The 72,089-nt window shown below is 48.8% G+C and overlaps 1 protein-coding gene and 2 long non-coding RNA genes across 6 annotated transcripts; 1 reads left to right on the top strand and 2 right to left on the bottom strand.

Moving 5' to 3' along the window:
• The first annotated feature begins 47,432 nt into the window (after positions 1-47,432).
• On the top strand, positions 47,433-67,211 carry LOC123162290 (stromal cell-derived factor 2-like protein). 2 transcript variants are annotated; one of them, XM_044580086.1, is made up of 5 exons: positions 47,433-47,889; positions 48,039-48,179; positions 57,101-57,241; positions 63,665-63,714; positions 66,992-67,211. In XM_044580086.1, exons 1-5 carry the CDS (start codon positions 47,782-47,784, stop codon positions 67,122-67,124), a joined length of 573 nt encoding a protein of 190 aa, XP_044436021.1. In that variant the 5' UTR covers positions 47,433-47,781; the 3' UTR covers positions 67,125-67,211. The 2 variants fall into 2 exon arrangements, with proteins under 2 accessions (XP_044436021.1, XP_044436022.1); XM_044580087.1 differs by lacking the exon at positions 66,992-67,211 and adding an exon at positions 63,812-64,246 and having other exon boundaries at positions 47,436-47,889.
• Positions 48,520-49,709, bottom strand: LOC123162292 (uncharacterized). The gene is made up of 2 exons (XR_006481175.1): positions 49,036-49,709; positions 48,520-48,888 (listed from the first exon to the last, which is right to left on the bottom strand). It is a non-coding gene; the product is annotated as an uncharacterized lncRNA (long non-coding RNA).
• Positions 50,035-56,362, bottom strand: LOC123162291 (uncharacterized). 3 transcript variants are annotated; one of them, XR_006481172.1, is made up of 4 exons: positions 54,880-56,362; positions 54,758-54,788; positions 53,648-54,648; positions 50,035-50,936 (listed from the first exon to the last, which is right to left on the bottom strand). It is a non-coding gene; the product is annotated as an uncharacterized lncRNA (long non-coding RNA). The 3 variants fall into 3 exon arrangements; XR_006481174.1 differs by having other exon boundaries at positions 55,654-56,362; XR_006481173.1 differs by lacking the exon at positions 50,035-50,936 and having other exon boundaries at positions 53,558-54,648.
• Positions 67,212-72,089: the final 4,878 nt, after the last annotated feature.

Raw genomic sequence — 72,089 nt, 5'->3', positions numbered from 1 at the left:
TCAGTCGCTCATCTCTGAACTTAACTGTCGAAACTGAACTTAACTGTCTAAACTGAACCTAACTGTCGAAACTGAATTTTGCTGTCGAAACTGAATTTTGCTGCCGAAACTGAACGCACTAGCAAGGTGAGGCTACACGTCAGTCGATTTTGCAGCCGTTGGATACGAAATTAAGGGCCTGCGGTTCATCTTCAACCTCCACCCCCCTGAGCCGCCAGCCACCACCGGCCAAACAGTAGCCCCCCGCTGCCCGCGGCCGGCGGTGCGCCGCCCCGCCCACCCCGAAAACACTCTCCACCGCCGATCCGCCGCCGCCCTGGCCATCCCTCTAGGCCCCCCCGTGCCGAGCTTTTTCTCCGGCGATCCCCACGCCACCACCCCGCCAACGCCCCACCACCTCCGGCGACCACCGCCCCCATCCTGAACCCTAAGATAGATAGTGGGGTACCTCTCCGGCGAGCCCCCCTCCCCGCTACGGCTGGTTCTTCCTTCACCCCGGCGAGCCCACCCCCTAGAAATCGAGTGACCCAAAAGTCGATTCAGTCGACTGAAGTGTAGCCAAATCGAAGCAGCATCGCAAGCAAGAGCAAGAGCAAGAGCAGCAGCGTGAGCAAGAGCAATAGCAAGAGCAGACCAGGTAGGGGACCGAGAGCAAGAGCAGACCAGCAGCACGAGCGAGAGCTAAAGCAGCAATAGCTCCTACTGATGTGGACGTCACCGCCGAGGGAGCGACACCGTGGAGGAAGTGGCCGGCGACGCCGCCGTGGATGGAGCCGCGCCGTGTCGGCTTGGGACCGAGCGCCGGCAGCACCGTGAGATCGAATCAAGAAGAAAATGCGGCGATTAGTGTACAACCTCTTTGGTGGTGCCGATTAGGCCGCAGCTTCATCCGAGGAAACGGCTCTTCCGGTGGTGCAGGTGAAGACGGCGGTGTGGGAATGGAGGTGGCGCAAAAGACGAGGGGAACGTCAGGGCAGCTCCTTGGAGGTGGAGGACGGGGTGGCTGAACCGGCGGGACGATGAGATCGACGACGGATCCTCATCCAGTACGGTGGATGAGGGACGTCGAGGTGTTGCTGTGGACGACGTCGTTGGGAAGAAGCTCCGGCTGGGTGGCGGACGGAGCAGGGTGTGGGGTTTCGTCGCGGGTTTTCGCGGCCTCGGTGTACGAATGGGTGGGCGGATGGGATGGCAGTGGGGAACCATGGCTTAGAGACGCGCTTGTCCGAAATGTGGGGTAAGTTACGAAAGTACCCCCACCGATTTGAGGCGGTTCTTTCGGTTCAGGGGTACCACGGGCATTTCGCGTGTCGGGATTTCACAGGAGGTGGGAGTTTTCGCGCGCGTTGTAATTTCGGAATAGCAAGGCGCGGGTTGAGATGGAGGGAGTTGTCGGAGCACAACGAGACAAAGATATATCTTAAATATTTCGGGCTAACAAGGCGCGGGTTGAAATTTCCGGACAAGCCTAACGTGTACTGTACCAAATCAATGCGCACTACAAATGTCATTCAAAACTTTGAATTCATGTTATGTTCAATTAAAATATTTCGCTACGTGTATAATGCATGCAACCTACTACTCAAATGAACGTTTTAGTGCATTCCAAACGTATATACTACCGCTTCAATATGAACTAAATTTGAATAAGATCTACAGTAATGATTGTTGTGAAGTCAAAGCATTTGAATTCGTTTCTCTGTTTTAATAAGATCTACAATCATCATTATTGTCAAGTTAAACCATCGTTTGTGTATTATCTTCACAGCACACCACATGATCAGTATCGAGTTACATATGAACTATGTGTACTATATGAACTCGAACTAGATTTTTTGAATCCACTTTATTTTGATTTCAAATCACATTACATTTCTAGCTCTAGCTAGATCTTCATAATCTAAACCATGTCTCATATGTATAATGTGTTTATCACATTATGTATGGTGCCCCGCCCCCTACGCCTACAAGTATTTAGATGTGAGTTGCAAACACCACACATTACCACAAATTCAAATAAAATGTGAGAATGTTCGATATATAGTATTGTTTAGATTGCTCGATATTTAGTTGTAAGCTGCAAACGCCGCACATTATCACAAATTCAAATAAATGTGAGATTGTTTGATGTATAGTATGGTTTAGATTGTTCGGCATTTAGCTGTGAGTTGCAAACGCCATGCATTATCACATTATGGTATAACATGTGCACAGCACGTGTATCACCGCTATATTCATGCATGCAATGTTTAAAACACTATGATCTCCTATTCAAATATATGAATCCGCTTTCATATCAAATTATGATCTTTGTTAGTCTCTTACACCCACACAGTCCTCTAACCTTTGTAGCTACCACTAACTTTCTCTCGTGCATGCACACGCCCTCCTCGCCCTCCCCCTCCCTCGGCATTCTATCCACCGGGCACATTCATTTTTTCCTTTAGGTCGTTCTCCCAGAGTCTCCACAACTCCTTTCCGACACACACCGATCGATAAACCTCTCCAGCGATGCCTGCCTACAGCATACACACACAGCTTCAATCTCCTCCTTTATGTGTCCTTGCCTCGTGTCTCTCATATGGTCAGACACACGTGTAAACTCTCACCCCTCTTTTAATCGATCTCACAACCGCACACTCCTCCCCCTATCCAGCTAGTAGTTGGGCCTCTCGCACCACCTCCTAGCTCCATTCTCTCTGTCTATCCGTCTCGCTGGGCCTTATTTGCCTCTAACAAATGGACGTACACCGACCGATCTCTCGCTATACATATAGCCAGCTAGGTCCTTATAACTCGTTTTTACCCACACATCGATCGATCTACCTCATTAGTTGTGTCTCTCCCTTCCTCCGACAAACAACAATTGATCTACCGATCTAGTTAGGTTTGCTTACCAAACACATGGTTCCCCTTCATCATCCATGGATGCGTCCCGACAGATCTATCACGCACAGGCACACACAGAAACACATCCCCACTCTTATTGATAACATTGCAGTTCCACCCTCAGTTTGTCTAGTAGGCCTCTCCCAACATCTCCGAGAAGCAACTCCATCACCCATCCAGCACTCTACCCCTCTCCCTCCCTCTCCCTCCCTCTCTCTCTCTCTCTCTCTCTCTCTGTCCCATCATATTTCCCGTCCTTCAGTTATGTATGGATGTCGACCGATCTCCCTCATGACATAGCTGGGTCTCTCCTTCTCAACACATATACGAGTCGTTCTACCTCTATAGTTAGGCCTCTGCCTACCCCTCCCCCCACCCCCTCCCCCACACACACACCGATACATCAAGCGCTCTAGTCATGTCTCCCTGCCACACACAAACTTGACATGTGCCCTCTAACGTTCCGGTAGGCCAGTCGCCCTATATCTTTGACTTGCACACACACACGCAATTTCGATGGCTCTCTTCATCGATCTCGCACCCACCCGTACTTGATCCTCTCTTCGACTCTATCGATAGCTATGACCCCTCCCTCTCTTCTCGTGGATTGCCCGACCCTCTATGTATGATATGGATAGGCCTCCATTTCACACACATTGCATGCAAAATTTTGTTTGAGATGTCATCGACACATATTCCCACAAATAATTCACGAAATCAACCCCCCACCCCACCCCCACCCCCACCACAAAACAAAAAACACTCACGAACGCGGTTTGTATCTCTCACACACACCCACGTAGGTGGGGGACGTGCACGAAGAGAAGAGGTGCATGCACGGCGCACGTACTCCCGTCTCTTTCCCAACCACACCCGCGCGGGTACACGGTGGAGCTCATTTCTGTACGAAAAAGGCAGCCCACGTGGTAATTTGGCACGTGTACTGGTTGTCCACTTGGTGGAGGGAGGATCGTCTACCACGGGTGAACAAACAAATTGCGACTTGACGCGTTATGTTAAATTAAAAAAAGAGGCAAACCATGTGGGGCCTACCTTAGAGGCAAGGCTCTATACACTGGAGTACTTTTGATGTGTCCCGTCAACTCGCAGAACGAGGAGAAGCTTGCTTAGTACGCCGTCTCCCCCGCCCACGGGCGCGGTGGCTCGCAGGATGAGGTGAAGCTTGCTCCTCCCTCGCCCATGCGCGCGGTGGCTCGCAGGACGAGGAGAAAAATTTACTACTCCCTCCGTTTACTCCTCGTCCCTACTACCTTGGTTATAGAGATTATATCATATTGTTTGGAATATATATGTCCTTAGTAGATTTCAATATGAACTACTAGTACATACTCCAAACACTGATGTATATAGACGTATTTTAGAGTGTACATTCACTCATTTTGCTCCGTATGTAGTAGCACTCTCCCTCGCCCCTCGACCCTCGCCCACGTGGTGGACGTGCAGCAATTCATTCGGTCTCATATAGCCAGAACGATATATACTGCACTACCATTATTGCTCGACTTCCCGAAGAGGCGAAGAGCCAATCGCAAGGTTAATATTTTGGAGATGCCAAGCGCAAGGTTATAGGAGAACGAGTAGTAGGTGCCGCGTCATTTATAAATAATTTTTTTCTTCAGTGGCACGTACGCAATATGATAGGTTCATATGGAGAGAAAAGGAAACCGCTCCACTATATACATAGTCAGGACGGGCCAGCCTACACGGTTGCTTGCTGGGGTTGCTCTCTTCACACTCTCTCGCACAAAACGACTGTGGCCACATCTCTAACATCCCGGCGGATCACGTCCGCTTGGGGAAGGGGTGGATGCTTAGTGTAGATGCGGTGTCCGTCGCCGACGGCGAAAACCCACTGTCGGCACGTCCCGATCAGGGGTCCCCGCCATTCTCTCTCGCAAAGCCGGTGAGGTTGCCTTCGTCCCTTGCTCACTGCCACGACGTGGGCAGTTGCCGCCTCCCGCCGCCCTCCTCAAGGTCGAGCTACGTCCCTCAGGTACAACTCCCTTTATAGCCGGCTTGCACCACTGCTCCAGCTGCCCACATCACTCCCTGTGGATATTTCTCTACTTCTTTGCCCCGCACATACCTGATACCTCTACTGGCTTCTACGTACTGTATTTGTGATGAGTTTATGTCTCATAAACTAGTCCTAGTAATCTTATTCTAATCACGCATCTTCAATTTCTTTGCCACAGGGATGCTCATCTCGATTTTGGTGAAACTGCACAAAATGATCCGATGGTCAAAAGGTTGCAAACTTCATTTATTAGGAAGCTCGAACGTTGCCAGCAAATTGAAGCCTGGTCAGGGTTCACGGTTCAAGGGCTAGGGACTACATGGATCGGTTTTTTCTTTAGCTGCCTCTGTTCCAAAATAAGTGTCAACTTTAGTAGTAGTACAACTTTGTACTAAAGTTTGCACAAAGTTGAGACACTTATTTTGGAACGGAGGGAGCACATATTTGCTATGATCTGTCAATCATTGAGATGCAATAGCATGCATGTTAGTCTCCTTTGTATTTGAGGAAATGTTGCAACGGGCAACCTTGGACGCAAGATACATATTACAGTACGTACTAGTACTATACTAGTACTTCCTCCATTCCTAAATATAAGTCTTTGTAGAGATTTCACCATTAACCACATGCGGATGTATATAGATGCATTTTAAGTGTTCCGTATGTAGTTCACCTAGTGGAATCTCTACAAAGGCTTATCTGCTAGTAATAGCTAGCCCCCACTACTAGGAATTCTCTATCCTCTCCTTGAGCCACATCATCAAAATTGACGTAGCTGTTAGATGAAGTAAATCAGTCATAATAGCCGTCTGATCTAGACGTTGAGAGGCTCAGCACTAAGCCACATGCAAGCATGCAGAAATACCATGGCACATGCATGTGAGTGGGTTTTAAATCACATCAACATGTCTGCATGCAAGCATGCACCGGTAGCATGCATGTAAGTGAGCTTTTAAGTCCCATTAACATGTCAAAACGAAAAATATAATCCCATTATGCAGTAGGAGTTGGCTGATCTTTTTTCCTTATGTGGGATGATCTAAATGATGATGGGAGTTTATTTAGTTTGGCTACCACATTTGTCATGCGGTTATAGATTTTTTTTAGTTCTATGAAATTGATAATTTTGCGCAGAGAGATATACCGCTGTTCCACGGCAACGAGCGGGGACTCATCTAGTAATATTTAGGAATGGAGGGAGTACTATGTAAAGAGTTAGGTGTCGCACGGTGATAGTGTGAGGTGGGCCATGTAATCACTGCGCCTGCGTGTTTTCACTGCTCTTGCACTTCGAATGGGGAAAATTGTAATCTACTACCTCCTTTCGCCGAAAGTGGGACATCCAGCAGTCCTACCACCTTAGTAATAAAGACGAATGAGCCGTCAAATCACATAGACCCAACAGTAAGTTGGACAGACGAAGCAACCATCACTCTTGTGCCAATGAGAGGTCGCGTCCGCTCTGCCCGGGCATGAATGCGGCACCAATTCTTTGGAGCGACGCTGACCGTTTCGGGTAGGAAGCGCGCGCGAGCGGTGGAGGGGCTTTGGGTGGGCCAGGCTAGTCAAGAGCGGGCGTGGCAGCTGTCCTCATGTCCCTATAGGACACGCCCAGAAACGAGAGGATGCACCGACTCTCGCGGCTAAAATCGTACACTATACACCATATCTCTGTTGGAGTAGGTCGATCTGTCGCACTCTCTAACACACACACGCACACGCACGCACCTTGGTCCCGTTGCACCTTCTAACGTGACTTATTACACCTAGACGGAGGGAGTAGTAAGTATACAAGATACGGTGGCACAGTGACTTAAGTCGAATACAAGTGCCAAAATTTGTGTGCATGTTATAATAAGGATTCACTTAAAATAGTACGTGAGCGAACAGAGGGATCAATTGGACAGTGTTCCCGAGCAGTAGCGAGATGTGTGAGGTAGTAAGATACACCGCTGGCGCTTTTAATTTTTCTTATTAATTTGTTTGTTTCACCCTCTGACTGGTGGGACCCAACGTACTACGTGAAGAGAGGTAAGGTGACTAAGGCTGCATTATTTCTGCACCACTGTGGATAGTCTTACCACCAAAGCCACATGACACGATTATGATTGAAATCCTAATGACTCCCACACACACACAAAAAAACACGGCATGCCTGTCACACGAATGCAGGAATGTATAAAAGGTTATTTTCCTCTCGTTGAACATAACGGGAGGGTTGTGTAGCTGGTTAGCCTATTCGCTCATCAAACTTGAGGTCTCGGGTTCGATAACTACACTTGAGCATAATTTTTGCCAGGAGGATTCTTTGACTGGTCAAAATGTTTTCTAGGGTTTGCACGCTTCACACTCTCCAGTATATATATACACGCTGGAGCCTCAGCGCTTGTAGTTGCTCTCTTCACACTCTCTCGCCCTCTCCCGCTGGATCCTCAGCGCTTGTAGTTGCTCTCTTCACACTCTCTCGCCCTCTCCAGATCTAAACAAGACTTCGTTGGCCTCTCTCTCCCCTCACTGCTGCTCAAAGAGCCGGCAGGATCCGTCCGCCGGGAAGGGAAGGAGGCTTAACGCTGTCGCCGTCGGCGAGGGAGGGAATCCACTACCGGCGCTGCTGTTCACTTTCCACCCAGCGGCGGCGCGGGAGGGCCTCCGACCCTTCTTCTTCGCCGCCGTCCCGTCGCCCACCGAACCACGCCCCAAGAACCTTAAGGTATATTTTACTTACTCCACATGCATTGCTCTAGCTGCATGTATACCATGAATCTAGGACGTGGTTCAAAGAGGAAAGGAGTGGGGGAAAGTAGTGGGAAAAGTTGTATATAGCATGAATCTAGGACGTGGTTCAAAGAGGAAATGAAGGGGGAAAGTTGTATAGCATGAATCTAGGACGTGGTTCAAAGAGGAAAGGAATGGGGGAAAGTAGTGGGGAAAGTTGTATCGCATAAATCTAGGACGTGGTTCAAAGAGGAAAGGAAGGGGCGAAAGTACTAGTTCAAAAAGGAAAGGAAGGGACAAGGCTGTAGAGTTTGAGCAGGACTAGATTTGCTGCGCTCACATAGGGAAAGGTGTCTAAAGATAACAAAACTGGGACCAACACAAATATGCTCCTTGGTTGTTTGTTCTTTGTTGCAACAGACTGTGCATGACCACAGTACATCGGTAGATGCACATGGTGCTGGTGCGTCCACTGTCCCGTGCAACTCATTAGCTGTTGTTAATCTATGGCCCTGTTTGGTTAAAAACTCCCTAGTCCCTACCTGCTTGGTTCCAGGGACTAAACATGGACTAGAGGTTATTAAATGACATGATAAAAGACCATGTTACCCCTAGTAATGAACTAATAGAAACAAGGTGCGATGCGTGGCAGGGGCAACTGTTGGAAAAAGTCCCAAAAAGACTCCCTCGGGGTCTTCTTTCTTTAGTCCCAAATGCCCACTTTTAGTCCCGAAAAGTCCCTCCTGTTTGGTTTAGATGTGACTGACACGGAGTTTTTTTAGTCCCTACACCAAAATGTCCCTGTAAACAAACACCCTCTAATAATGCCGCTGGAAAATTGATGCAATGCCACAGTTAAAAGCAAATTACATGTTTAACGAATTTTATTGTTAATATAATCTCTATGTTAATATTAATCAATGCCACCGTTTGAGAAATGCTACTGTCTTGCTTTCTTTCCCATTTAGATAAGGTAGATGCTTCTTTTTGTTGGCTTCTGTGTCATCCACCGTTATTGACCACTAATTGTTTCCTTTGCACCTCTGTGTAAACAGGGTTATCTACTTCACCTCGTTGCCATTGTGACCTTTTGTTGCACTGCACAAAACACTTTTGTTTTAAGAGTGTTTTGTGCAGTTCAACCAAAATGTCACACCGACAACGTTGCTTGATTGCTTGATCTTAGTGGAACTGCACAAGAGGAGATCTTACTTCCTATCCGTTAAGGCGAATTTGGTTCAGATCTTCTTCTTGTGAGTTGTTTGAATTCCGCATCATGAGAGGTCAGTACTAGCCTTCTTTCACATGATTCTGCAGTGTGCTTTCATATGTTGTGCTACTTGTACGATAATGTTGCTTGATTTTAGTGAACTGCACAAATGGAGACAAGACTTCCAATCTGTATGTGCACCGTAATATCCCATTGAGGTAAGATAAGGATATTTCACAACTGCTGGCCTGTATTTTGCCACTTTCATCAGAAAATTAAGTTTAGTACTATACTTGTGCTCCCTAATTGACATGCCAAATCTTACATTGAAGGCGAAGCTTGTCTGTTATTGAACCAAGTGATGACGGGGAAGAACAAGCGGAAGAAAAACAAAAATCAACTCCCGGTGCTGTAATGAAGCACTGGAACTGTGATGACACAAGTAATGATATAGTTTTGCATCTTAATTTATTGCTATGGCTGGAACGAGCAATTGTTTTGCCACTGATTTGATGCCATACGTAATTATCTCTACTTGTGCAAACAGGGATCTTCTTTGAAGATACCATATATTTTAGTGGAACTGCACAAGAAGATGTTGGAAACATTAAACTAATCGAGGAGTATATAGTAAGCATGGCCACCCCCGTAGATAGCAACAGATGGTTCCCGAGAAGTGCTTCATCTGTATGCTCTACACAATCAGCCTCCTGACAAAGGTTGGTACTCGCCCACTGATTTCATCCATATGATTGAGCTTTGTCATCTCTATTGGTGTTGTGCTACTGTTTAGATACTGTCATGAAAAAGTGGTATTGTCCTTGGGAAGTGCTTCATCTGTGCTGTTTTAAATATTTCCTTTCCTTTTTTTCGAGCAAACATGGATGCTAGCATTTAGTAGTCCTCTTGTCTTTGCACAACAGGATCATCTTCCTCTGAAGAAGAATATGGAGTACGTGAAGTGACTAGTTCCGATTATGCCAGGATGAAGAAGCACTGTCTATCTTCTCATCAGAAGGAGCAGTTGAAGGATGGTTACATTACTCCCCACAAGACCAAACTAACTTCAGCTCAGAAGGACTGACAAATCTCCATTTTTTTGCTGTGATGCGCGAGTACAATGTTGTTCTAGGATTCTTTCTGGTGAGTTCCATTTTTCTAAAAGTGTGCTCTACATGGACCATGTATGTGCCTGTTGAAACTGTCAATTCATAGTACAGTTTGCTTTATACTAATCACTTTTTTGTATTTGTGCAAACAGGGGTGCTCAGCTTGATTTCAACGGGAACTGCACAAAATGTTCATGAATACATCGAATCATTCATTTCCACCACAAGAAAGGAGGTGCCCATAAGTTCAAGGCGTTGCAACATATAAGGGCGAAATCATACAAGCTACGCGCGAATTTGGTTGATTTTGGTGGAACTGCACAAAAAGAACAGCTGGTTTATTTAGCACGAGTTGCCATGTCAATGTCCGAACTGATGGCAAACCCTGCCCATTCCACAATCGTAGGCATTTGATATTTTGGAATGGGACAACCTTGTCAAATTTTGCTCATTGATTTTAGCAAGATATGCGTTTGATATTTTCGAATGGGACGCCCTTTGCTGTCAGCAGCGGCGATCAATTTTTTCTTTATTCTTTAGTTGTGAAGTAAATATTGCCTCTGACATGTGAGTCGCTGAGATGCATAATCATCGATTGTTTTGAATGTTCTCTATGAATTGCCAGGCCTGTGTGTTTGATTGCAATGTACAGAAACGCTAAAAAGCTGCTCAAACTCTTTGTACTCCTTCTGTTCCTTTTTACTTCGCACATTGTGAAAGTGCATACTTTTTTGTATAAGATTGGTCAAAGTAGAGATACTTTGACTGTAGACAAAACTTGTATGCAGACTAGAAAGGACCGGAGGGAGTACATGTGAAACTGCTGCAAACGTGGTGATCACCCTGGGAATAATGCTAGTACGTATTGTTTTGCATGTTCATCCAATGCCAGTGATACAGGAATTCGAACTAATCGAAATAAATTCATTCATACACTGTCGGATTTCATATAAACATGTCGGATTTCATTACATTTCATACATTCTTCAACTAAAAAGGGGTGTTTGTGGCCGCATGCATCTCCCAGATGCAGAGGCTGGGGGTCATCCTCCTTTTCGAAAAAAACTGAAAAGGGGTGTGCTGGATGTATAATTAATTAACCGAAGCTACCCACCTGTGTCCCGTTGAGCCGAACAGAAGCTTTAGAAGCTTAACTGCAGGTGCAGTTGCGTAACTGTCATGTGGCCTGTTGGGCCCACGTGTTAGTCAGCCAACTGCACCAGCAGTTAAGTAGAAGCAGCGCTCTTCTCCAGCGCAGCTCTCCGACTCCACGTCGCCGCCAAGAAGCTAACCGGCTGTCAATGGTCAACCCGCCTAGCTTGGCTTCAACCGGAGGGTAGTAGCGGTGACCTTACTTGGACCCGAGCGGCGGCGACCTACCATGTTCTACTCTTCCTCGTTTTCTGTGTGGCGTGGCCTCAGCGGAGCCGGCGATGCCTCTGTCTCATTGCCGGTGGGCGGCGCCTCAGTGGAGCGGTGGAAATCCTCCCCCATGTTGCCGGCACGGTGGGGCCTCGGCTGAGCTGGCGATGTCCTCTGCCTCGTTATCGGCGGGGCGGGGCCTCGGCAGAGCCGGCGGTGTCCTCTGCCTCGTTGTTGGCGCCACGGGGCGTCGGCGGAGCAGGGCGTCGTCGAAGCCAGCGGAGCGGGGACTCGTCGGAGCCGGCATTGTCCTCTGCCTCGTCCTCGGTCTCGCCAAACAGTGCCTCGCTCACTTCATCGCCCTCTTTGCTAGCCTCTTTGTAGGCGGCCGCAGCCTCCGCCACCTGCATGCGGTACCGCCAGCGCTCGAGGCGGCCCTTGTGGGCGGAGCGGTACGAGTCGAGCAGCACCTCCCGCTCCGCCCGCTCCGCGGTGATCTGCTCCTCCGCCTGCAGGTGCTCCTGGAGGAGATGGTGGTTGTAGGCGGCGTCGGCCTGCGCCTCCCGGAACTGCTCCTCACGCATCTACCTCACCCTGTCCATATATTGGGCACGGGCCTCGCCAATGGTCATGGTGCAATGCACCGGCGAGGATGGCGCGGAGGAGGGGGTTGGCGCCGGATCGTCGACTACCATGTTCTCCATTGGGACGTCGTCGTCCTCCGGCTGCCTGCCGGCCAGCCGGTCGGCAGCAATGGCTGCTATCTCCTTGTGGTCCATCGTCCGCCCGTCCCGAAGAGCGCTGGAGCGCGAGGAAGCCATGGTGGGCAGTAGTGGTGTGGACAGGAGAAAGGCAACGGATGCGGATGACTGCGGCTATGGCCGGCGCAGCAGTTTATATAGCAATGGTGGGCGGGCGGAGGGACGGACGTGTGACGCCGGAGTAGCCGCCTCGGCAACCGCGTATCATTAATGTGTGCGGCAGATGGACGGACGGACGGCACTTGTGTCGTTTGAAGGCGGAGCAATCGCCTGCACCGGGAAGCGGGGCGGCCGGCGCTGACTGTTTCGGGCGGAAAGCGCGCGCGGGCGAGGAGATCACTTTACTTGGATAGGATGACAATGGGGACCCACCAGGTCCATAGCCTCACGTACGCAAGTGCCTCCTTATTATATATATATATAACTATAATTTATTTTGCTTCCTCCTGGTTTCCTGACATCACGGTCCCACACCATTGTCTACCTATGTACTCCCTCCTTTCCGGTTTATAGGGCTTATCTCAAAATTTTAGTTTTTCCATTTTATAAGGCTCAATTTGGTTGTTTTCCATCACATGTTCAGATTCCAAGGTGCATTAAATCATTGCATGCAAGTATTAAGAGAAAATTGACCAATGCATGTACTTTATGCATGCATGCATTGCAATTAATGCATTGATAAACATAATTTTTTGAGGATAACAAGAGCATTAATTAGGTGCTTTTGCAAAACTAGAAAAAGTATTCCACCACTCGCCATCTACCTTGATTGGTGAGATTTTTGAATTGAGCATTATAAACCGGAAAGGAGGGAGTAGTCAATAAACGAGAGAATTGCACAAGAAGCGGCCGACAGCTGGGACCAAGCAGCTCGAGCAGTATTTGTGTTTTTGAGGTGTGAGCACTGCAGAGTTTTTCGATGTTTACCCCAGATATTAATTTTTCTCCTCTGAACAACAACGAAAACATCGCTGCAGGTATTAACTGGGCGGGCTGTGGCCCGTCTAGCCCAGGCCAGATATCCAGCCCAGATATTAATTTTTTTCAAGCTGAAAATGGCTAGCCCAGCTATACTTTTTTTAGGAATACCCAGGCAAGGTCAAGTTGTTATTCTCCGCCCCGCTGGGCTGCAAATCTTTCCTAGGAGGGATGCATTAGGCTTAACAAGAAAATGGGCTTTAAGAAATAATAAATGGGATGTAATTATAAAAACTGGGTAGTAACTATAAAAAAATGCACCAAACAGTGATTACTTTATAAAATATTATTTTTGGAATATTGAAAATTTTAATTTCATTAATTGTTGCGAGCGGAATGTTTCGTTGGATTTTTACGCAATATAAATTTATATTGAAATTGTATTTAATCTGACTAAAATTTCGGGATAAAAATATTCGGATCCCATCAAAATGTGGGAAATTTTATTGAATTCTGTTTTGAACGGTTGGTTGAAATGGGCTGTACTTTTAACAAACTGTAAATGGGCTGTAGTAAATTCCATTAGAATTCAAAAATGGGCTACACATTCTTACAAATCTCAAATGGGCTATAAGTTCTCTGCCACACACTTCTGGCCTTACTAAGTTGACGCGTCCCCTAAAAAAACAGAGTTGACGGGTATGCAAGGCTTTGTCAACTTATAGTCAACACACGGTTCTAGCAGCAGTGGCCGTTGGATGTCCATCCAACGGATGCCGTGCTTCTTCTTCAATCTCGGATATTCTAGCTTCACCCGCCCAAAAAATGATTCATCCCCCTGACATCTGGGGCGCACCGTTTCGGAAGCTGACCTGTGGGCCTACTAAGTTGACGTACCAAGGGCTTTGTCAACTTAGTCAATATAAACGATTCTAGCTGCAGTGACCGTACGATGTCCATCCAACGGCCGTCGTGCTTCTTCAACCTCTGGTCATCTTGCTTTAGCCGCCCAAAGCAGCACCGGTCGTGCCGCCTGCTCCTGCCTCCCGTGGTCGGCTGTGCTGCCGCGGAGGCCTCACCGCCCCTACTACTCCCACCGCTGGCCAGGCCATCCCTCCACTCACCCACTGACCCACACCCCCTGTTATTCTGCGGCGACGGCAGCGCAGCCGAACCAGTGAACCCTCGTACTCCTCTCCGTGTGTGCATCCACTGTCGCGTCTTCCCCGGCTCCGCGTCATCCGCTTCCTAGGTTTCGCCGTCATCCACCGCCGTGGTGCTCTCGGTGCGGCGTGGTCAACGTGGTCAAGGAACGACTTCCATCGGACGTGGACTGTACGTGGAGAGGCTGATAGCTGGGTCCATGGCAGCCGCAAGGAAGTGCCTCCTTATTACGCGCAAAATAATTATTCCTCCACTTGACAGCGGGGACCCACCGGACGGGCCACCGTATTTCGTGAAAAAAATGATTCGCCCCCTGACTGCTGGGACCCACGTGCTACATCTTCGCACGCAAGGAAGTGCGTCCGAAAAAAACGATTCACCCCCCTGACTGCTGGGACCCACGAGCTACATCTTCGCACGCACGGAGGTGCGTCCAAAAAAATGATTCGCCCCCCGACTGCTGGGACCCACCAGCTACACCTTCGCACGCAAGGAAGTGCGTCCGGGCAAAAAAACGATTCACCCCCCTGACTGCTGGGACCCAGCAGCTACACCTTCGCACGCAAGGAAGTGCGTCCGGGCAAAAAAATGATTCGCCCCCTGACTGCTGGGACCCAGCAGCTACACCTTCGCACGCAAGGAAGTGCGTCTGGGCAAAAAAAATGATTCGCCCCCCCCCCCCTGACTGCTGGGACCCAGCAGCTACACCTTCGCACGCAAGGAAGTGCGTCCGGGCAAAAAGAAAATGATTCGCCCCCCTGACTGCAGGGACCCACCAGCTACATCTTCGCAGGCAAGGAAGTGCCTGACAGTAGGGACCCACCTGGTCGAAGCGTACGTAGCGTTGTCATCCTGGTCACGAACGTGTACGTACATACTGGTTGATGTAGAGGCACGCACGTGTCGTAGTAGAGGCGCGCACATGTCGTAGTAGAGGCGCGCACGTAGCATGTACACGTACGTACAGCGGCCAGGGTGCAAGAAATAAAATACGGTCATGTATGTGTACATACGGGCGGGGTCTCGAACGCCTAGTCGCGCATACTGCAAAACGGAGGAAACGGACCTCCTACGATCGAAACAGGGGTCCTGTTGATCGAGAGGGGCCTGGCGTACCGCAAAACGGAGGAAACGGACCTCCTACGGTCGAAACGGGGGTCCTGTTCATCAGGAGGGGTGTGGCGTACCGCAAAACGGACCTCCTACGGTCGAAACAGGGGTCCTGTTCATCAGGAGGGGTGTGGCGTACCGCAAAACGGATGAAACGGATTTGTGTTGGAGCGCTACGGTCGTAACGGGGGGAGGGGGTGTGGCCTACCACAAAACGGGACTCCACGGGATACTGTTCATCTCCACCGTCGACCTCCTCCACCTCCACGGGCTACCGTCGACCTCCTTCAGCCTCCACGGGCTCCTGTTCATCCAGCCTCCACCGCGCGCTACTCCACCGGCTACTGTTCAACCACCCCTCCACGGGCACCCCTCCACCGTCTACTGTTCATCCAGCCCTCCACACCGTGGGGTCCTGTTCAACCACCCCTCCACGGCCACCCCTCCACCGTCTACTGTTCATCCAGCCCTCCACACCACGGGTTCCTGTTCATCCAAAGGCAACGCCACCGCTCACTGTTCATCCAACCCCCCCCCCCCCCCACAACGCTCACTGTTCATCCCAGAGGCAGCATTGATCGGCTTCAGTTAGCAGCAGTAGCGAAGGAATCGCTCCATTGGGTTCAGTTAATAGCCATTGATCCATCCCTCGGGTTCAGTAACGCGTAGCCTGCAGTGCAATCGCTCGGGTTCAGTTAGAGCCCAATGCCTCACTCGGGTTCAGTTAGAGCCAACGCCTCGCACACACGCGCGTACGTACGAGAGAAACGCGCATCGCTCCGCCCCCGACCTCCCACCGTAACCGGCAACTCCCCGAAATTTTCCTCCCCCTCGCTTCTACCACAGATTTTTCCGTCATGGACGGCCCAAAGAATGTCATGCGGCTGCGTCTCCGGCCTGCCCAGGACGAAAAGCCCATTTTCTGTCATGATTTTTTTTCATAGAAGTAGGAGCCCACCACATCTATGATGATACCGGGTTTTGTCACAATTATCGTCATAGAAGTGTCATATGTATGACAGAAAAATATTCCGTTCGGCCCAAAATGTCACATATGTGTCTTTTTTTGTAGTGAGGAAGGGGAAGTGTCCTGGTAATCCAAGTCAGAAGAATTGAGCGGTTGACGAGTAAGACCCGCCAAGGGATAAAAGGTATTTAAAACAGAAGTGACCTCATTCCGGCGCTTCCTTGGGGTGTTTGGTAAGCCGGAGGAGAGCTCTGCATCCTTGCTGGTTCGGGTCTGCCTCCGGCTTTCATGAATCTGCCACTTCAAAAGAAATTGAGGATCGTGATGAGCTAAAGGATGGGAAAACATTACTTTCCAGGTCACTCTGCGGATTTTCCGTCTTGGCAAAGGCTCGGAGTCAGAGGAAAGGATAGTTACCTCATCAGCCTTGCCGCGGCTTGCTCCTGTGTCCTTCTGCTGATAATCAGTGTCAATAAGATGGTTAAAAAATGAGCCAAGGGAGTCAAGGGCTACCTCCGACTTAGAAGAGTCTGCTAGCTGAAGCAAGTCAGAGGCGGTGGCCTTTTGCCTTTTCTCTTGGCAGCCTCTTTCCTCGCGACTTTCTTCTCCTTCCTGGCTTTCTTGGCAGCCTCATGGTCATATTTGACCTCCCAGAATTTATCACCCGCCTGTAGGACATTAGCAAAGGTATAAATATGGGTGAAGCCATGGAAAAATCAAAGTAATTAATTCATATGGGCGGCTTACCTTTGGCGCTGGGTTAGCCTTGCAAAAAGGGGCTAAGACCACTCTACTACAGTCTGTCAGGCTCTCGTTCAAAAGAGACTTCGTCATATCGTCAATGACATCTTCTGGCAAGTCATCAGGGCTGTGACGCAGAGGGTCATCCTTCGCGCCTGTATAATCACACATCAAACCGGAGCGGCGGCTCAACGGAATAACCCGCCAGGCGAGCCAAACCCAGACCAGGTCGATGCCTGTTAGCCCATTCCCCAGAAGAGCCTTGACCTTGGCCAAAGTGGGGGCGAGTGATTTGCGTTCGTCGGCTGTAATCTTGTCAGGAAAATGATAGTTCGGCCCGAGACGAAGAGCACGAAAGCCGGGCAGAGGGTTTTCGCTAGCCGGAGAGGTATCTTGACAGTAAAACCATGTCATATTCCAATCTTTGGGGTGGCTCGGCGGGTTGGCGTAAGGAAAGATCACATCCCTACGGCGCTGGATTGAGACACCGCCAAGCTCTAAGCTCTGACCGCTAGCACACTCATTCTGGCGGTTCAAATAAAATAGTTCTCTGAAGAGCAGCAGATTGGGTTCTTCTCCAAGGTATACTTCACTGAATACTTGGAAGTTGCAGATATTAGACACAGAATTGGGTCCGATGTCTTGTGGGTGAGGATCAAAGAAATGCAACACATCTCTGAAGAATTTTGTTCCAGGTGGAGTGAAACCCCGGTTCATATGATCTGTGAAAACAATAACTTCTCCATCTTTGGGTTGAGGAAATTCCTCCTCTGGGTCAGGAGCACGATAAGGCATGACTTCTTTTTTCGGCAGATAGCCGGTCTTCACAATGTCATCCAAAGTACTATCAATGACAATGGATTTAACCCAGTTGCAGGAAGTAGGTGCCTTTGGTGCCATTCTGATTGAAAGCCTAAGACAAAGCAAAAGTGCCGGTTCAAAATTAAGCCGGACAGGAAAAAATATTACTGTGCATATTCAAGACGGCGGCTTACGAAGGGGCCTAATGGTTTAAGGATAATTATGTCATGGTTATTTAAGCCTCCATAGGTTCTATAAGCCGTCAGGATTATTTAAAACCGCTGTGGGTGATCAGAATTATCAATTGAGCATGGTCTTTTCAAAGTCGGTAATTAGAGTCGCCATGGCTAGATGAATCTAACAGGTGCCGATTTTGCCTAAGTGTTGCATAAACAGGTTTCACAAACTGAAGCTATTATTTTGGATCAAACAGACGTTCAAAAAAGGAAAAAATTCTAGACCTAAAATTATGGTGCAGAGAAGTTCATGCGTTCTACTAAGGATTCTTACAAAGAAAGAAGATCTGCTAGTACTGAAAATAAATGCGGAGCAACTACCGCACGAGATATACGCTATCGTTGGATCAAACAAGCTACGGCAGAAGCAAATGCGAAGAACTAGGATGAACGAGGAACTGTACAGAAGAACATACTAGCCCTAGCATGGATTATGACGCAGAAGAGGAAAACTTACTGCGGAAGATCTGCGGTGGAGGGGCGCTGCCGTTCTCTGGTCAAGTTCAGGTCGATGCAGCGGCCAAGCTCGATGGAGACGAGATGCGCTGTGGCGGCGGCGGCGGAGCTCCATTGATAGATGTGGGCGAGACAAAGAAGATGCGGAACATGAAGAATGAGGAAGACCTAGTCGGGTCTATTTATAAGGAAGGGTCATTAAAAGAGCATGAAAAACGAGGCCGAAAATATAAGTTATCCAACTAAGGGGGCGCCTCGATTTTCGGGATGGTCATCAAGACAGAGATCCATCGGGATACATTGAAGAAAATGTGCTTTTATGGCAGGTGACGTCATGGCGGGTTACTACAAATCCAGATGATGATGTCATGGCGGGTTACAAATTTTTTATAAGAGCAGAAGATTTTTCTTAAGTGTCAAAGATTGACATGAACCAGTTCAAATCAATCTGGGGCCTAATGTTGGGGATATAACTATTGGTATGACCCGCCCAGGAGGGGCCGGGTTATACTTACAAATATTATTGAAGCCCAAGACCCAGGATAGAGATGGCGGTTCAGTTAAGGGCCCAAAGCCCGGAGGCGACTGAGGCTCGTAGTGATAAACCGCCATGTATACTTGACTTGTATTGTAAGGCAAGAATAGTTAAGAGACCGAGCCGGACACTGTTTATGAGCCAGCCAGGACTCTGTAGAGCCGCTGGGCATCGACCTCTGTATATAAAGGGATGACCCGGCGGTGGTTCAGGGCAAGTAACATCAACTCGAGAGCTAGGTCAAGCGATTCTCTCCCTGGTTATCGATACATAAGTAATCCCACTCCAAACTGGATCGTAGGCTTTTACCTTCACCGTAAGGGGCCGAACCAGTATAAACCTTGTGTCCTTTGTCCCGATTAACCCCTTTAAGCTTCCTAGTTGCGATGGTTCCACGACTAAGTCCTTTCACTAGGACATCTGCCGTGACAATTCCACGACAGCTATGGTTCGAATACGACCAGGAAGCCGGCCAAAAGGGGTTAATAGCTATGATTCGAATACGATCAAGCCCCCATTTGGTCTTTGAAGTAGGGTACCTATGTTTGAGTTGTGCTTTGCAATAGACCCTCTTTGGTCCCTTTAATTTTTTTCTGAGAACTCGAGCTTTGCGAGAGATAAATTCCTCTTGAGCCGGAATTTTAAACCGGATATTAGAGCTTCAGTGAGAGACAAATTTCCCTTGATCTGGATTTTAAACTGGAGTTCTTCTTCATTTTGAGCCGGAAATTTTCTGACAGCCTTTAATTTTTCATCAATATAGTGGCAGCCTCCGGGACCGGGTTATCTTCCCCTTCAACGTCCTGGGGTTCTTGAATTTGCTGAAACTGGCAAGACTTGCTGAGTCATATCATTGTAGCCCCCGAGTCTTAAGATGACTCAAGGAGTTGGCTTGAGTTTCTTCCTTCTTGGCCATAGCACAAGACTGCGTATAGCTGTCAGCGGAAACGCTGAAATATGTTGAAATTGGAGGCGAAGTGCTTCAAGGAGCAGTATGACACAGTCGGATGCTGGCGCATGATAATGTTTGGTGCAAACTCTGCATCCATAGCATGATGATTGCCCTTGTAGTGAACAATTATCCTGCATAAAATATCACCAACCCAAAGTAATTGCTCTTAGAAGAATAAAACATGTACTGATGAAATTCATAGGAAAAATAAGACCTGGTATTTTTTGTTGGATGATCGTGCTGGATAATGCATCACACTGCTTTGGCTTTTGACAGAAGAATTGCTCTAATGTGTGTAAAGACAGTGATTGGAGACTGAAATCTGCCAACACATCTCTTTTGATTCCCTTGAAAACCGTGCCATATTGAGAGGAGTAGTAGTACTGTCCTCCTATCTTCAAGTGCCTAGGATGATTGAGTTCTCTGTATGTAGTCTTTTGGTCTACGACTAGTACTTGATCGTGAAATCTTTTGCACGAGCAGTGGTAGGAGAGACTGATGGAACCTATTGCTTTTGTCTTCTCATGCATGTATAGCAGATATTTCTTTCCTTTCCTCGTCATCAAGTCATCCATGCAAATTGATAAACTAGTCTCTTTAGAGCCTGAGAGGCAGCGACTTAGCGGCAAATGCGAGGCGGCTCTCCTGCTGCAGCTTGAGGCAGACAGCTCAACTCTCCCGCTGCTGTGGTTGAGGCGGCGCGAGATGAAGTGAGGGCTACCGGAGCCGGAAGGGTAACATGACCCGGCCAGACGTAGCGGTGAGGTAGAGCACATCAGAAGCAGTTGCAAGGCCGAACGTCTCATAGCTAGCGGAAGCAAAGCCAGTGAATCGGCACAGCGCAGAGGGGCCGGGTTGTAGGTGAAGGCGGCGGCTCTGCCGCGGGCGTGCTGGTGACGCCCGAGGCGGTTTGATGGCAGGAGCAAACAACGACTCATAGCGAATCGTGAAAGCGACAGCAGCTCGCAGCGGTGACAGAGGCGGGGGCCCGACGAGGCAGAGGCGGGTCAGCGGTAGAGTATGAGTCTGAGGAGACATCCGCTATAGTAGAGTACGACTCGACCGGATCGCGGAGGTGACGCGAGTCCTATCTTGCAGATGGCAAGGTGAGTTCGGGGCAGCTCAGCGGGGCTCGGAGGTGATTCGACGGCCCGGTCGCGGTCACTCGTGGTAAAGGCAGAGGCAGTTCAAAGCGGTCTGAAGTAAAGCATGGGGAGAGGCGGCCGCGGCGACTCACAGCAGAGGCAAGGAGATCCGGCGGCTGTCGACGATTGATTCAGCCCCGATGGTGGGAGCAGCGACTCGCAGGTGAGGCCGAGCCCTTGGCGATTCATGGCAGTAGTTGGGCAGGTCGGGTCACGCCGGCTATGAGTCGGCCGGGCTCTCTCGATGTCAAGGGCAGAGATGAAACAATGCTTGAGACGGAGGGAAGGCCGCCCAGCAGCGGGTCACTTGAAGTAGCAACCTTGGCCAGCAGGCCCTAGGGCGGTCGAGGTGAGGTGTAGCTACGACGGCTTTGGCGACGGAGTCCGGCTCGTGGCCATACTTGGTAGTTTCTAACTTGGGTCGCAGGAAACGTGAAGGCCCGAGGCAGCGTAAGATGGAGGCGGAGTAGTCCGGATGGCTCTTCAGCTGGCGGGTCGTCAAGGCAAGGGGAGACCCCCGCTGGCTCACAGCAGCAACGTCGGCGGCTCTTAGGTCCAGCAGAAGTGAGGCGGGATGCGGCTTTGTTGATTTTAGCTGGGGGAAGGTAAACCGGCAGGCTGTCGGGCCTCACGCGGATCGAGCCAGAAGAGGCCAGAACCAGCCGGGCGCTCGAGGACATGTGTGAGGTTAACGAGGGCTTGAGGCGGCTCAACACTGTAAAGGTGGCTGAGGCACCCGGAGCAGTGACTCGGAGGCGAGACAGTCTGGCCGCAGCAGACGGAAACGGCGCAAGACAAATGTCTTGGCGCGACAGCGAGCGAGACTGCGAGCATGGAGGCGACTTGCAGATGGCATCGACTCGTTGGAGGTAGTGACTCATATCCTTGACCCTGAACGAAGTAGTAGAAACATGCTGCTCCAAGCTACCCAGTACTGCTAATCTCATCCAAGATGTGCGTATATGCACCACCCTCCTCTTGATTGATGCTCCATGGTTGAATTGTTTATTAGAAGTGGATTCCTAATTAGCCTCGTGCTGACACATTACATTGGGTTGCAGCTTTTCCTTTGTTCCCCACGAGGTGAGTCTGCGGTGGAGGCGCGGCTGGCGACTTGCGACAGAGGCAAGGAAAAACAGAGCCACGGTCGTGGCTTAGGCAGACCACAGTAGCAGATGAGAAACCTCAGCTATAGCAGACGAGAACATCCCGACAGGGCGAAACTGACTGGTGCGGGGTACCCGGCCGCGATCGGAAGCAGAGCCGGCAGGTGCGGCAGGACGGATTGAGGCCGCAACAGCGACTTAGGCAGATGGTGACTCGCAGGCAGATGGCAACTTAGTGGGAGCGGTACATCGAGACCGTAGTGGTCACTCGGATTCGGCGAGGCGGGTCAACCCTGCTGGTTTTGACTCCTCGTCCGGCTTGATACGCGCCTGCAACCGTGCAGTAGTAGTGGAGGCGAGGCGCCGGCGAGGCGGCGGCGGTTCACAGAGGTGCCGGCGAGGTGGAGACGTGGCCAGCTCAAGGCGGCGGCGGTGTAGGGCGTGGAAGAGCAGAAACTTGCGGGAAGAGGCCAACGCGGCGAGCCGGCTACTCGTCGATGCGAGTAGGGCATGGAGGCCTGCAAACCAAGGCGGGTCGGGGCGCGGTTGTAAATATGGTGATGGAGCCCAGCAATTCGATGCGGTTCCAGGCAGAAGCGGCGCCTCAGGTTGGAAGCAGCGACGAGTTGGAAACACGGCTGTGGCGGATCGTCAAAGCAAGGCAGGCAAGGCGCGGTAAGACGAAGTCAGCGGCTAGAGCTGGGCGGCTCAAATCCGCACCGGCAGGGGCGGGTCTCCACAACGGTGTTGAGGGCGGCTGCTTTACGAGGGCAGCAGTGGCCTATTAATCTCTGGCCGACTTGGAATGAATCTGACCACCGCTGCAGTGATGGTGGCCTTTTTTCCCATTACAGTATCGCTGTTGATGATTAATCCCGGTCCTGATTTGGAAACAGCTCTTCTAATTTTAAACTCGGCTTATCTTTGGATTGGACCTGTTTATCTTCGGCGAGTCTTGGCTACCTCTGATAATTTGTATTTTTCCGTCCGTTCTGCCGCGAGCCGTGTCACAAATAATTTCGAATTCTGTGCCACTTGATGCTTCACGATTGTACGACTGTTGTGGACAGAAGACATGTGCCATGCTTCTAAATCACGGCGGCGCTCGACGGAAATCCAATCGGTCTCGCCGATACGTGACCGCTTTAAAAACAAAATTGATCTAGTTTTGGATTGGGTCATGCGTCCGTCTTGTCGACTCGGCGACTTTGCAGCGGCGCACCTGACACAACCCTAATTCCTCGAATTCTCCTTCATTGCTTGATCGCGAGCTTCTCGATCCCAGAAGAGATCCCTCCAAGAACTCAACACCACCGTGCGTGGGCCCCACTGTGGGTGCCAACTATCATGGAAACGTCACGGTAGATGTCCTAGTGTGAGGACTTAGCCGTGAGGCCAACGCATCTATGTGGTAGCTTGAGAGAGGTTGATCAGGGACGAGAGATGCGAGGCGAATCAACACAAAAGACAAGGATTTAGACAGCTTCGGGCCCCGGGAAACATCATCCGGTAATAACCCTACATGTTGTTTGTGGCTAGGTCTCATTATGCTCATGAGGGAAACGTCATATATCTGGCTTTCCTCTAGTTGTGTCTAGCCTGAACGATTATTTTCCCGCTCTCCCCTCTTTGGGTGCCCCGCCCCTCCTTATATAAGTTGAAGGGGCGGGTTACATGTAGAGTCAAACTCCGATTAGGACTTAACCTATTTTGACGTCTTACCATGGGCTTCTCACCATGGGCTTCTTAACGTCTTGGACTTCTTAACGTCTTGGGCTTCTTAACGTAAGCCAGCTTACAATCTGACTTACAATCTGGCTTAACTGTCTGCCGGCTTAACCTACTTAACTGTCTGCCGGCTTACCACGCTTAACTGTCTGCCGGCTTAACCTGCTTAACTGTGTGCCGGCTTAACCTGCTTAACTGTCTGTCGGCTTACCACGCTTGACTGTCTGCCGGCTTAACCTGCTTGACTGTCTGCCGGCTTATAATCTGCCAGATCACCAATGACACACCAAGTCTCAGCCGGGTCATATCTCCGGCCAGGTCACACCGCGGGGTATATCCCCGACAGAAGGTGTACCCAACAGTTTCCTTTGGGTATCCTATGAAGACGCACTTCTCCGATTTGGGTTCGAGCTTATCAGGTTGAAGCTTTTTCACATAAGCATTGCAGACCCAAACTTTAAGAAAGACAACTTTGGTTTCTTGCCAAACCACAGTTCATAAGGCATCATCTCAACGGATTTTGATGGTGCCCTATGTAAAGTGAATGCAGCCGTCTCTAAAGCATAACCCCAAAACGATAGCGGTAAATTAGTAAGAGACATCATAAATTGCACCATATACAATAAAGTACGTGTCACACCCTAGCTAGTCATGCATTAGAGTGTTGCATCATGTTTACTCTTTCATCAGAAACTTGAAATGGGGATCTGTGAAACCCTCAGAATCATTTTTGAAAATGATCCAAATAAAAATTTCTCCAAAAGGGTCCAAGAAAATGCTCATGTTGCTCTCTGAAAATATTGGACAGAGATAAAAATCAAACCAATATTTTTAAGAGCTCATAGGTATTTATTTTGGGCATTTGGAATTAATGCATAATATTTGCATTGGAAATATATTATTATATAATATATGTCCAAATATTATGCCAATTATAAAGGAGCTCTGGAATAATATATATAGCTCCTGCAAAAATTGGCATAAGTAAATAAATGATTTAATATATTATTTAAATCAAAACAAATGTCAGAAATTAGAAAACAGAAAATAAATAAAAGGGAGAAGCTTACCTGGGCTCCTCCCTGTGCAGCCCAGCCAGCTGGCCGGCCCAGCCAGCAGGCGGCCCAGCCCACCACTGCAGCCCTCCGTCGTCTTCCTCCCCTCGCCCCGAAGCTGCTGCGTGCTCGCACGCGCACGGCCGCGCGGCCACCTCCTGCTTGCCGACGAGCTCCTGGCCGCGTGGACGACTCCCGCAGGCCGTCCCGATCCCCCCTGCTCTCTCTCACTCTCCCCCGGCTCTTCCCTCCTCTCCCTCGCTCTCTCTCTCTCACACGGCCGAACACCACCCTCGCCGCCGTTCGCCACAGCAGCCGTCTCCGGCCACCCCTCGCTCCCCCGACTAGCTCAGGAGCTCCGCCTCGACCCCCTCTTCCCTCTCCACCGACCCACAGCTCCCCGGAAGCCCTGCATCGCCGCCACGTCGCCGTTCCCCTCTTCGGGCTCCGACCATCATCGCCGTCGAATTCGCCGTCTCCAGCGCGTCTCCGAGCCCGCTTCGACGCCCACTGCAACCGCGGTGAGCCCCCGAGTCGTTTCCCCCTTGCCCCGTCGTCCCTAGCCTCTTGTAGCTGCCGCCTCCTTGAGCTCCGAAGCTCGCCGCCGCCGTGCCTCGTCGCCGCCGTGGTTGGAGCTGTTGTAGCTCGAAGCCGAGCACACCATCGTGCTCCACACCTCACCAGGAGCACGTAGCGCGCACCAACGCCTCCCCTAACACCCTGCAACGCCGATTCCGACCGCACCCGAACTCCGGCGGCCGCCAAAGTCGTCGCCGGCGCCAACTCCGGCCACCCCGAGCCCAACCACCACCACCAATAGTCGCGGCTCAACCTCAGCAACACGTAGATGCCTTCCGCCGTCCATTTGGTTGCCGGAATGGCAAAAAGCACTTTCGCCGCCGTCTCGGGCTCGCCGGCGGCTAGACGCCGGTGTGTTTGACTCTGTCTTTGACCACGGGTGGGCCCCGGTTGACCCCCTGGGTCTATGACATGTGGGGCCCAGCCCTGTTAACTAAATAGGATTAGTTTTAATTAAACTTTAATTAAAATAATCACCCTGACATGCGGGACCCACTGTCAGGTTTGACCCCAGCCAGCCACAGTTGACCACTGACGTCATGCTGACGTCATGCTGGCGCAATATTTATATTTCTGGAATTAATTTAAATCAGGAAATTCCAGAATATTATTTAAACTTCAAAAATTCATAACTTTTATTCTGTAACTCCAAATTGGACAAATTATATATGAAAAATGATCAGAAAAATCCAATCTATCCATCTGTACTATTTTCATGCATGATCAAACAAGTTAAATTGATGTTTTAAGCAGAACAAGGAAAAGCACTTAAAGAGGCCATGTTTGAGTTTGAAATTTGAATCTTTGATTCAAATTTGTTCAAACCCTTCTGGTTTTAGTTGCATTAGCCAAACACACTCATATTGCCATGTTTCATGCATGCATCATATTGTTGCACATTGTTTGGTGATGTTTGTGTATCGATGTCCTTTGCGACAGGTTCTGCCTCCGAGGAGTACCGTGATTACCCTAACGAAGAACCGTATCAGTGCATCGAACCATCAGGCAAGCAACCAACCATTTGATCATATCGATACAATCCCATGTTCTCGCTCCTGCTCTCTTTTACTGCATTAAGACAACGCGTTTCAAACTGCTGTGTGCTACGGTAGTTGAACCCATTTCCTCTGCATGACCTGTCATTGCCACAGTAACTAGATGAAACCCACTAGCATGTGTAGGAGTTGATTGAGCCATATGTATGTGTTGTTCCTACCTTGCTATGCCTGCTATGCTTAGAGTCGTGTCAGGTCTGGTTCATCTGGGTGATGGGCTAGAGTGAAATGTTATGTCGGTAATGAGAGTGGTGTGGTGAACACGATTTGGTAAAGGTATCGATGAGAGGCCATGTAGGAGTACATGGTGGGTTGTTTCATTGAAGCCGACCTTAAGCACTGAGATCTGTATGTGTGATTTAAGATACAGCTACTACCATGCATTGGGCCCTGAAATATGACCCCGCTCGACTTCTTATTCACCCTAGCTCTCTGTCCAGGAGTTGCAAGTAGTTTCTGGTGTTTGTAGCCTACTGGAGGCCGTGGACAGCGCTGACCGTAGGGGTGGGCTGTGATGCGGTAGGTACGTGGCCGGGTGTACCGAATACCCGTTAGGTATCTCGGGAACCTTGTTCACATCGTTCGGGGCCGTATGGGAAACCTCGGCCGGACTCCCTGCGGATGGAACCTGAATAGGCGATAAACCTGGACTAGAGGCTTAAGTGTTTAGGTAGGTCGTGGTCTACACCCACGTCGGCTTTCGCTTGAAGTCTGCCGAGCACATGTCGTGTGCAGACGCTAAGTGGTGGAAACATGTATGAAGAAGTACACCCCTGCAGGGTTATCATAATCTATTCGAATAGCCGCGTCCGCGGTAAAGGACTACTTGGTTGCCTATACAGTTCATAGACAAGTAAATGGAAACTACTAAAAGCCTCAAGATAAGTGTGAGTGCCGAGGATGGCTCTTCCGTAGGAAGACGGAGGTGGATCCTCGGTAGTGTATTGAAGTGGTGAGTAGTGGACTCGTGTGCGCAAAACCATTTCAAGTTGGAGTATCGTAGGATAGCCTAGCCAAGAGTCAAAGCTGGCTTGCTGCAATAACTCCACCAACCCTTCTTGATAATATGCATGTATGTAGGATCTGATGTAAGTCTTGCTGAGTACCTTTGTACTCATGTTGCTATAATCTACATTTTTACAGAAGACGCTGCAACCCCTTCTGATGGGTTCTATGTAGACGTTGACATCAACGAGTAGGCTAAAGACCCAGGTGGTGACCCTGAGCTTGTGATGGACCACGTAGTATAGCTAGGCTTTCCAAGCCTCTTTTATTTTACTAGTTGTCTGTACTCAGACAATGTACTTCCGCTGCTGGTTTGTATGACTGTATGACTTGTATGTTGGGTCGTGAGACCCGTACCTTTGTGTATGTTATGTATGGCTCCCTGAGCCTTAAATAAAGTACTTGTGTCGTAGAGTCATGTTGTGATGCTTCGTTGTATTTGCACATATCGAGCATATTGTGTGTATGATTGAAATGCTTGGTATGTGTGGGATCTGACTATCTAGTTGTTTATCTTTAGTAGCCTCTCTTACCGGGAAATGTCTCCTAGTGTTACCGCTGAGCCATGGTAGCTTGCTACTGCTCTGGAACACTTAGGCTGGCCGGCATGTGTCCTTCTTCGTTCCTGTGTCTGTCCCTTCGGGGAAATGTCACGCTTTGAGTACCGGAGTCCTGTTAGCCCGCTACAGCCCGGTTTACCGGAGTCCTGCTAGCCCAGTGCTACAGCCCGGACCCACTTGCTGATGACCGACACGTTCGAAGCTGGGTCATGGATGCCTGTCCCTGTAAGTCTGTGCCACTTTGGGTTTACGACTAGTCATGTCAGCCCGGGCTCTTATCATATGGATGCTAGCGACACTATCATATACGTGAGCCAAAAGGCGCAAACGGTCCCGGGAAAGGTAAGACGACACCCGTGGGGATACCGTGCGTGAGGCCGCAAAGTGATATGAGGTGTTACCGGCTAGATCGATGTGACATCGAGTCGGGGTCCTGACAGCGTTGGCATCAGAGCCGGACTGCCTGTAGGTTCTCCAAGCCAAACTGGTCGATGTTGAGTCTAGAAATTCTTTAGTTATATGTAGGGGAATTGTTTGTGGGTTGGAACGTAAGGCTCTTTTTACTCCTTTATCTTATGACATTCTGATCTGAGTCAGTCCATTCTTCCACCGGGGGTTAAGGAATTAGGATCTGTTCTCTCTATCAGGATCACGAGTTACTAATCAGTAGTACCTTATAAGTTTGATGGATACAAGCCTAGTTCAGTTCTACTACCACATTATGTTGTTAGAATGGATTCAGAACTTTGATATGATGATGTTGAGTGTGTACGAAATCCTTTGTCAAATGTCTCAAAATCCTTCTTGAGCATTTACAGCTGTTATGCTGCCGAAATTTTGCTAGAAATTCTAATGCCTTTGCATTATGATTGTGCTTTCAGATGGCCACTCGCGACCTCAATCAAGTGGTTCGCCTGACTCGATGCCTAGATGTACCCGGCCATACTGCCAAGTTGGTCAGGGTAATGACTGAGGCTGGATACCGCTGGTATCCCGAGTACACGGTCGAAGAGCAATTCCGAGATTTTAATCAAAGCCAGTATCTCTGCACTGTCAGGATATTTCCATCTTATCCTGGATCCACCGAGCCTCTTCACTGCTCCTATGGACTCGGGGTTACTATTGAGATGGCTGTGCAGGACGCCGCCTACTCTATGATGACCATTATGCGAGTCAGATCTGGTTTATTTCGGGACTCTGATTTCCGGTATATGCCAGGATCACTTCCGGGAGCACAAGGGTATCTCCAGGCTATTTATGCTGACCCCACTCAGGAGGATTCACGGACTCGCACCACTGCTGAGATGCTCGAGGATAAGGACCGTGAAAATCGGGCCTTGAGGTTAGAGCTCTTCAATACCCGTGCTGACCACTGGGCCACTTTGACTCGGTTCGCACCGGCGGTGCAAGCTGGATATTCAGATATGCGCGATCTCTATCCTGTGAGATCTGCTCTGCCAGACGTGATGGTTTGGCGTGATGTAGGAGGCATCACCCCACCTCGCGGTCCCCGCAGGCCACCGTCTGTTGGTCCAAGGCCTCATCCTAGCCCCTATGGTCCACAAGCTCCGCGAGACCGTCTGTTTCCGGATGATCATGTTGAGCTTCCAGGCTATGGAGGTGACTTCTACGAGGACTACTACGGATCGGTCTGAGTTAGTGGTAGTATCACTAGTTCGCACTAGCTGTGTCGTCTATCGTCCCGCGTGACTCGTGGGATATGACCTAGTTTGTACTCTTTCCGGAGGTGTAGAAAAATAATGTATAGGAGCTTGGATGCCTCCGATGAGATGTAATCCTCTTTTCACCGTATTAGTACTTGTTTGGTCTTGTACTAAACCCTGTATGGTGTGTATGACGATGGAATAAAAGAAGCAGTTTCTGTATTTACCATGTCATACGGATGATCATCTTGCATTCCGAGTTATTCCTTACATTATGTATCCTATGTCGGAATTTTATCATCCTGACTAAATCATTGTCTTGTTTACCTAGGATGGTCAACACGCGCACTAACCCTGCTCCTCAAGAGCAGGCCGAAGGCAGTGAAGTCAGGGATGCAAATCTGCCTCATCCTCCTTCACTAGCCGAGGTTATGATGGAAGCTGAGAGAAACAAGCGGGAGACCAACCGTTTGTTGGAGCGTATTGAACAGAACACAGCACACCATCAGAGGACTAACGTGGTGTCACTCAGTGATTTTATCAAATTACATCCACCCACGTTCCACCACTCCGTCGAGCCTCTCGACGCTGATGACTGGCTTCGCAGTATCTCTCACAAACTGCGTTCCGCGCTGGTAGCGGAGGCTGACAAGGTCACCTTTGCTGCATATCATCTTGAAGGCCCCGCCAGTCTATGGTGGGAGAATTATGGAGCTATGCGCCCAGCGGGCCATGTCACTACTTGGGCTGAATTCAGCGAGGCTTTCCGTGAACATCACATTCCGGAGGGTCTCATGGACCGTAAACGTGAGGAATTCTGCAATTTCACCCAAGGCCGACTTTCTGTGGATGTTTACAGCAGGGAGTTTGGTAATCTCGCACGATATGCAACCGAGGAAGTTTCTACTGACGCCAAGAAGCAAGCAAGGTTCCGTAAGGGACTTAGTCCTGAGCTTCGCCGCGACCTCCGTCTGCATGAGTGCACATCTTTTCAGAAACTTGTCAACAAAGCCATCAGTGCTGAAACTGGTCCGACTGACTATGACGCAACACACAAGCATGGCCGTGACATGGGTTCCTCATCCGGTGCTGGTCCTCAGAAGCGCCGCGTGTGGGTACCCAACACCGCCCTGCCACCCAGGTTCACACCGAGGCCATCTTTCCAGGCGCCTCGCCCTGTTCAACAGTCTGCACCGGCCAAGCCCTATGGGGGTCCAACTAACAATGCTCCTCCACGTACCAGTTCCGTGACTTGTTTCAAGTGTGGGGAATCTGGTCACTATATGCGTGAGTGTCCCCAGACCAACCCCAATCAATCTGCTAAAGCTGTTGGCCGTGGCAAGCCGACAGGGAAAATATTCCACGCCAAACCGGTCACCGCTTCACGTGGCCATGTCAACTGTATCTCTGCCGAAGAAGCTCAAGAGGATCCCAACGTCGTTCTCGGTACGCTTCTTGTAAATTGCCACCCGGCATCTGTTCTTTTCGATACAGGAGCCTCTCATTCTTTTATATCCGAAAATTATGCTCGTTTGCATAATGTTGCATTCTGTGACATGCCATCCACTATGGAAATTTCTACCCCTGGTTCTAGATGGCAGACCTCTAGGGTAAGTTATGGAAATGAAATCCAAGTCGACAGACTTGTTTTCCTCGCGTCTTTGATAGCCCTTAAATCTTCAGATATTAATATCATTCTGGGTATGGACTGGATGTCAGCTCATCATGCCCAAATTGATTGCTTCTCTAGGACTGTTCAACTCACCCATCCTTCGGGGAAGATAGTCAATGTCTTGACCCGAATAGCCAAGCGACAATTATATTCTCTTAACGCCAGCCCTTTGCCAGACCTTGAGGACGTTCCGGTAGTCCGTGACTTCCCGGATGTCTTTCCAGAGGAATTGCCAGGTGTTCCACCTGACAGGGATGTTGAGTTCGTAATCGACCTCATCCCCGGAACCGTTCCGATTGCTAGAAGACCTTACAAGATGGCACCCCTAGAACTAGCCGAGCTTAAGAAACAACTCGATGAGTCCTTGAAAAAGGGTTTCATCCGCCCCAGTTCATCTCCGTGGGCTTGCCCCGTCCTATTCGTCAAGAAGAAGGATGGTACGGACCGGATGGTTGTAGATTACCGACCTGTCAATTTGGTCACAATCAAGAACAAATATCCCCTTCCCAGGATCAACGACCTGTACGATCAGCTCGCTGGATCCTCAGTCTTCTCCAAGATGGATTTGAGGTTGGGCTACCATCAAATCAAAATCAGAAACGGGGACATTCCTAAAACGGCCTTTGTTACTCGTTATGGCCAATACGAGTACACCGTCATGTCCTTCGGGTTAACCAACGCTCCAGCCACTTTTTCTCGGTTAATGAACTCAATCTTCATGGAGTATTTGGATAAATTCGTCGTGGTTTACCTCGATGATATACTCATCTACTCCAAGAACGAGGAAGAACATGCCAAACATCTAAGGCTAGTGTTGAAGAAACTTCGAGAGCATCGCCTTTATGCCAAATTTTCTAAATGTGAATTCTGGTTGTCAGAAGTGACCTATCTGGGTCATGTAATATCTGGTAAAGGTATTGCTGTTAACCCTGAGCGAGTTCAAGCCGTCCTTAATTGGACTCCACCTGAATCGGTCAAGCAAGTTCGGAGTTTTCTAGGCTTAGCGAGCTATTGTCGTCGCTTTGTCGAGAACTTCTCCAAAGTTGCTAAACCTCTAACCGAACTCCTCAAGAAAGATAAGAAGTTCGAATGGACTCCACAATGTGAGCACAACTTTCAGGAACTGAAAAGACGCCTGACCTCTGCTCCCGTACTGGTACCGCCAGACTTCTCCAAGGACTTTGTTATCTACTGCGACGCCTCGCGACAAGGACTAGGTTGCATTCTTATGCAAGATCGACACGTAATTGCTTACGCTTCACGGCAATTGCACCCACATGAGGAGAATTATCCTACTCATGATCTAGAGCTTGCAGCCGTAGTCTATGCACTTAAGACCTGGCGGCATTACCTCCTCGGTAATCGTTGCGAAATATTCGCTGATCACCAAAGTCTGAAGTACATCTTCACCCAACCGGATCTGAATCTCAGGCAAAGACGTTGGGTGGAGTTGATCATAGACTTCGACTTAGGAATAACCTACACCCCAGGGAAAGCCAACGTCATGGCTGATGCGCTAAGTCGTAAATCTTATTGTAACAACCTAATGTTACAACAAAGTCAACCGCTTCTCCATGAGGAATTTCGGAAGCTTAATCTTCACATTGTTCCTCAAGGTTTTCTTTCCACCTTGGTAGCAAAACCTACTCTTACGGATCAAATCATCGCTGCCCAAAAGCGAGATAAGGGAATATCTAAAATCAAAGAGAACATTGCTAGCGGAGGTGCTAGTTGTTTCTCCACAAATGATCATGGTGTTGTGTACTTTGAGAACCGTCTAGTGGTTCCCAAGAACCAGCATCTACGGCAGTTGATCCTTAAAGAAGCTCATGAATCTCCTCTCACCATTCATCCCGGTAGTACTAAGATGTATCAGGACCTACGCCAGAGGTTCTGGTGGACTAGGATGAAGAGAGAAATTGCTCAGTTTATTGCTAATTGCGACGTCTGTCGTCGTGTAAAAGCAGAGCATCAACGGCCTGCTGGCACCCTTCAACCCTTAGCTATTCCTGAATGGAAATGGGATAAAATTGGTATGGATTTCATTACCGGTTTTCCCAGGACCAAGAGAGGGAATAATGCTATTTTCGTCGTGGTCGATCGTCTTTCCAAAGTAGCTCATTTCTTACCTGTTCGTGAGAGTATAACCGCTAGCCAGCTGGCAGACTTATACATCTCCCGAATAGTGTCCCTCCATGGTGTTCCTTTGGAAATTAACTCGGATCGAGGAAGTCTTTTCACCTCTCGATTTTGGGAAAGTTTCCAAAATGCTATGGGGACTCGTCTCTCCTTTAGCACCGCTTTCCACCCTCAGTCGAGTGGTCAAGTGGAACGCGTCAACCAAATTCTAGAAGACATGCTTCGAGCCTCTGTTATCTCTTTCGGAATGGACTAGGAGAAATGCCTTCCATTTGCCGAATTCGCTTACAACAACAGCTATCAATCTAGCTTGGGTAAAGCCCCTTTTGAAGTTCTCTATGGACGACGGTGTCGAACACCCCTTAACTGGTCAGAGACCGGGGAAAGACAATTCTTTGGCCCGGACATGATTCAGGAAGCAGAAGAACAAGTTCGCATCGTTCGTGAAAAGTTGAAAACAGCCCAATCTCGTCAAAAGAGTCAATATGACCGTAAACATAAGGCTATGACTTTCGAGGTTGACGAGAAGGCTTATCTTCGGGTCACCCCTCTGAAGGGAACCCATCGTTTCGGTATCAAAGGAAAATTGGCTCCTCGTTACATTGGACCTTTTCGCATTCTTGCCAAACGAGGAGAAGTTGCCTACCAGTTGGAACTACCTCCGCACCTCTCCAGGGTCCACGATGTCTTCCACGTTTCTCAACTCAGGCGTTGCTTCTCGGATCCTATCCGTGAAGTGGACCACGAAACGCTTGATCTCCAAGATAATCTTACATATCGAGAGTACCCCGTTCGTATCCTCGATCAAGCTGAACGTACCACCCGACGTCATAATATCAAGTTTCTCAAAGTTCAATGGTCGCACCATTCTGAGGATGAAGAAACTTGGGAAAGGGAGGATCGTCTTCGACTTGAGTACCCCGCCTTCTTCCCGGAGGAACCCAAATCTCGGGACGAGATTCTTTTGAGTGGGGGTGAGTTGTCACACCCTAGCTAGTCATGCATCAGAGTGTGTGCATCATGTTTAAATTTCCATTTAATTTGAAATGGGGATTTGTGAAACCCTCAGAATCATTTTTGAAAATGACCCAAATAAAAATTTCTCCAAAAGGGTCCAAGAAAATGCTCATGATGCTCTCTGAAAATATTGGACAGAGATAAAAATCAAACCAATATTTTTAAGAGCTCATAGGTATTTATTTTGGGCATTTGGAATTAATGCATAAATATTTGCATTGGAAATATATTAATTATATATATTAATATATGTCCAAATATTATGCCAAATATAAAGGAGCTCTGGAATAATATATATAGCTCCTGCAAAAATTGGCATAAGTTAAATAAATGATTTAATATATTATTTAAATCAAAACAAATGTCAGAAATTAGAAAACAGAAAATAAATAAAAGGGAGAAGCTTACCTGGGCTCCTCCCTGTGCAGCCCAGCCAGCTGGCCGGCCCAGCTAGCAGGCGGCCCAGCCCACCACTGCAGCCCTCCGTCGTCTTCCTCCCCTCGCCCCGAAGCTGCTGCGTGCTCGCACGCGCACGGCCGCGCGGCCACCTCCTGCTTGCCGACGAGCTCCTGGCCGCGTGGACGACTCCCGCAGGCCGTCCCGATCCCCCCTGCTCCCTCTCACTCTCCCCCGGCTCTTCCCTCCTCTCCCTCGCTCTCTCTCTCACACGGCCGAACACCACCCTCGCCGCCGTTCGCCACAGCAGCCGTCTCCGGCCACCCCTCGCTCCCCCGACTAGCTCAGGAGCTCCGCCTCGACCCCCTCTTCCCTCTCCACCGACCCACAGCTCCCCGGAAGCCCTGCATCGCCGCCACATCGCCGTTCCCCTCTTCGGGCTCCGACCATCATCGCCGTCGAATTCGCCGTCTCCAGCGCGTCTCCGAGCCCGCTTCGACGCCCACTGCAACCGCGGTGAGCCCCCGAGTCGTTTCCCCCTTGCCCCGTCGTCCCTAGCCTCTTGTAGCTGCTGCCTCCTTGAGCTCCGAAGCTCGCCGCCGCCGTGCCTCGTCGCCGCCGTGGTTGGAGCTGTTGTAGCTCGAAGCCGAGCACACCATCGTGCTCCACACCTCACCAGGAGCACGTAGCGCGCACCAATGCCTCCCCTAACGCCCTGCAACGCCGATTCCGACCGCACCCGAACTCCGGCGGCCGCCAAAGTCGTCGCCGGCGCCAACTCCGGCCACCCCGAGCCCAACCACCACCACCAATAGTCGCGGCTCAACCTCAGCAACACGTAGATGCCTTCCGCCGTCCATTTGGTTGCCGGAATGGCAAAAAGCACTTTCGCCGCCGTCTCGGGCTCGCCGGCGGCTAGACGCCGGTGTGTTTGACTCTGTCTGTGACCACGGGTGGGCCCCGGTTGACCCCCTAGGTCTATGACATGTGGGGCCCAGCCCTGTTAACTAAATAGGATTAGTTTTAATTAAACTTTAATTAAAATAATCACCCTGACATGCGGGACCCACTGTCAGGTTTGACCCCAGCCAGCCACAGTTGACCACTGACGTCATGCTGACGTCATGCTGGCGCAATATATATATTTCTGGAATTAATTTAAATCAGGAAATTCCAGAATATTATTTAAACTTCAAAAATTCATAACTTTTATTCTGTAACTCCAAATTGGACAAATTATATATGAAAAATGATCAGAAAAATCCAATCTATCCATCTGTACTATTTTCATGCATGATCAAACAAGTTAAATTGATGTTTTAAGCAGAACAAGGAAAAGCACTTTAAAAGGCCATGTTTGAGTTTGAAATTTGAATCTTTGATTCAAATTTGTTCAAACCCTTCTGGTTTTAGTTGCATTAGCCCAACACACTCATATTGCCATGTTTCATGCATGCATCATATTGTTGCACATTGTTTGGTGATGGTTGTGTATCGGTGTCCTTTGCGACAGGTTCTGCCTCCGAGGAGTACCGTGATTACCCTAACGAAGAACCGTATCAGTGCATCGAACCATCAGGCAAGCAACCAACCATTTGATCATATCGATACAATCCCATGTTCTCGCTCCTGCTCTCTTTTACTGCATTAAGACAACGCGTTTCAAACTGCTGTGTGCTACGGTAGTTGAACCCATTTCCTCTGCATGACCTGTCATTGCCACAGTAACTAGATGAAACCCACTAGCATGTGTAGGAGTTGATTGAGCCATATGTATGTGTTGTTCCTACCTTGCTATGCCTGCTATGCTTAGAGTCGTGTCAGGTCTGGTTCATCTGGGTGATGGGCTAGAGTGAAATGATTATGTCGGTAATGAGAGTGGTGTGGTGAACACGATTTGGTAAAGGTATCGATGAGAGGCCATGTAGGAGTACATGGTGGGTTGTTTCATTGAAGCCGACCTTAAGCACTGAGATCTGTATGTGTGATTTAAGATACAGCTACTACCATGCATTGGGCCCTGAAATATGACCCCGCTCGACTTCTTATTCACCCTAGCTCTCTGTCCAGGAGTTGCAAGTAGTTTCTGGTGTTTGTAGCCTACTGGAGGCCGTGGACAGCGCTGACCGTAGGGGTGGGCTGTGATGCGGTAGGTACGTGGCCGGGTGTACCGAATACCCGTTAGGTATCTCGGGAACCTTGTTCACATCGTTCGGGGCCGTATGGGAAACCTCGGCCGGACTCCCTGCGGATGGAACCTGAATAGGCGATAAACCTGGACTAGAGGCTTAAGTGTTTAGGTAGGTCGTGGTCTACACCCACGTCGGCTTTCGCTTGAAGTCTGCCGAGCACATGTCGTGTGCAGACGCTAAGTGGTGGAAACATGTATGAAGAAGTACACCCCTGCAGGGTTATCATAATCTATTCGAATAGCCGCGTCCGCGGTAAAGGACTACTTGGTTGCCTATACAGTTCATAGACAAGTAAATGGAAACTACTAAAAGCCTCAAGATAAGTGTGAGTGCCGAGGATGGCTCTTCCGTAGGAAGACGGAGGTGGATCCTCGGTAGTGTATTGAAGTGGTGAGTAGTGGACTCGTGTGCGCAAAACCATTTCAAGTTGAAGTATCGTAGGATAGCCTAGCCAAGAGTCAAAGCTGGCTTGCTGCAATAACTCCACCAACCCTTCTTGATACTATGCATGTATGTAGGATCTGATGTAAGTCTTGCTGAGTACCTTTGTACTCATGTTGCTATAATCTACATTTTTACAGAAGACGCTGCAACCCCTTCTGATGGGTTCTATGTAGACGTTGACATCAACGAGTAGGCTAAAGACCCAGGTGGTGACCCTGAGCTTGTGATGGACCACGTAGTATAGCTAGGCTTTCCAAGCCTCTTTTATTTTACTAGTTGTCTGTACTCAGACAATGTACTTCCGCTGCTGGTTTGTATGACTGTATGACTTGTATGTTGGGTCGTGAGACCCGTACCTTTGTGTATGATATGTATGGCTCCCTGAGCCTTAAATAAAGTACTTGTGTCGTAGAGTCATGTTGTGATGCTTCGTTGTATTTGCACATATCGAGCATATTGTGTGTATGATTGAAATGCTTGGTATGTGTGGGATCTGACTATCTAGTTGTTTATCTTTAGTAGCCTCTCTTACCGGGAAATGTCTCCTAGTGTTACCGCTGAGCCATGGTAGCTTGCTACTGCTCTGGAACACTTAGGCTGGCCGGCATGTGTCCTTCTTCGTTCCTGTGTCTGTCCCTTCGGGGAAATGTCACGCTTTGAGTACCGGAGTCCTGTTAGCCCGCTACAGCCCGGTTTACCGGAGTCCTGCTAGCCCAGTGCTACAGCCCGGACCCATTTGCTGATGACCGACACGTTCGGAGCTGGGTCATGGATGCCTGTCCCTGTAAGTCTGTGCCACTTTGGGTTTACGACTAGTCATGTCAGCCTGGGCTCTTTATCATATGGATGCTAGCGACACTATCATATACGTGAGCCAAAAGGCGCAAACGGTCCCGGGCAAAGGTAAGGCGACACCCGTGGGAATACCGTGCGTGAGGCCGCAAAGTGATATGAGGTGTTACCGGCTAGATCGATGTGACATCGAGTCGGGGTCCTGACAGTACGGTTACGACATTCGGACACACCATTTCGCTGTGGTGTTCAAGGTGGCGTTAATTGTGAAACTTTCCCATGTTGTTTCAAATGAAGACCAAACTCGTAACTCAAATATTCTCCTCCACGATCAGATCATAGAAACTTTATTTTCTTGTTACAATGATTTTCCACTTCACTCTGAAATTCTTTGAACTTTTCAAATGTTTCAGACTTATGCTTCATTAAGTAGATATAACCATATCTTCTTAAATCATCTGTGAAGGTAAGAAAATAACGATACCCACCACGAGCCTCAATACTCATTGGACCACATACATCGGTATGTATTATTTCCAACAAGTCAGTAGCTCGTTCCATTGTTCCGGAGAACGGAGTTTTAGTCATCTTTCCCATAAGGCACGGTTCGCAAGCACCAAGTGATTCATAATCAAGTGATTCCAAAAGTCCATCAACATGGAGTTTCTTCATGCGCTTTACACCGATATGACCCAAACGGCAGTGCCACAAATAAGTTGCAATATCATTATTAAACTTATATCTTTTGGCTTCAACACTATGAATATGTGTATCACTACTATCGAGATTCAACAAAAATAGACCACTCAGCAGGGGTGCATGACCATAAAAGATATTACTCATATAAATAGAACAACCATTATTTCTGATTTAAATGAATAACCGTCTCACATTAAATAAGATCTAGATATAATGTTCATGCTCAACGCTGGCACCAAATAACAATTATTCAGGTCTAAAACTAATCCCGATGGTAGATGTAGAGGTAGCGTGCCGACCGCGATCACATCGACTTTGGAACCATTTCCCATGCGCATCATCACTTCGTCCTTAGCCAATCTTCGGTTAATCCGTAGCCCCTGTTTCGAGTTGCAAATATGAGAAACTGAACCAGTATCAAATACCCAGGCGCTACTGCGAGCATTAGTTAAGTACACATCAATAACATGTATATGAAATATACCTTTCGCTTTGCCATCCTTCTTATCCGCCAAATACTTGGGGCAGTTCCGCTTTCAGTGACCAGTCCCTTTGCAGTAGAAGCACCCAGCTTCAGGATTAGGTCCAGACTTGGGTTTCTTCTCTTGAGCGGCAACCTTTTTGCCGTTCTTCTTGAAGTTCCCCTTCTTCCCTTTGCCCTTTTTCTTGAAACTAGTGGTCTTATTGACCATCAACACTTGATGATCCTTTTTGATTTCTACCTCCACGGCATTTAGCATCGCGAAGAGCTCGGGAATAGTCTTGTTCATCCCTTGCATATTATAGTTCATCACGAAGACTTTATAGCTTGGTGGCAGTGATTGAAGAACTCTGTCAATGAAACAATCAACTGGAAGATCAACTCCCAGTTGAGTCAAGTGATTATGGTACCCAGACATTCTGAGTATGTGTTCACTGACAGAACTATTCTCCTCCATTTTTGCAGTTGTAGAACTTGTTGGAGACTTCATATCTCTCAACTCGAGCATTTGCTTGAAATATTAACTTCAACTCTTCGAACATCTCATATGCTCCATGATGTTCAAAACGTCTTTGAAGTCCCGATTCTAAGCCGTAAAGCATGGCACACTGAACTATCGAGTAGTCATTAGCTTTGCTCTGCCAGACATTCTTAACGTCATCAGTAGGATCTGCATCAGGCCTGGCACCCAACGGTGCTTCCGGGACGTAACTCTTCTGTGCAGCAATGAGGATAATCCTCAAGTTACAGACCCAGTCCGTGTAGTTGCTGCCATCATCTTTCAACTTAGCGGAACACATTAAAATTTAAAGGAACAGTAGCACGGGCCATTGATCTACAACAACATAGACATGCAAAATACTACCAGGTACTAAGTTCATGATAAATTAAAGTTCAATTAATCATATTACTTCAGAACTCCCACCTAGATAGACATCCCTCTAATCATCTAAGTGATCACGTGATCCAAATCAACTAAACCATGTCCGATCATCACGTGAGATGGAGTAGTTTTCAATGGTGAACATCACTATGTTGATCATATCTACTATATGATTCATGCTCGACCTTTCGGTCTCAGTGTTCCAAGGCCATATCTGCATATGCTAGGCTCGTCAAGTTTAACCAGAGTATTCTGCGTGTGCAAAACTAGCTTGCACCTGTTGTATGTGAACGTAGAGCTTATCACACCCGATCATCATGTGGTGTCTCAGCATGACGAACTGTAGCAACGGTGCATACTCAGGGAGAACACATGTACCTTGAATTTTAGTAAGGGATCATCTTATAATGCTACCGACGTTCTAAGCAAAATAAGATGCATAAAGGATAAACATCACATGCAATCAAAACATGTGACATGATATGGCCATCATCATCTTGTGCCCATGATCTGCATCACCGAAGCATCGTCATGATCTCCATCGTCACCGGCACGACACCTTGATCTCCATCGTAACATCGTTGTCGTCTTGCCAACTATTGTTACTACGACTATCGCTACCGCTTAGTGATAAAGTAAAACAATTACATGGCGATTACATTGCATACAATAAAGCAACAACCATATGGCTCCTTCCAGTTGCCAATAACTTTGTTACAAAACATGATCATCTCATACAACAATTTATATCACATCATGCCTTGAACATATCACATCACAGCAAGCTCTGCAAAAACAAGTTAGCCGTCCTCTACTTTGTTGTTGCAAGTTTTACGTGGCTGCTACGGGCTTCTAGAAAGAACCGTTCTTACCTACGCATCAAAACCACAACGATTTTTCGTCAAGTGTGATGTTTTAACCTTCAACAAGGACCGGGTGTAGCCACACTCGATTCAATTAAAGTTGGAGAAACAGACACTCACCAGCCACCTATGTGCAAAGCACGTCGGTAGAACCAGTCTCGCCTAAGCGTACGCGTAATGTCGGTCTGAGCCGCCTCATCCAACAATACTGCGGAATCAAAGTATGACATGCTGGTAAGCAGTATGACTATTATCGCCCACAACTCTTTGTGTTCTACTCGTGCATATAACATCTACGCATAGACCTGGCTCGGATGCCACTCTTGGTGAACGCGGTAATTTCAAAAAAATTCCTACGATCACGCAAGATCTATATAGGAGATGCATAGCAACGAGAGGGGAGAGTGTGTCCACGTACCCTCGTAGACCGAAAGCGGAAGTGTTATGACAACGCGGTTGATGTAGTCGTATGTCTTCACAATCTGACCGATCCTAGCAACAAAGATACGGCACCTCCACGATCTACACACGTTCATCTCGGTTATGTCCCATGAACTCTAGATCCAGCTAAGGTCGAGGGAGAGTTTTGTCAGCACGACGGCGTGGTGACGGTGATGATGAAGTTACAGGCGCAGGGCTTCGCCTAAGCACTATGACGATATGACCGAGGTGGAAATCTATGGTGGGGGGCACCGCACACGGCTAAAACAGTTGTCAACTTTTGTGTTCTAGGGTGCCCTCTGCTCCCGTATATAAAGGAGCAAGGGGGAGGCCACCCGGCCCTCCCAAGGCGCGCCAAGAGAGGGGAATCCTACTAGGACTCTAAGTCCTAGTAGGTTTCCACCTAAGGAAGAGGGGGAAGGAGGAAGGAAGAGGGGGAAGGGAAGGAAAGGGGGGCGCCGCCCCCTTCCCTTGTCCTATTTGGACTCAAGGGAGGGGGGGACGCTGCCAGCCCCTCCTGGCCCTTCCTCTTCTCCCACTAAGGACCATCTAGGCCCGTTAGTTCCCCCCCCCTCGGGGGGGGGGGGGGGGAGGGATTCCGGTAACCCTCCGGCACTCTGGTTTTATCTGAAACTTCTCTGGAACACTTCCGGTGTCCGAATATAGCCCTCCAATATATCAATATTTATGGCCCGACCATTTCGAGACTCCTCGTCATGTCCGTGATCACATCCGGGACTTCGAACAATCTTCGGTACATCATATCACATAAACTCATAATACCAATCGTCATCGAACGTTAAGCGTGCGGACCCTACGGGTTCGAGAACTATGTAGACATGACTGAGACACGTCTCCGGTCAATAACCAATAGCGGAACCTGGATGCCCATATTGGTTCCTACATATTCTACGAAGATCTTTATCGGTCAAACTGCATAACAACATACGTTGTTCCCTTTGTCATCGGTATGTTACTTGCCCGAGATTCGATCGTCGGTATCATCATACCTAGCTCAATCTCATTACCAGCAAGTCTCTTTACTCGTTCTATAATACTTCATCCCGCAACTAACTCATTAGTTATAATGCTTGCAAGGCTTATAGTGATGAGTATTACCGAGAGGGCCCAGAGATACCTCTGCGAAACACGGAGTGACAAATCCTAATCTCGATATATGCCAACCCAACAAACACCTTCGGAGACACCTGTAGAGCACCTTTATAATCACACATTTACGTTGTGATGTTTGGTAGCACACAAAGTGTTCCTCCGGTATTCGAGAGTTGCATAATCTCATAGTCTGAGGAACTTGTATAAGTCATGAAGAAAGCAGTAGCAATGAAACTGACACGATCATAATGCTAAGCTAACGGATGGGTCATGTCCATCACATCATTCTCCTAATGATGTGATCCTGTTTATCAAATGACAACACATGTCTATGGTTAGGAAACATAACCATCTTTGATTAACGAGCTAGTCAAGTAGAGGCATACTAGGGACTATATGTTTTGTCTATGTATTCACACATGTATTTAAGTTTCCGGTTAATACAATTCTAGCATGAATAATAAACATTTATCATGAATTAAGGAAATAAATAATAACTTTATTATTTCATCTAGGGCATATTTCCTTCAATGGTCCCTAAGTAGCCGAAACACCTTAGGAGACACAACTCACAACACAAACAAAATTGGGTTAAGTTGGGGTGGCGAAAGTGTATGGTGGGCAAGCCTATGCAGAAGTTATGGCGATGGTTGATGAATAAGCAATGGTCCCTAAGTACACGAAACACCTTAGGAGACTCAAATCACAACTCAAACAACCACAAATGCAATGGGAAACAAAATGGGTTATGTTGCAGAAGTCGGTGGTGGTAATGCAGATGATATGGTGGAAGCCCTAGGTAAAGATGCCAAAGTGGCAAAAAATGATGGAGTCAAATGATGATGGTAGTATTTTTGTGGGATGGGGGATGTCAATAGCTTCAAAACGAGCTAAAAACGTCAGAATCGGACTCCAAATGAATTAGTTATGGTCAAAACGGTGAAACATAGGAGGCTGAAATGCCAGGGGCCGGACATCCGGGGTCGGGGCCGGAAATCTGGGGCGTGATGTCTAGAACCTTGCGCGGAAATGAGCTCCAGGAGCCGGATGTCCGGGCTATGGGCCGGATGTCCAGGGGCTAGATGTCCGGGCTCCAAATCCGAGGATGAACTTGAGGAACTCGATTTTAGGGACGGAAATTGATGATTTGGGGGGCAAAATTGAGGAGATTTCGTGGATGGAAAGTGGGGAAACTTGGGGGAAAGATAGATCTACTCGAAACACAACGAATCCATGGATCAAAATCAATAAAACATCATCAAACCAACAAATTACAAAAAATTTGGGGGCTATTTTTGGTGGGGATTTTCGAATTTAGGACAAAATCACACAAAAGAAGGCTAGAAAACGATGGGCAGGCTCCAAATTCATGATCAACGTGGCCCATGATACCAATATGATCATGAGCAGCTTGGCTCTGATCCAAAATGATGTAGGGCGGAACCCCAGGGGCCGATCTTTCACGATTTGGAGGGGATCCCGCGAAGAACACGAGGGGAAACACGAGGGAAATCACGAGAGGAACACTCAAAAACAAGTCCAATCACACATCCACTGGACAATCAAACACACAAGATCCATAAGGTACATGAACAACAAAGGAAAAGATACAAGGTGAATTTCATCCCAAATCCAAAAGAGATGGGGGCTTGAATCCTAGAAGGATCTTCTTCGTGAAGAGGTCTTGAATCCCTCCGGATATTCTCCTAGATTGAGGTCTTGGCCTCCAAAGGAGTGGTCTCTCTCTCTCTCTCTCTCTCCCTCTCCCTCTCTCTCTCTTTCTCTCTCTCTCTCTCTCTCTCGGAGAGGGTGGGAGCAAAGCTCACATACAAATGAGCTATCATATTTGATATCCCTAGCTAGGAGGAGGTGAGGGTCTATATATAATGCTCATACAAGTTGGGGCGAGTTGGAGGGATATATGGGCCGGTGGCCCTTTACACTATGCGCAGGGGGGCGGATGTCCTAGCTGGCCTGGGTTGCGTTCTATGAAGGAGGCCGGATTTCCGGGGGTCGGGCCGGATGTCCGGGGCCTAGAGCTGGCTTGCGGCTGGTCTGCTACTGGTGGCTCTGGTCTTCAGGGGTCAGATGTCTGGGACTAGGCCGGATGTCCGGGGCCTGGGAATCTTCTCCCGTTCCTCTTCTGACATCGCTTCCATGCTTCTCTCGCGGATGGTGTAGTCGACCCTTGGCGCTTGCACTCCTCCTCAACATCTGTGAAGCTCCGACAATACCTATGCATGCACACGGGAGAACTGTCAAGTAGTATACTAGCCTCGAAGGGGTCAAGTGAACACGTGTAAAGGAGATGATTCACCTTTGTGTATATGAAGTAGATGTCGCACATTTCACTCGCTGAACGGGCTCTTGACATGGTGATGTCCGTAGGATGCTCTGCATCACTTCATCACTTCCTCGCCTGGCCATTGCCTCCGATCACCGGCGCAACTATAGGCGTCCGCGGCTGGTGGAGGGTCTTGGTCGTCCGAGGAGGAGGTGCAGCCGTCGCCACCATCACAGTCGGAGTCGGAGTCGGAGATGACGATGAGCCCCTTCATCTGATGGACCGCCTTGTCCTGCTCCCACTTCAACTTGGCGAACTGAGCCTTCTCTATTGCTGCCTCCTTTGGCTCGCGCTCCAACTACTCAATAGTAAGCCGGAGCGCCTTAGCGTTCTTCCATCGAAGGCGGCGAGCGTCCGTCTCCGCCGCCGTGAGGGACCGGTGGTAGACCCATGCGAGCAGCCGCACATCCTTGTCGGGCTCCGCCTGCATCCCGCGGTGGGGCGCGCGAACTGCTCCGCCGCGTCCCTCTCCCGTGCACGTTGCCTCTCGCGGCGCGGGCACTAGCACCCACCACTGGCCGCGTGGAGGAGCGGTCGGTGGGGGAAGGAGACGACGCGGGGCAGTGTAGACGGCGTTGTCTTGGCATCGCTGCTCGCGGGCTGGGAGGGTCCAACTCCGGCTTCCGCGCTGCGTTGGCGCGGGACCTGCGGCGACGCTCCAGATCCAGAGATGACGCCTGTGTCCACCTTGGGCCGCTCCAACGCTATGCGGAGGGCCATCTCCTCCTCGTAGTCGAGCTCGGAGCCGGAGTCGCTGCCGGAGTTGAACATCAGAGTGGATGGGTTCGAAATCGAAGGAGAGGAAAGGACGGAGAGAGAAAGAATAAGCTAGGGTTTGGAGCGAGGTGCCCGGATTGGGATTTTTATGGGCCAGGTGTGGGGTCGATGGTGGGCCGGGCCTGTCAGGGGGAGCGTCCGGGCCGCCCCATATCCACCCCATATTTGGGCTGGATATGAGGGGTGTCGGTCAGCCCGGGCGTTTGTCCGCGGTTTGAGAGGTCCGGTTGAGTCAGCTTTTTTACCAGACAGTGACCGGACGGCCTCCCAACATTTGAGATGGGTATAAGAGGTCCGACTTTAGATGCTCTAACTCTTCCCAACCGAACAACAAACTCCATTTAAGACATTTTAAAAACCAGTCAAAAATTCAAAAAAAAACATTTTATTAGAAAATATGCATTTACAAATGTTCGTAAAACTTAAAACATTCACAATATTACAAAAGTTCAAATACTTTTCTCAGAAAAATTCCAATTTTCATAAAAGGTAAAAACAATTCACAAACTATTGCATGAAACACTGCTCTTCCATCAGATGGAGAATGCTAAGATGACTTTTTAACATTCACACTTCAAAATCCGAAAAAGCAATAATCTATGTAATCTTATTACGTACGTTTATCACCATTAACTATAAACTATGGTCCGTAACAGCACATGGATCAGGTTTTGGGAGTTACAACGCCCGTTGCAACGCTCAGACATTTACTTTAATGAACCAACCTGTGGTTGGATGGTTATGTGAACAGTGGTATCCCCAGCCCATCAGAATTCGATTTTTGATACTCGCATTTATCCTGAATTAATTTCAGGAATTCCGGGGATGCACGTTCAGTGGGAGGAAACGTTCCTGTTGACTACGGAGTTACTACGGTGACTTTGTAAAATCTCAAGATGGTATGCCGGCTCAGCCCTGGGAGGTGCTCATAGGGATAGGGTATGCGTGTGTGCGTTTATAGGGGTAAGTGTATGCATAAGACTGTATGTGTGTATATATGATTTGCTTGCGTCTGTACTGTGTTCAAAAAAGTTTACTCTAATATAAACATGGAAAAAAAGCGGAATAAAGAAGAGCAAACGGGACCATAGCCCTCCGATCCTCCAAAAGCATACCGTATGTTGACCGGCAGAGCAGACCAGCAGAGTCGACTCAAACCCCTCCCTCCTCCACGAAACCGTTGCCACGAGGAGCAGATTATTGAACCAATGGCGTTTCGCCATATCACCATAACTGCCACGTTGACGCCTCCCATTCGCTGAGTATCCTTTGCCATGATGTGGCCGCGAGAAACCGCAGCTTCCTCTCTGGTCCTTCAAACAGAAAAGTAAACGAAAAACAAGCACTCGTCACAAATACAAACGGCGCGCAATTCGCCTGCTCCTTCGACCTGAGTTCCCCGCGGCGTAGTGGCGTACGAGCGAACCTTCTAGAGCTTCCTTCTCTGCCCCGTCGACACCGCCGCGGTGGCGCCGCCCACGCCCCAGGCGCCGGTCCTCTCCCGCCGCAAGCCCGCCTCCGCCGAGGCGAAGCCGTCGGAGGCAGCGACCACCAGCCTCGCCGGCGCCCTCGCGCGGGAGCGGATAAGGCGCCGCGGTGAGCGGGAGGAGGAGCAGGAGGCCGCGCCGTTCTGGCAGAGGACCTGGTTCCTGGCTCTGCTGCTCGCGATGGCCGCCGCGTCGTTCGCGCTCGCGCTTGTGCTCTACCTCGGCCTCGACCTCCCCGAGGCGTCGCCGTCGCAGTCCTACGCCGCCGACTCGGACAGCACTGTGGAGGTGGGTAATTAATTTCCGCCTCCCTCCTTGTAAGGTTGCGATTTGGGATGGCCGGGTTAGGGCGTTAAGCTGATTAGCGTTCTGTGTTTGGAACTGGGACCACTATGGATCGGATCAGTGACGCGATTGTTTCTCCAATTCCTTGTTAGATTTCCTACGGATCAGTGATCAAGTTGATGCATGAGAGGACCAAGTTTCGGCTGCATTCCCACGACGTGCCGTATGGATCTGGTAGCGGCCAGCAATCGGTCACCAGCTTCCCCAATGTGGATGACGCCAACAGCTACTGGGTATGTCTCTCTAGCGCTGCATCAAACAAAACTGAATTGAACTAAGGCGCGAGGCCGTAGCAAAATTATGTGTTTATTAATCGATTTACAATTTTTCCCGACTTCCAACACGACGCTGTTAACCTGGAATGGAAAGACCATTCCAGGCTATTTAGCATGCGAGTGTTTTAATCCGGTTTGCTCAGTTGCTTGTCCTTTCTGTCAGGGGTGGAGCTGTAAAAGTCACCCTGATGCACCGCTTTAACATGATTTTAATTTTTTACGCAAAAGTGTGCTAGATAAAATGTGTTTTATAACTCCTAGCATGGATTATCTGACATAATAGCAGAAGATGTATACATACAAAAACAAATACAAATCAAAATGCTTTATTAAGTTACTTGGAAATGATTTTTATGCGTTTCCAAATTAATACGTACTTGGAAAATCACTCAGCCGAACGAAGTAATATCCTAATTATGAGTAAAACCCATAGCCAATGCCCCACATTTCGCCAAAACTCCTATTATCTGAATAAGGTTTAATCTACTGGCAATACCTCAGACAAATAATTGCAAGAACTGAGAATGAACAATTATTACCAAATACTAACAAAGGAAAAAAAGGTACTGCGCTAAAGCTGCTTGGTCGCGGTGTTGATAGACCGGCGCAGTGTCGGCCGTCTCCTGTGTTGTGGGGCTGGCATAGGCTCTGTCATGCGCCGGTGCCTCTGCACATTTGACATAGATTAATAAACTGAAATCTCTGCTTCGCAACAACCTCATACAGAGAATTAAAAATAAACTGAGACAGTCTAGAAGGACGATTTGCACTTCATAACCCGAGAATTGAGATTTAGGACATCTACATATGATACCTTGAGCTGGGCAGCTGGAGGAAGGGGCACAGCATCGGCCGCACGCCGTGGTCCATTGACCAGCCGCCTGTTTGTGTGATGGCGTGCTCGATCTCTCCAGCTCCTGCACTTCCATCTCCCGGTTGACGGCTTGATGCCCAGCCACAGCAAACCCTACCAAAAGGCTGCAGCCCACAATGCCATGCCCAAAACAAGGCTTCTGCATGTTCGTCTCTCCGACCTGATGCACCGCTGTCAGTTTAACTTGGTGCACAGGCAAACAACAACACCTAATCACCTAATCAACAGTCTATCTTTGACATGGTTTCTCGCACAGAGCTAAGCTTATTAATTGCCTGTTTAAAACTCACATTGCCTCGTCAAATCCTCAGTTCTAGCTTCGCATCATTGATGCCAGCTTCTCTGGTGACCGGCATCACCTGTTTGGTGGCAGATATGCGAAATTTTCCTGACTCTAAAGAGCAGGCCATTTTTCCACTTACCGGTGGCAGTGGGTTGTAATTTAGGCCGACTCCGTGTTTTTAGGATCCCGCTGCAACTTCCAAGCTTCTCCAACTTCTCCGATTTGCACTGCGGCCCAACATAGTTTCGTGGAGCTGCTTTTGCAGCTGTAGCGTTCGACTCTGCTCCGCTCACGGAATTGACGGAGCGGAGCTGGAGGAGTTCCAAACGGCCCTAAGTAAATAATTTCAAAATTCCTTTTGAAGTTGACAGTTTGATTACGGATTATGTAATAAAATTTGGATATAACCCATGAACATTTAGAAAATGAACTAAAATAAAGCATGTCCATACTTCATACCTCAAATGTGGTACGTGACCAACTGACATGGACCTTCTCTTCTGTCTAGCTGAGAGCATATCTGCACAAAGTACACTATTGTTTAAATATTTTTGTGAAGAAGGCTTTGAGATTGTTTACAAATGGACAATCTAAGTATTCAATAATATATTGCATGCACTTGTTCAAAAGTGCCAAAAGCTCCCTTAAGCTTCCATAGTTAGAAGTGAATGGAGGGCAGTATATGCTTTGGGCTAAGAGTGTGTAGCTGTGTAGGCTAAACAAACCAGCTTAGGGTACTTGTCGTAACTAGTAAGAAAGATTAACATTAACGAAATGGAAAAAAAATGATCAGCACTGCCCTACCCCAAATATAATGCGAACATTTTGAAACACAGCATAACTTTTAAGTTGTTTCAGTTCCACTTTCCAGCCAGCCGCGGCATAAATCTATATTAAGGCTATGGCAGGTTGTTCATGTTCAAGAATTGCAACCTTGCATGAGCAAACTTGTGTTGGAGGTAAAGCTAAGAGATAAGTTGTTGTGGACTCCTTTTGGGGCCCACACATACCAGAGGTGCCACAAGAAAATTGATGGCAGCAGCAGTTCTATTCCAGATGTAGCAGGTACTGCATTAGGAGCAGCAGCAGTAAACCAGAAGCCTAGGCAGTAAATAGCGTTCAGGTGAGAGTTGGTCTAGAGTCCCGATTGAAGGTTAGGAAACAATAGTTTAAAATAAGTATGCAATACCCCTGTATAATACAGACTATCTTAGTCAGCTACTGTTTCCTAGGTTAGTTCGGCTGTAGCCTAATATAAGAGGCAGCCCATGTGTACAAATGCCTTCCCCAAAGCAGACTCAGCTTCTGCCTCTCCGCACGAAGGTGAGCATAAGTTATCACGTTATCCCATCAGGTCGAGACCTGAGATGTACAACCTTCTTTGCTCTCCACACGAACTCCATCGAAAACTAGCACATAACATATTGATCCGTGAGCTGACCACCACTCTGCCACGGCACACGGCGACGGCAAGCGGACGACCATCATTCAGCAGCTGAAGCTGATTACCGAGCAATTCTGAGCCCTGCTCGCATCCTGGAACACCCTGTCTGCCAATCTGCAAAATTAGAGTAAGAATTTTAACAAATCAGTAAACAAAGCAACACGACAACTTCAGAGAAAGGGGGAAAATTATCCAAAAATATAAATCTGATAATATAGAAGGGAATATTATACAATGGAACTAGTATTTTTTTATTTAGATATGTAACTAGCCTTATAAGACTATATTTTTATTTATTTTAGTGATATTGTAGATTTTCCACATTATAATTTCCTCACCTTTTCTGAAGTTTTCCTTTTTTTTATCTGTTCCTCATTCCTATTATTTTTCACACAATGTTTTGATTTTGTACAGAATTGTTCCCTTGCTTTTTTAATATTTTATGGAATTTGTTGGATTTCAACTTTTCAACATTGGATGATGCTGACTCGGGATTTACTCTGGACATAGTTCCATGGGTGAGGGTGCGGGTGGGGTGGTTAATGTACACTTACCTCTGAAGCTACTTGTGAAGATTTTTAGCTTGTAGCACATTTCACCTTCCTTCTTTCATGTGTTTGGCCACATACTTCTACACTAGAACTGGTACTGCCTAGGAGATTATTGGCCATTTTCAAGGCATACGAAGCTTGTTCAGTGCACATTTTAGTAATGTATTGGAATTTGGCATATGAAGTTTCAGCATAACATTTGCTAAGAGTAAATTGATGTATGTTGTTGGAACATACTCTAATTACCATTGGCCTGTTAGAAAGTAATACTTGGGAATTCTGATAGGGTTGTTGATTGAGTCTGAAGCCCTTTATGTAGTAGGGATAACTTAGCTGCCAAGCCAACTCGAAGGAGGTACAAAGTGGACTCTGCAATATCCAAATCTGGAATCAACCTAATATGATTACTCGGGATACAAGATAGGGACTCTAGCCACTTTTGGATCCGGCCAGGACCGGATCAGAGGGTGGTGCAGCCAGGGCCCTAGCCCACCCACCATATGCGCCCCACATAACAGTTCTTGTTTCTTTCTTGTACTATTTCATGGTGGAACATATTTTAGTAGTTTGTTACCATATTAACTAGTAGAATGCCCGTGCGTTGCTACAGGCCATGGATATATGTTTTGCTGGTTACATATATAAATATAATGTATGTCAAATTTTGCATCTATAGAAATGATTGTCCTTGACAATCAAATAGTAATTGAAATCCGCTTCACTTACGATGTAAGTTGATAAGAAATCTAATAGAAAGTTGCGTACATAGAGCGCCATAATTCAACTAATTATCTGTTACAAACTTAGATCTACTTGATGGGTTTAAGATATTTCCAACTTCATTTGCATGTATACCTGGCCATCCGTTAGGCCGGGCCTAACAAGGCCCGAAGCAGAAAACCTAGGCCCGGCCCAGCCCGACCGTCGGGCCTAGATTTTAGGCCCAAATTCGACCCGTTAGTGAAAAAAACCTGTCGAGCCTTGGGCCTCGGGTCGGGCATCTTCCCTAAACGCAAATATGGCAAGCCCAGACCCGACCCGGCGTGTCATTCAAGCTCAAAACCTAGGCTCAGGCTGGACCCGTGGGCAAGACTGGGCTGGGCTGACCGGATCGGGCCGACCGGGGTGGTTTTCCCATGGCCAGGTATAATTGCATGGTACAATGTGAGTTGCATCCCGATTTTAATGAGCTATAAATTGGTGGCTGCTTTTATATCACATGGATGGTATTTTCTCTAAAAATGACTTGTTAGGCTATGTGACATTATGTCACAGCATAGCAGCTGCTCCTTCCTCCCTTTCTTGAAGGAAAAAAGCCACCCCTCACAGTCACTCACCGCGCAGCCGCCTCCTACTCACCGTGTAAAGCTAGCCGGCCACCGGGTGTCGCCGCATCTCATCTCCCCACCATGTATCGCTGCCGCCATCTCTCCTCAGCACCTCCCCTCCACACCATTTCGAAACACGCCCTTCCTCTCCCCACTGCCTTCCCTCTCATCCACGGCGTCGCCCGTCCACTCTTCTCCCCGCCATGGTGTGGCCCGTCTCCTTCTCTCCCCGCCAACCTCTTGGGTCGCCGTCTCGACATCGAGCCAATGTGTCGCCACCTTGGTACCGAGCCAGCGCACCCACGAGTCTGGCATCCTGGGTAGCCGGATCTGAACAGGGATCATAGCTCCCCATTAGTTCGAGCCACGTAGCTGACCTGTTTGTATGTGGGTTGGACAACCACTGTGTGGCACACGGCTAGAAGGTGGTACGACGCCCCCATCGCCAGGCTCGGTCTTCTACCCCTGCCAAGCCTCGCCAAGCATAGTCGCGCTGTCGCGCCATCAATCTCCATAACAAGGACATCCCAGGATAATTCCCAGTACCATGGAGTGCACACCTTCATGTCGAGGGTGGCCTCCATGGCAAAGCGACCTTCTACTCACCATAGTGTCGCCACCTTCTCCAAGTGTTGTGGCCACACGAATATTAACACCACTGATTCTTAGGTTCCCCCTGCCCATCCCACCCACCCTACATGTTTGCTGATGCATGGCTGGCATTCCTCTTGATTACCTTTTTGGATTATATTTCAGTCCCAATGTCTAACAATTATAAGCAAGTGAACCACTATTAGTGAAACGTAAGCAAGCCTTTCGTTTTAGAAAATGATTTCTATTAGTAAAAAACTTTCTTTCAGCAAATACTTTTTATTTTATCAGTAACAATATTGAGGTGGTCAAGAATTGTTAGAAAAAAATATGAGTGTGTGGCCAACTTACTAACCAAATAAAAGAGTTTTAGATGTGCCAGCACGAATTCATGTGCCTTTGCAAAGACACCAAGCACAAACACACTGCAGCAAGCACGCAAACCATCGGCAACATCAAGTCCCACTGCCCTTCCTCTTTCTCTTACTCTCTTTAATCCCCAGCATTGTTGTGTGTCCTTGTCTTTCTCCGAATCAAGACCATCTCGTCCATCACTGACAGGGCCCCCATCGTATTTTATTGGTTACTTCTTCTTGAGCCCCCTCGCCGGACGGGATGGCTGATGCATCTTCAGCTTTGATCCTCTTGTAGTAGCGATGACTATCGCAGCCATGATCTTGAGGAAGGAGAGGTAGCCGCCTTCGAGGTTCTTGAACCGATGCAATAAAGATCCATGAAACAAATGAAAGGCAGATATCACATCATGATTCTTAATAAACAACCATCAATAAACAGGTCCATGAGGACTTGGGAATTACCATCACCCGTCAGAGGAAAGTTTATGTGATCAAATCAGTGAAACATCTTCAGTGATAGAATTGGCATACCAGTTCATCTAATCAAATCAGTGAAACATATTAGGTAGGGTACAATTGGTAGCGTCATTAGATAGAAGAACACTGCAGCTATAAGCTCGAACTGTATGTTGAGAATTAGGAGTAAAAATGTTGTCATGCAATGGAAATTTAGTGAATCCCTGCCTTAGCACAACCTGGATGTGGGCAAACAAAATCCTTTTGACCTGTGTGAGTAAGATGGTGGCCCTTCAACTTAAATATCCACAAATTTCTGCAAAACGAACAGGAAATGATTCATCAATTTTGTACAAAAAGAAATATCCAGATAGTTAGGAACTTTTATTCAGTTGTTGCCTGATAGGGTCAGGTCTCTTGTAATTATCACACTCTGTCTTCTCGCTTCTTATGATATAATGAAGCGCAAGTCTTCCGCCTTTTCTGGAAAAAAATATCCGCCCTTCAAAAGTATACCATGGAGCTACTTGTCCTTCTCCCAGTACTTTGCGAAATATGCAACAACCATGGAATGCGCCCAATCAGGAATCTCTAAATATTAGAGGATCACACAACTTGAAACGGAATAATAGAGAAAGAAGAAGAGAACTAACCTCCATTGCACTTTGAGTCCAAGCATAGTATCTGCAAAAAATTGTAAATAAGTACATAATTATATTGTTCTAGTGAGAAAAATGGTACATAATGATAGAATCTTGAAATAAAACACAATTACATTGGTAAAACTTTATGAAGGAACAATTCTTCATTCTCTATCACTTCTCCCACTTAACAGTGACAATTCAGAAAATACCATTTGCCTTCAAAATTCAGAGATCTCATGATTGGTGAACTAATACCCAATATATGTTTGGATAAACAATATGCATGTTTCACCAGATAGTCTGATGAACTGAAGCAAATTATCCACAAGGAATAGAAAAATAATTTTAGTAGACAAAACGTGGACCAAATGGGTAAACAATAGTATAATCTTGAAAAGAAACACCAACGTCAGTAGATTTTACCACGGCACAATTGCAGATCCTTAAACACTTCTTTCAAAGACCCTTTAAAAGGTGACCTGATGTTTATAAGTCCCGCTAGTCCTTCGACTTAGCCTAATAACCATTAAATGAATAAAATCAACAAATGCAGGCTTCTTGTTCACTGTACTATTCCGCAAGGCTGCTCAACTGCTGAAATTAGCAACTTGTATTTCTTAGGCTAAAAGCCTAAACCCCACTTATATGAAGGATACAACAAATTTTAGTACAGGAAATTTCAGAAGAACGACCGAAGAGCTTGGCCGCTGCAATCATAGGTGTTCTCTTAAAGATCCTGTCACAACAATCATAAGTCGTAGAAGTGGAGCTACAAAAACCAATTACGAGATGTAGTTGCAAAATGAGTGGGGGACTGGCGGTGTAACATGTCACTGTAACAGGCCATTCCCAGGCTCCCAGCTGCACATCATGCAGTTAGTTATGTTCTGTAGAGGAGTGAGTACCTCAATGATGCAAGTGTTGTGCGCATGCAGCTGCAGTTCATCAGCTTCCCATCCGCTGCACGTAACAAGAAGGCAAGAACCACTAATCAATCCTTCAAAAAAGAGAACCATTAGTAAAAAAATGATAGATGAACCGGCTATAGAACCACCAGCCTAATCTGAAGGGAGATGAAGCCAGCTGCCATGGGTCACAAGCTCGTGGAGACCAGGGCAGCGCAAAGTAGGAGGTCCTAGGCCAGAGTGGCAAATACTTGGGCTCGGACATCCAGACCATGACGTTATCATCGATGGCCTCCTCCCAAGCTTCAATGTCCTTGCGCTCTCCGCGTACGTCGACGCCACAGTAGCGTGCACGGTGACCGCGTGGTAAGGCCCCAACGGCCAGGTCCCGTTGAGCCGATCACCAAACCAACACGCCCGGGAGTGGAGCCGGTACAGTTTGGACGCCCTGGTCATCGCCTCGTCTGGTTGCTTTAGGCAGCTCCATATCTCAAGGTGGAAGGCACCACAGTGGCTTGACCACTACGAGAAATCGAAGCTCGGCGAGGTGGTAGGATTGGCCACCGCGTAGAGGCGGGTCGGCAGCTGATGCAGGGACGACGGCGTCAGGGAGTTCGGAAGCGGCAGCAGGCAGTGGGGATTGCGGCAGCGGTGGCAGGCCGAACCCTAGGGCGGCGATCTCTCCTTATGAGAGAAGGAATGAGGGACGAGAGCGATGTGTCGCGGCGGTCAAGCCGAGGTGGGATGGCGTTCCTTCGTGATTACTCCAGGAAATTGTTGATTTTGTGGGATGGACGAAAGAACCAATAGAGAACGGGAAACCCGGGGGTACAGATTTATGTAACTTTATTTAGTCTTCAGAAATTGATTATTGATCATGATTTATTCCTTTCCATATAAAATTTACTCCCTCCGTCCGGGTTTATTGGGCCCCTAAGCCACAACACAAAGACCAAGGATGTACACGCATATAGAGATTTAGGCAATAAATCAGCTTAATTTGCTTCCTAACTGCCCTATTAAATTGCCCTGTTAACTAAAGAAGCGCATGCAGCGGCCGGTGTGCGCATGCAGCCTGCACCCATGCCCAATCGGCAAGGTTCCAGCGTGGGCTCCAATGCAAAGATGCATGCACGGGAGAGATTTCAGGTAATAAAGTAAGGTAATTAATGTATGGGCCTAATAAAAAGGTACAACCATGTGTGGCTTAAGGGCCCAATAAACCCGGACGGAGGGAGTACCAAATACTACAAAAAATTGATCTTATTGGTAGACAAAATCGGTTTAAATAGATCGTGGATAAAATCTGGTTTAAGTGTGTTGGTGGGATAAAAACGGTGGGGAAGGATTAACCGGAGTGAGGCGAGATAACTCACGGTATATGTTCTGAGTCAAGCTCAAGCCTTTTCTTGACAACTTAATTTTTATATTATATTTGAGAATGCAGATTGTGAGACCTCAACCGGATACTTCAGCAAAACAAGGTCATGCTATAACACCTGGAACAATCGTCAGGCTTCAACATATGAGGACTAGAAAGTGGTTGCACAGCCATCTGCATGCTTCTCCCATTACGGGGAATCTGGAGGTCAGCAACTCTTGTGACTTTCTTCTAATTTCAGGTCATGCATGATATGGTCCTTGTACCAATAAAAAACCTTTATTACTTTTAATTGTAGAAACAATTTTAGCTGCAATTTTAGTTCTTACTCCCTCCGTCCAAAAAAGCTTGTCCCAAGCTTGTCCCTCAAATGGATGTATCTAGCACTAACTTGGTGCTAGATACATCCATTTGAGGGACAAGCTTTTTCGGACGGAGGGAGTTCGTGTCAAGTCTGGTGGAGTAATTCTCATTGATGTGACAAATGGATGTATCTGCTGATTCAGTGGCCTATTATGTTAGTTGGTGGGGTCAACGGCCACATATAGTGTATGTCATTATTTAACGGAGTGGATTAAATTAACCAGTCTTTTTATAATTAGGCAGATACTTCTTTTGGTTTTGAATTGTCAAAAAAAGTATATTATATAAATGAAGTAAACTACTTAATTTCAAGAGTAAATTACTCTCTAGATGACTATTTATTTGAGTGTGTCGAATAGGTTACCATCCTTCTTATTTGCACTTGGGTCACTCAACTAAATTAAGTTGTTTACTACACACATCACCAATGAGTAGGACGATCAATTGTGTCTGTCATTCCATCATCACGCATTGTACAACATATATAGCGCTAGAGTAGTTACAGGAGAGCCCGAAGGATGTGGCACGCAGGCTTGGGCGAGATCTATGATCCTATATACTAGGAATACAAGTTCATACAGTTACACAGGTACAATACACGTTAACACCGCCCCTCAGCCGGAACTCCATGGGGAAGGATGTTGAGGCTGGTTCTGAATTCGTGGAAGACCTGTGATGGAAGCCCCTTGGTGAAGAGATCTGCGAACTGCGAGCTGGATGGTACGTGGAGAACACGAATGTCGCCGAGGGCCACTCGGTCACGCACAAAATGTAGATCAATCTCGATGTGTTTCGTGCGCTGGTGTTGGACAGGATTTGATGCAATGTAGGAGGCCGAGACGTTGTCACAATAGACAAGGGTGGCACGGGTCGGTGGGCGACGAAGCTCATGCAAGAGTTGGCGCAACCAACATGCCTCAGCAACACAGTTTGCGACGCCACGATACTCGGCCTCAGCGCTCGAACGAGAGACAGTGGCTTGCCGTTTGGATGACCAAGACAGCAAGTTGTGGCCGAGAAAAACACAGAAACCCGACGTGGACTTGCGTGTGTCCGGGCACCCGGCTCAATCGGCATCGGTGTAGGCCACAAGATCGAGAGGAGAGGACTTGTACAGTTGCAAGCCAAAGTGGGTGGTGCCACGAAGATACCGTAGAATGCGTTTGACAAGTTGCATGTGAGAATCACGAGGTGCATGCATGAATAAGCACACTTGTTGAACCGCATAGGAGAGGTCCGGGCGAGTAAGAGTGAGGTATTGTAGGGCACCGGCTAAGCTACGGTATAGAGTGGGATTGTCGAGGAGGCAGCCATCATGAGCGAAGAGTTTTGACTGTGTATCAATGGGAGTGGATACGGGCTTGCAATTGAGCATCTTGGCACGTTCGAGAACTTCAAGGGCATACTGCTGTTGGCAGAGAAACAAGCCATGTGTGTTGGGTGTGACGTTGATGCCAAGTGATGAAGCTCTCCAGGGTCGGTCATGGAAAACTCACGTTTGAGAGAGGAAATGACGTGATGGAGAGCACGGGGAGTGCTTGCGGTGAGTATGATGTCATCAACGTACACAAGTAGGTATGCGATGGAGTCATCACGTTGCAAGATAAAGAGAGAGGTGTCGCTCTTGGACGCATGGAAACCAAGGGACAACAGGAAGGAGCGGAAGCGATGGAACCAAGTGCGTGGTGCCTGCTTCAAGCCATATAGGGACTTACGAAGGAGGCACACGTGGTCCGGCCGAGAGGAATCCACGAACCCAGCTGGTTGAGCACAGTACACCGTCTCCTTGAGGTCGCCGTGGAGGAAAGCATTCTTGACGTCGAGCTGGTGAATGGGCCAAGAGCTGGAGGTGGCGATGCTGAGCACAACGCGAATGGTAGCCGGCTTGACAACCGGACTAAATGTCTCGTCGTAGTCGACACCCTCCTTCTGAGTGAACCCTCGAACCACCCATCGTGCCTTGTACCGAGCCAAAGTGCCATCGGTGTTGAACTTGTGGCGAAAAATCCACTTGCCAGTCACCACGTTAACACATGCAGGTTTAGGAACCAACGACCAAGTAGAATTCTCAATTAAAGCATCGTATTCAGCTAGCATGGCACGTTGCCAATTGGCATCTTTGAGCGCAGAACGGTACGTGGGGGGAATGGGAGATATAGTGGTGGTGGGTGTATGGGCGAGAAAGAGACGTTTGGGTTGGCAGAAACCCGATTTGGACCTGGTGTGCATTTTATGTGCGTTGTGGTGGGTTTTACTGGTTTTGCATGAGCTGGGAGACGTGGCTGCATGGGAGTGGAGGGCACGGAAGGAGAGGTGGATTGCGTGGGGCCAGGAGCAGGACTGGCAGGCGATAGATCCGAGGCGGATTCGGGCACAGGAGAATCTGGCGCACGATCCGAGGGGTGGGGCGCGGGCGACCGGGTGGGCGCGAGGGCCGAGGACGCGCGTGGGGGCGTCGTTAGTGGGGAGGTGGGTGCGGGGGACCATTGGGTGGCAGAGGTGGGGCCGCTCGTGGGGGAGGGGGTGAGCTGGGGCGATGGGAGTGGCGTGCATGGGATTGTCCCATCGGGCGGATCGGGTGGGTCTCGGTACGATGAATCAGGCGGGCAGGGAGGCGAATCTGGCACAGATCGCAGAGTGGATTGCATGGGATTTTCTGTAGAGAGGCTCGATGTGGGGGATGGTGGGGAAGGTACGTACGGGAAAACGTTCTCGTCGAAAATAACATGACGAGGAACGATCACGCGGCGCTGGGTAAGATCATAACACCTATAACCCTTATGCTCGAGGGGATAGCCTAGGAAAATGCATTGAATGGAGCGGGGGGAGAGCTTATGGGGAGCGGTGGCGTAGAGATTGGGGTAGCATAGACACCCAAAGATGCGCAAGAGAACGGGCACAGGAGAATCTGGCGCACGATCCGAGGGGTGGGGAGCGGGCGACCGGGTGGGCGCGAGGGCCGAGGACGCGCGTGGGGGCGTCGGTAGTGGGGAGGTGGGTGTGGGGGACCGTTGGGTGGCAGAGGTGGGGCCGCTCGTGGGGGAGGGGGTGAGCTAGGGCGACGGGAGTGGCGTGCATGGGATTGTCCCATCGGGCGGATCGGGTGGGTCCCGGTACGAGGAATCAGGCGGGCAGGGAGGCGAATCTGGCACAGACCGCAGAGTGGATTGCATGGGATTTTCTGTGGAGAGGCTCGATGTGGGGGATGGTGGGGAAGGTACGTACGGGAAAACGTTCTCGTCGAAAATAACATGACGAGAAACGATCACGCGGCGCTGGGTAAGGTCATAACACCTATAACCCTTATGCTCGAGGGGATAGCCTAGGAAAATGCATCGAGTGGAGCGGGGGGAGAGCTTATGGGGAGCGGTGGCGTAGAGATTGGGGTAGCATAGACACCCAAAGACGCGCAAGTGATCGTATGTGGGATGAATGCCGTGGAGCATGTAGTAAGGAGTGTAATCATAGATGGCGCGGGAGGGTCGTCTGTTAAGGAGATAAGTGGCCGTGTGCAGTGCTTCAGCCCAAAAGGGAGGTGTAAGGTTGGCTTGGACAAGAAGGGTACGTATGATGTCGTTAGTGGTGCGAAGAAGGCGTTCTGCCTTGCCATTTTGGGGTGATGTATGAGGACAAGAGAAGCGGTAGGCAAGCCCGGTTGTAAGCACGGAGGGTGGAGTTGATGAACTCACTGCCGTTGTCGCATTGTAGTGCCTTGATGATCACTTTGTATTGAGCACGAACAAACGAAAAGAAACGTTGTAGAGTGAGTGAGGTGTTCGACTTGTGGCGAAGTGGAAAGGACCAGGAGAAGTGAGTATAATCATCAAGAACAATTAAGTAATATTTATAACCAGAAAAGCTTACAACCGGGCTTGTCCATAAATCACAATGAACTAACTCAAAGGGTGCATAGGTGCGACTAAGGGATGAAGAAAAGGAAAGGCGCGGCTGTCTACCTAATTGGCAAGCACTACATGGGATATGCGCAAGCTTATTACATGAGGGAAGAAAATCATGGGCTGCTAAAGAGGAGGTGACTTGAGGGCTTGGGTGGCCGAGGCGCCGGTGCCAAACGTCGGCGGTGGAGGTGCTGGCGGAGAGAGCAGCGCGCCATGGCTTGTTATTGCCGGAGAATGGGTAGAGATCACCGGAGCTAGCGGAGATCATGATGACCCTCCTGGTTCGAAGATCCTTCACAACAAAGCCATAGGGGGAAAATTCAATAGAGCACAGGTTATCTTTGGTGAATTGGCGAACTGAAATAAGACTAGTTACGACGTGAGGAGAAAAGAGAACGTCCCGAAGATGAAAATTGTGAGGGGGAAGGGTAACGGAGCCGGTGGCTTGAATGGGAAGATGAGTGCCATTGCCAACAACAATGCTAGTGAAACGAGACTTTAAAGAAGGATTCGAGAGGTCGAGATTACCAGGGTTGCCGGTGACGTGGGAGGAGGCGCCGCTGTCGAGGTACCACTCGTGTGGAGCGGAGGCACTGTGGGGACTGCCGTGTGCGCTGTACGCGGCCTGGAGCATGGCCAGGTGATCCCAGGAAGGTGGCTGGGTTGGCGTCGTGGGTGGGTAGCCGGAGATCTGCATCGGGTAGGCCTGGGCATGCGACCCGGGCCGCGGGCCGAGCACGCCGGCGGCGTTCGGAGGGACCCAGCCAGGGCGTGGGTTCGGCATGGCCATCCCGTAGGGCGCGAAGAACCCCATGTAGGGGTTGTACGCCATGGGTGCACGAGCGCCGCGACCACCTGGATCGCCGCGGCCACGACCACGCCCACGGCCACCGCGGTCACCACCATCACGGGTGCCGGAGGCGCGGCCAGCCGGGGAGCTGGGACCCCGATCAGTGGCGCGTTCGGCGCGGTCGCCGGAGCGAGGAGCGGGGCCGCCTGACCCGGGGGGGGGGGCCGCCGCCCCCAGTGACGTCGAGGATGGTGGCCGGCTCGTCGGCCACGCGCTGGGCGAGGTTCTCCTCGGCGAGCTTCAGGTGAGAGAAGACCGTCTCGAACGGTGGTAGAGGAACCGTGTCTCCGAGCACGACGCGAATACGCGAATGGTGTCGAGGCGTTTGTCGATGCCGTGAAGAAACTGAGTGGTGAGATCCACTTCAGTGACGGCGTGCTCGATGTCGGCCAGCCCGGCGGTGAGGAGCTTCATGCGACGAGCGTACTCGGCGACGGAGAGATCCCCCTGTTTGAGGTTGCGGTATTGGCGGTTCAGCATCATATACCGCGCCGCACGGTTCGCCAGGAAATAATCGCGGATGCGGTGCCAGAGATCGTAGGTGGTGGTGGCGCCGACGACGTGGTCGACGATGTTATCGGCGAGAGTGGAGTATATCCAGAGCACAAGATGGGCATCGAGCTCACGCTGGAAAGCGGTGGCATTGGCCGGGAGGGGCTGCTCGATGATCTGAGCGACGCCATAGCGGATGAGAACAAGGAGGAAGAAGGACTTCCATTTGTGGTAGTTGTGCTCGTCTGGGTTAAGGAGAAATTTGATATGGTTCTGGATGCTGTCGTGGAAGATGGGGTGGTTGGACGGGGCGGCGGCGAAGGAGGGCGGCGGCGCCGTGGAGGGGGAAAAGAGAGGGGCGAACTGTGATCCGAGCGAGGGGGAGGATCCGCTGTGGGTGGAGGGGATGGTGCCGAAGATGAGGGGAGGGGATGTGCCGGCGGTGGTGCCGGCGCCGGTGGAGGAGCTGGAGAGAGCTGCCGGCGAGGTGGCTGAGCTAGTGGCCGGAGAGGTGGCGGAGGAGGTGGAGTTCTCAGCCATGGAGAAGGCACCTGGAGTCTGATACCAAGTAGGACGATCAATTGTGTCTGTCATTCCATCATCACGCATTGTACAACATATATAGCGCTAGAGTAGTTACAGGAGAGCCCGAAGGATGTGGCACGCAGGCCTGGGCGAGATCTATGATCCTATATACTAGACAAGTTCATACAGTTACACAGGTACAATACACGTTAACACAATGTGCGCGGTAGTGCTGTACCCACTCATTTCGGTCGGTGCCTATATGTGCAAGTTAATAGAGTGGTACACTCAAAAATGTTTTGTGGCCTATTCGATACATATAATCATAAGGAATAGATTTATTTAAAAAAATCAATTTTGTGGCACTTTTTGCTTGCACCCTTCGCCAAATGAACATCTTTTTATACAGAGAACTTATGGTGTTGCCTTCAATTATATTAGTTCATTTTTCTTAGAACATCATGATGTTCAATATGTATTCATGAATTCGTCTAATCGCAGGTTAGTTGCTTTGGTGGTGAGGGTGAGTCAGATACAGGAGACTATTGGATGTAAGTGTTGCACAATGCGCATTATATTTCTGTGAACAGCTGTCAGGCCCAGTCCTTGATCTAGCCGATCTCTTGCATCTTACTATTCCAATGCCAGGCTCGAGATTGAATGTTGCGGGGCAGATTGTAGGGGTGGTCTGATCAATTGTGTCTGTCATTCCACCAAATGATCAATTGTGCCCCGTCAGGATCAATTGTGTCTGTCATTCCATCATCACGCATTGTACAACATATATAGCGCTAGAGTAGTTACTGGCGGTGGGAAAACATGGCGTCAAAACCAACGAATTCGGTTGCGCCATGTTGACACTGGTGGCTATCTACACAGCCATGACAGAAAGTATACCCGCATTGCAGATTGTAGGGGTGGTCTGATCTTCATGAATTGAAACGGGGAACAAGGAAGAGCACGAAGCACAAAGATAACTAGTGTAGCCCATTTAGTGAAGCACATATTGGCAGCAAACATCTTGATTGTCAACAACACTCTTTCAATTTTTAATAATTCAAAGGTTGACAGTTTGATCCCAAATCCAAAGGAAAAATAGAAGGGGCAAAGCAGAACGCGGTGTTTTGGCTCCTGAGCTTGGATGCTCCCGCTGATAAACGACAGTAAAGAAGTAAAAAAATCTGAATATTTTTTGCGTGCAAGATGCTCATGTGTGTGATGTTTGTAAAATTTGGTGAAGTCTGGACATTCAAGGAGCTTGTGGCACAAAAGACAAATTCTGAGTGTTTGAGAAACATTAAAAAAACATTTGAAAAAAACACTATTTGGAGTCGATTTTGTCTTTTTTTGCCATGAGCTCCTCGAATATCCAAACACGCTGAAATTTTGCACGGAGATCACACACTTGAACATCTTCGATGACAAAAAAAAAGAATTTTCTACAATTTTTTGATTTATTGTCCACGGGATGCAGATGAGCCCGGGCACCATTTTAAATTATCGAGGCAAAGTAGTTCTTCCCATAGTCCACAGAGATATTGTATCTCCCTAAAGCTTTTTCTAGAAGGTAGAATTCGTGTGATCCATTGGAATCTTCTTCTAGAAGGGAGATCTTGACCCATGAAGAAAGGATGCAGTCTAAAACGTGAAAACGGGGTTGTGGGAGAGCAGTGTTGTATTGCTAGACGAAGAGGTTAAGTGCCACCCCTCTAGATGACTAAGGTCTAGTAACCGACAAACTTAAGTTACTATAGAATGACAATTTTTTATGTAGCTTCACGTCCCTGATACTACCACTTGGATCTAGAACATACGTGTTGATGCTCATGATTTCCCCGACCCGAGTTCCCACGTCCGTTTTTATTCGTCTGTAGAATAGGAAAACTCGGTTAATCACTAATGTTTGGTCCATTCCAAATCTCTATTGAAATTCGCTAGATAAAGGTTAATACTACTTCTTTCATTTTTTTTCACTTTCCTTAAAAGAATTAGAACTTTCTTGGGTTAAGTTTATTGAGGGAGTTAACCACTTGCAAATGGAATCCTGGGCTAGAGTCTTTGGCTCAATATCCACAAATGACCGATCCTCGCGCTAGCATGTATTTGACTGGAGTGGGGGTTCTCTAGCCGAATGCGGAACATTCCATTGGGTGGGGCTTAGATGAGCGAAACTCCATCCAAATTAATATGCTTTGCAAACCCTAGATCCCTAGACACGGTTATGACTTATATTTTATTTTTTGAAAACATGGTAGGACTTATATAGTTTGGGGTGAAACGGTGGGTGGGAGGTTAATATACATGGGTTGGTGGTATCAACCCAAATAGTCTGACCACCCGACCAAAGCTGTCCTTTGCGTGCTTCTCCTTCCTTGACCGTGACTTGGCTTTCTCCTTGTATTTCTCTATGATCCATGCCTTTATGTCTTAGTATACAAATGGTTCTTGCTCGAGGTAGTGTCCATGTCTCATGTAAATTCAAAGGGTGTTCATTAAAAAGTGGAGTCACCTCTATAGTACATAATAACCAATATAAAAATATGATTAATATATTTAACTAGGCCAAAATTGGATCATATATTCAAGACACCAACTAGTAAAAAAGGGTAAGAGCATCTACAAGCAGACCCCTCACTTCGTTCCTATATGTCTGGACGGGCAACCTGGATAGTGCCCGGACAGGGGAGAGAGAGTAAGAAGGCCTGCCCCCCCCCCCCCCCTTCAGGTTGCACCTAAATACGAAAACCCGGCCCATATATGGGGAGGATATAAAGGTGTACGGGAAATCCGCCACGTTAGATTTGACCCATCCCATACCACCTTTACTCTTTCTTTCCTCTCTTTGGTGGAACCACGAAACACCTCCACAATTCATATGCATGTGTGCGGACAATTTGGAAGACATGGTTGTATGCACTAACAAATAGGGTCTCAGAGCGGACATGCCTGGACACCATATGAACACGTCCGCAAACATATTGTGTGTGTGTGGGGGGGGGGGGGGGGGGCAAGTTAGTCAATCGTGGTTGTAGACGCTCTAAAGACCCTAGTAAGGCCATCTCCAACGTCGTGCATCAAATCAGACACACCAAATGTCTGCGGATACATTCGGACATTAGGAGCCGGGAGTTGTGGATTGTGTCTCGCAAGGAGGAGAAGGAAAATTGCCTCGTCATGCAGTAGTGCACCGCCCATGAGAGCGATGAGGCAGCTATGGCGAGGTTCGCCGTGGGAACTCCACACCTTGTGCAGGCGAAGTACGAAATCTTTGCCAATAAGGATGCGCAAGGCAAGAAGGCGATCAAGAAGGAGGACGAGTCTAGCCCCCTCAAGGGCGATCAAGAAGGAGGACGAGGTAGGCCCCTTGGTGATCAAGGTTGTGTCCGACGACGAAGAAGAATAGTTGGATAGTGAGACATAGCCATTCCTGGAGCTTTGGAACCATGTCAACGATGAGATGATGATGATGAGTAGTGTGCTTAGTACTGAGTCTATCGTAGTACTTTGGTAGTGAGTCTAACATGTTTAAGTTGGACATTTGGTATTTCGAAATATCGAAATATGCAATGATCATGTGCCCTATTTACACCACATCTACTATGACACAAAAATGTTCTAATGCCCTATTTTACACCATTTTCTACGCGATACATCACAAAGGTATCTACTTTTTCAAACAATTTTGCTATTGTTTTGGCGTCTCATTTGCATGTTTGAATGAAACTAACATGAACTGGCATTGTTTTCAGCAGAATTGACTTGGTGTTATTTTTGTGCATAAACAAATGTGTTCCAAACTAAACGGGAATTTTTGAGGATTTTTTCCAGAAAAAAGAGGACTAGTGGATCGAAGATTGATCAAAGGAGGTCAACCAGGGCGTCACATGGCTTGGTGGTGTGTGTCAGCCCTAGGGCGCGCCAGGTGTCTGTGTGGTCTGATGGAGTCATGTACCTAGGGTAGGGTCACAGACCTGATCTAAGTACCCTGCCCAAGGACACCCTTAGAAGAGGTCACCTTTCAGTCGACCAACGAGGGACTCACTCGACTGACTTGAAGGACTCGACCACGAAGACTCACTCGACTACCAGGAGTTCAAAAGGCACTCTGCACTGCAACGGCCTGTAGTTAAGTAGACTTTATGGTAGTTAAGACACTTTATGTGGGACGTTACCAGTAACGCCCCGGACTTAATGTCCCTTAAACCCTTCATTACGTGGGCTGGCTGGGGTCCTGGCGCACTCTATATAAGCCACCCCCCTCCACAGGCAGAAGGGTTCGGCACCCTGTAACTCATATACACACAATCCACTCGACCGCCTCCGGGCTCCGAGACGTAGGGCTTTTACTTCCTCCGAGAAGGGCCTGAACTCGTACATCTCTTGTGTTTACAACTTCTCCATAGCTAGAACCTTGCCTCTCCATACCTACCCCCCACTCTACTGTCAGACTTAGAACCACGACAGTTGGCGCCCACCTTGGGGCCGGTGTTTTTAGCAATTTTGTGGAGAAGTTGCGATTCTTCCGAGTACTTTCATCATGGTGGCTGCTGGAGTTTTGGTCGAGGGTCGAGAGATCCGTCTCGGCGCTCTCACCTTCATCACCGACGACTCCGCCTGGCTCCAGGAGGCTCCACTCGACGTTGATGCGCTCCCCGTCCGCGGTGCGACGCATTTTCGCGCATGTGTCCGCGGCGTTCTGCTGCGGCAACCGTCGACCCCGTATCGGTCGACATCCCCATCAACCACCCTCTCGGTCTCCCGCCAGCGCAAGCGCTCGGGCCGGTCGAGGATTCAGCGGTGGGTGAGGCACGCGGTGGCTCGCCAGACGGCCACCACCCAAGTTGCGGCAATCGAGCCCGACGAATCTCTCTACGGCCTGTTCGATCTGTCGACTGGCTCCGTAGAGACCGCATCCGAGTGCGATAGCAGTGATCCAGCGGCGGAAATCCTGATGGTTGACGGGCCCCGCAGTCCCCCTGGCTTCGCCCGTGATGGTGGAGCAGGCGACGGAGGCGACCCCGCACGAGACCACGAAGAGTACCAGCCCGAGCCACTCGACTCTCTGCAAAGAGAAGAACTTCGCCGCAGGAACGTGGATGTCCTGCGTACTCCCATCGCAGGAGAAACCCCCGAGGCTCGCGCCTTGGAGGGGGCACGTTTGGCCAATTTGGCCGAACGCACTCGACTGGAGAATCTTCAGCGAGCACTCGACGAGCGCGCGCGGCAACGAGTTCCTGACACCAGTCGACGTCAACTCTTCCCGTCGACTCAGGTATATCGAACCCCAATCCAGAATTTGGCAGCTGCGACCCGTATAGCAGAGTCCATCCAGCCCTCTCAGTCGGAAGCTGGCAGAGGCTTGATGCAGATCAGGGATCTGCTCCGGGCAGCAGGAGATCAGAATTCGGCCGTGTCGCAGTCGCGCAACAGAATTCACAGTCGATCCGTCGCTGCGAATACGGTTCAGTCGGCTCACAGTCCCAGATCGCCTCCGCGGCGTGAAGGGCACGAGAATCGGCGAGACCAATATGGTGACCGACTCGACCGAGATGATAGGCGTCGAGTGCCCAATTCCCCTCCGAGGGGTGGGTCTTACGCTCCTCGGCATCAAGATGACAGACGTCAGCTCAGTACGGGGCGAAGAGTTCCAGTCGACCCCAGAGAACCAGGCTTCGACGCGCGATCCATTATCGTGCAAGGTTTGGTCGACCGGAACAGAGCCCATCGAGGCGGACTCGACAGAGATGCGCCCACAAGCAGTCGAGTGCATGTTTCTGGTCCTGAATGTTTCAGCAGAGCTATCAGAGCCGCAGTTATCCCTCCCAATTTCAGGTTGGCAACAGGAGTCAGCAAGTTCACTGGTGAGTCTAAGCCTGAAACTTGGCTTGAGGACTACCGAGTGGCGGTTCAGATTGGTGGTGGGAACGACGAGGTGGCCATGAAGCATTTGCCCCTCATGCTGGAAGGTTCTGCCAGGGCATGGTTGACTCAATTACCTCCTAGCAGCATTTACACTTGGGAAGATCTGTCCCGAGTGTTCATCAGAACGTTTGAAGGAACTTGCAAGCGACCGGCTGGACTGACGGAGTTGCAAGTCTGCGTGCAGAAGACCAATGAGACTCTCAGAGAGTATATTCAGAGATGGATCACTTTGCACCATACTGTGGAGAATGTGTCTGATCATCAGGCAGTCTGTGCCTTTAAAGATGGCGTCAAGAACAGAGAATTGAGTTTGAAGTTTGGTCGAACCGGTGACATGACCTTGAGTCGGATGATGGAGATTGCTACCAAGTACGCCAACGGCGAAGAAGAAGACCGACTCCGAAGCGGCAAGCACAAGCCGAGTCAGTCGGAAAAGGGAAACACCAGTCGGAAACAGAAGCGGAAGGCTGAACCGGCAGCTCCTGGAGAGGCTCTGGCCGTGACTCAGGGAAAGTTTAAAGGGGAACCAAAAGGATCCTGGAACCCTAAGAAGGTAAAGGATAAAGAAGGGAACGACGTGATGGATATGCCGTGTCACATCCACACGAAGAAAGACGAAGAGGGGAATATCATCTACCCGAAGCACACCACTCGCCAATGTCAACTCCTGATCCAGCAGTTTCAGGGAAAACAGTCTAATAACAAGGAGAAGGAGTCGGACAAGGCCGAAGACAAGGAGGACAGTGAGGAAGGATATCCGCATATCAACTCTACTCTGATGATCTTTGCAGATGTGGAGAGCAAGAGTCGATTGAAAGTTATTAACCGTGAGGTGAACATGGTTGCCCCAGCGAAAGCAAATTATCTGAAATGGTCCCAAACACCCATCACCTTCGACCAATCTGATCACCCGACTCATATTGCCACCCCTGGGAGGCAAGCTTTGGTGGTCGATCCAGTTGTTGAAGGCACTCGACTGACAAAAGTGCTTATGGACGGTGGTAGTGGGCTGAATTTGCTGTATGCAGACACACTGAAAGGAATGGGCATTCCGATGTCCCGACTGAGCACCAGTAACATGAGCTTTCATGGAGTTATACCAGGAAAGAAAGCCGAGTCACTCGGCCAAATAGCTCTGGACGTGGTGTTTGGCGATTCGAAACATTTTCGCAAAGAGAAGTTGACGTTCGAGGTCGTGGATTTTTAGAGTGCATATCATGCCATTTTGGGGAGACCAGCTTATGCACGGTTCATGGCTCGACCATGTTACGTGTACCTCAAATTGAAGATGCCCGGCCCCAAAGGAGTGATCACTGTCACCGGTGATCGGAAAAAGGCAGAAGAGTGCTTCCAGAAAGGCTCAAAGATTGCTGATTCCCAGGTGACAGCGGTCGAGTTCAAAGAATACAAGCAAAACGCAGATCCGAGTGACTTGCTGCGATCCAAGAAACCCGCCACAGAGTCTGCATTTCAGTCGTCCGGTGAGACGAAGCCTGTTCACATTCACCCGACCGACCCCGATGCAGCTCCGACCCACATCTCCACAACACTCGACCCGAAATAGGAAGAAGCGCTCATCCAGTTCCTCCGTGAGAACTGGGACATTTTTGCATGGAAGCCCGCTGACATGCCAGGTGTTCCCAGGGGACTGGCTGAGCATCGCCTAAGAGTCGACTCATCTGCAAAACCAGTCAAAGAGCATCTTCGGCGGTCCGCCGTCCAGAAGAGAAAAGCCATTGGTGAGGAAGTGGCTCGACTGTTGGCGGCAGGATTTATCCGAGAGATATACCACTCCGAGTGGCTCGCTAATGTCGTCATGGTTCCTAAGAAGGACAAATCACTCCGAATGTGCATTGATTTCAAGCACATCAACCGGGCCTGCCCGAAAGATCATTTTCCTCTCCCTCGCATAGATCAAATTGTTGACTCGACCGCGGGATGCGAGAGACTGTCTTTTCTAGACGCCTACTCCGGGTACCACCAGATCCGTCTGTATGGACCCGACGAGGTAAAAACAGCTTTCATCACTCCATTCGGGTGCTTCTGCTATATCACCATGCCATTCGGCCTCAAGAATGCCGGAGCCACATTTATGCGAATGATTCAAAAGTGTCTACTCACTCAAATCAGTCGGAATGTGGAAGCATATATGGATGATATCGTCGTCAAGTCACGAAAAGGTTTCGACCTGCTCGCTGACCTCGCCGAAACATTTGCCAACCTCAGAAGGTATGATATCAAGCTCAATCCATCAAAGTGCACATTTGGAGTTCCTGGTGGCAAGTTACTCGGTTTTCTCGTTTCCGAACGAGGAATCGACGCTAATCCAGAGAAGATCGGCACTATTCTCCGAATGAAACGCCCTGTGCGAGTGCACGATGTCCAGAAGCTTATTGGATGCTTGGCCGCATTAAGTTGATTCATCTCACGACTCGGTGAAAAGGCATTGCCTCTTTACCGACTGATGAAGAAGGCAGACAAGTTCGAGTGGACTCCAGAAGCTGATGCAGCGTTTGCCGAGCTAAAAGCTCTGCTCTCCACCCAGCCGGTGCTTGCTGCTCCAATCAGCAAAGAGCCTCTGTTGCTCTATGTCGCAGCCACAGGACAAGTCGTCAGTACTGTGCTTACGGTCGAGCGGGAAGAAGAAGGAAAAGCTCTCAAAGTTCAGCGCCCAGTGTATTATTTGTCTGAAGTCTTGACTCCATCCAAGCAGAGATATCCTCATTATCAGAAGCTTGTGTATGAAATATACATGACCACAAAGAAGGTTGCTCATTATTTCTCTGATCATTCCATCACAGTCGTCAGCGACGCTCCACTATCAGAGATTTTGCACAACAGAGATGCAACCGGTCGAGTGGCTAAATGGGCGATTGAACTTCTTCCCCTTGATATCAAGTTTGAGGCAAAGAAAGCCATTAAGTCCCAGGCAATAGCAGATTTCCTCGCCGAGTGGATTGAACAGCAGCAGCCGACTGAAGTTCACTCGGAGCATTGGACCATG

The sequence above is a fragment of the Triticum aestivum genome, chromosome 7B (assembly GCF_018294505.1).
Source record: "Triticum aestivum cultivar Chinese Spring chromosome 7B, IWGSC CS RefSeq v2.1, whole genome shotgun sequence".
Classification (NCBI taxonomy): Eukaryota; Viridiplantae; Streptophyta; class Magnoliopsida; order Poales; family Poaceae; genus Triticum; species Triticum aestivum.
Note: the sequence above shows the minus strand (reverse complement) of the source record. Positions and strands in the feature narration are given on the sequence as shown.

Bases quoted from the DNA above. Each gene is read 5' to 3' on its own strand.
- LOC123162290 (XM_044580086.1), top strand. From the start codon at position 47,782: ATGGCCGCCGCGTCGTTCGCGCTCGCGCTTGTGCTCTACCTCGGCCTC. The intron at 48,180-57,100 runs GTATGTCTCTCT...TTGAGAATGCAG, and splicing joins ATGACGCCAACAGCTACTGG to ATTGTGAGACCTCAACCGGA. The intron at 57,242-63,664 runs GTCAGCAACTCT...GTCTAATCGCAG, and splicing joins CCATTACGGGGAATCTGGAG to GTTAGTTGCTTTGGTGGTGA.